Below are 71,452 nucleotides of genomic sequence, written 5' to 3'. Positions count from 1 at the left end.
CTCTTGGCACTTCCAAGTTTTTTCACAGACTTGTCTCAGTGAGGAAAGAATTTAGTCAGGGACTCTCTCCCCATCCCCATTCCTCACTAAAGAGCAAAATTTCCTCGTAGAGAGCTATTTTAATATTGTATCCTCCTTTGAGCATGATCACTGAGAGGGTCCATGCTGGAACCTCACCAAATCTTCATTAACTAAAAGCATTCAACCGCAGAAGGGAACTCTAAGGAATGACACACTCACAAATCTTACTGGACTTAGAGAATTCTGGCTTTCTTGTTATTAAGAAGATCTTGAACAATTATTCCAACCTTTTTTTGTTCAGTTTAATTCTTTATCTCACTGACCTAGGATGCATGTTTTTGTGCTGCTATGCCCACAGGAGAGCTGTGGGTTTGGAGGGTGAGCTATTCTGGGGATGAGGAATTGGCTGGATGGACACCAGAGTCATGGGCAGTGGCTCCATGTCCAGCTGCAGGGATGAGGGGTGTCCCTCAAGGCTCTGCCATGGCCCCAGGGCTCTTGCATGGCTTCCCCAATGGCGCAGACAGGGGATCCAGCTCACCCTCAGCATGTTTGCAGGGGATGGGGAGCTGAGAGGGGCAGGTGACACTATGGAAGGATGGGACCATGCAGAGGGACCTGAGCAAGCTTGGGAAGTGAAACCACAAGAACCTCATGAGGTTCAACAAGGCCAAGTGCAAGGTGCTGCACCTGGGGCAGTCCCTGAGTCACAGAATCATCAAGATTGGAAAAGACAAGCAAGACCATCCAGTTCCATCATCATCCCAGCAGCACCATCACCACCCCTAAAGCACACCCCAAAGTGCCACATCCATCCAGATGGCCAGGCACAGGGGTTGGTGCTGCAGGGATATGTGCATGGGATGGGTGTGCTGGGCACAAGTGTGAGAGTGCAGAGGGTGTGTGCAGAGCAGGAGTGTGAGCACAAGTGGGGTGTGCAAGCAGGGCACCATGGTGGGCACAAACAGGCAAGGCCCTGTTGCAGACAGCTGAAGGAAGCAGCACTGCAGCATGGGAGCGTGCAGGGCACCACTGGGAGCGTGCAGGGCACTGCCCTGAGCTTTGGAGGTACTGGAATGTCCAGAGCTGCAGTTGGCAAGGCCACCTGAAAGCCTCTGGGGAGAGGGTGTCACTGTGGGAGGCTGCTCTTGGTCACCCAACCAGGAGGGTGGCACCAACAAATGATTCTTGAAGGAACCAAGGGACACCTCCAAACCAGCCGCCCTTGTCCCTGTGGGGGAACTCAGCTTGCCAGGTGCTCACTGGGAACACCACACAGCTGGGCCAAGCAGCCCCAGGAGGTTCCCCAGACACCTGGATGACAACTCCTCGGTGCAGGGACTCGGGAGCAGCTGGCAGAGGTGCCCTTTGGGATTGGGTGCTCGTTCCCAGAGGGGCTCTCGTGGCTGCTGTGGGATTGTCTGGGCCACAGCGACCGCGCAGCCGCCGAGTTTCAGATCTCTGCTGCTCTGCCTGCGCCCGTCTGGCTCCGAGATGGGCCAGGCACAGCTGAGCCTGGCTGGAAAAGCAGCATCTTTTATCCATGTGGCCATGGCAAAGCTGCTGTCCCAAAAGGGATCCTTTCACCCCGTGTGCAAGAAACCAATCCCCACACAGAGTTCAGGTATTTCCTTTATTTACAGTTCTGCACAGAAGGAGGTGCTGGGTGGCAAATCCACAAAGGCAGCACAGTGACTATCAAAACTTTTCACTATTTATACATTTTAGTGAACAAAGGCATTCATGTTCATTGGCTACCAGTTATATGGTTCTCTCACTAATTTCACATATTATTTCCTTTTAAAATTATTTTAATATTGTTATAGTATAATTACTAAATACTTATATATTACATTCATATGTATGCAATATATAATGTTCTATGTCATATATACATGATATATATTATGATATTCAAAATATATTCATTATGAAAAAATCTATGTAGAGATACTGTAAATATTAAATAATATGGAATACTTAATTTGTGTGTTATAATACTATTATGTTTTTGCTATTTACTAAATATTAATATAATAGTTTCTGTTATTCTGTTAGCTAATATTATTAACTGTAATTTATAATTATCTAATATTCTTCTATTGGATACAAGATTCCTTTGCTTCTTAATTCTAACCAATCTTTCTCTATGCTCAGTCTTTCTTTTCTTTTGAAGAGGTTCCTTTTTGTTGTATTCACATTCTCTGAACAGAGAGAGACATAATTCTCTCTCCCAGGATTTTTCCTGGGGAAGGCAGTGAGAACCTCAGAGAAGAAAACAATTCTTATCTCTATTCACTCTCCTGTTGTTTTGCACATGGGGAATGTGTTATGGAGATTGTTTACCCAAAGTGATTTGTTAATTGGATACCAGTAAAGGTTGTTTTGATTCCTTGGCCTATTGGGTCAAAGCTGTGTCATCTGTCTGAGACAGCCACAGGTTTTTCTTTAGTATCTCTTTAGTGTAATATTCTGTAGTATAGTATAGTATCTTTTTAGTATGTAATTTAGTATAGTATTAGTGTAATATAGTATAGCTTAATAAAGGAATTGTTCAGCCTTCTGACTCATGGAGTCAGAGCACATAATTCCCTGGCTGGGGGATCGCCTGTTTGTACAATACTTTTTTCTTGCTGGGTTTCTCGGGTCACAGGGCCAGGAGTTGGTGGTCGCTGTCTCCCTGTGCCAGAAGTACCTTTTCCCCAGCTGGAGCTGATTTCAGCACAGTTGCTGAGTTGGCTTTATGAGTTTTGTCCTTATCTGTGAGGTTGTGCCAAATGTCCTTGTGGCTGTCACTCTGCATCCTTGGTGTCCCCTCTGAGCAGGAGCTCCTTCTCCCCGGGCTTTGTGCACCTGCCCTTGGCTCTGACATGGCTGGTGCCTCTCAAGCCCTAAGCCTCAGCCAGGCCATTCTCCCGACAAGGAGCTGATGTCCCTGAGCCCTGGACATCACAGGCAGCCCGTGTGACACCGGACAGGCTCTGGGCCTGTGGGGCCAGGCCTGGCGCTGGCAGCGGGCACTGATTGTCCGGCTGTGCCCTCAGGCAGGACCAGCGGAGCAGCGCCCGCAGCGCCCGCCTGAAGCGGGACGGGCGTTTCTTGGGGGGAGCCGGCTGCTCCCTGAGGGCCTGGGCTCCCTCGTGGGGAGCTGAGGGGTCTGGGGGGCTGCTGGGGCTGTGCAGGGCAGGGCCCTGGCTCTGTGCCCCTGCTGCCTTCACCTGCTCAGCCAAGGCAGGAGAAGCTGCTGCCTTGGCCGAGTCCTGGGGAGCAGCGTCGAGGTCCTGTAGGAGCTCTGGGTATTTGGGGTTGATCCAAATAGTGTGGATGGTGATGCATTCCAAGTCGTTCTGTGACTCCTTTTTGTCACTGTTGCCTCTCTCTCGGGACAACTTTGGGTATTGTCTGACTTCTCCTTCGGACAGCTCTTGGTCAATGGAGTGTTCCCATTGGGGAAACATTTTGTTGCTGTTTTCTTCTTGGAACAACTCTTGGATTCCCATGTCCAGCCATTTGGATAGCTCTTGGTGTCTCTCAAATTCCTGGTGGCACAGCTCTGGGTGTATCTCACCCTCTGACAGCTCCTGGTCTCTTTTGTCATCCTGCTTGTACAGCTCTTGGACATTCACATCTTGCTTTTGGGAAGGCTCCTGGCATGTCACAACTTCCCCATGGGACAACTCTTGGTCTCTCTCAAATTCCAGTTGAGACGGATCTTGGTATTTATCTTCCCTTTGGGACAGCTCTTGGACACTCTCCTTTCCCCACTGGGCCAGTTCCCAACCCACACAGAGTTCCCTCTCTCTCTCCTGCCTGGCCAAATCCCACTCCACAGTCTGTGGCCCTGGCAGATCTGTCCCCCCTACTGCCCCCTGCCCCTGCTCCCTGAGGGCTTCCAGCCACCCAGGGTGGGGGCTGAGGGGGCACCCGGGGCTGGGGGAGAACCTGGGGCTGTGCGGGGCAGGGCCCTGGCTCTGTGCTCTGGCTGTGGGAGAAGGAGGTACAGGAGAGGCTGCAGGGCCCTGTCCTCCAGGCAGCTGCTCTCCAGCCCCATGCCAGCTCCCTCCATCCCCTCTCCCTCCATGGCTGGCCGTCATCTGGGGTTTCATGCACGGGCCTGGCTGCTCCGTGGCAGGGGAGGAGTTGGGGTTCACCTCCTTTGTGAGCGGCTCCATCGTGCTCTGCCAAAGAGGCTCTCAGGGGAGCTGCTTCCTCCTGGCAGAGCGGCTCTGCTGGGACTGGGCACCCCAGGGCTCTGCACCCCTCACACACCCCTCTGGCAGGGCAGGGTCTGCCGTGTCACAAAGGCCTCTGGGTGCCACCGTGTCCTGCATCGCCACAGGCCCTGGCACCACACACCTGTGTCACAAAGGGCCACACCCCACATCCCTTCCACAGCTGATCCCTCTGGAACTGGCATGGAGCAGCCCCGGCCATGGGCACTTGTAGCCCCTGACGTGCCCAGGCCCCTGTGAGGCTTTGGACACAGTCCCACACGACAGCCCCAGCCCCACCCTGCAGAGCCCTGGCTCTGGAGGCTCCTCAGGGCACAGCCACTGGCCAGATGGACACAGCCAGGGAGCTGTGGGCAGTGGCTCCATGTCCAGCTGCAGGGCTGGGATGAGGGGGGTGTCCCTCAGGGCTCTTGCACGGCTTCCCCAATGGCACAGACTTGGCCACAGACTGCAGCTGTTTCAGTTTTAGAATTTCAGATCTCTGCTGCTTTCCCTGGCCCCTCTGGCTCCCACGATGGACCAGGCACAGGCAAGCACCTTTGGAAAAGCAGCATCTTTTGATCATGTGTCCATATTGAAGCCACCCTGTGTCACTCCCTTGGGATGGTGCACAGGCTCTGGGCCAGCCTCTTTTACACAACTTTTCTCTGAAGGAACTCTGTTCCTGTTTTACCTGAGGACTCATGGTTTAACTTTACTAGTGACACTGGCAGGGATAGATCAATTTTCTTTGCCTGAATAATTACTTTAGCATTCCTGAAAATTATGAGCCTGCAAAACACTGTGATTAATTTTAATTGATCCCAAGCAGGTGCAGGGCCTGCCACTACCTGAGGTGGGGTTGGCAGCACCCTGTGCAGGATTTGACTGTACACGAATTCTTTCAGACGTGCTGCTGGTAACAAGCAGGCCAAGAGCTTTCCAAGTGTCTATCTCCCACCTATCCTGGCACTCTGCAGTGCACATACTGCCACATTATCACTTCAGTTTTCAATTTTCATCAAGCAGTGACAGGGTGTGATCTACTAATTTCTCTGGAGCAGTCTTTTAGGTGCTGCTATCTCTTATCCAAAGTTCATACACCTTGAACCTCATACCTTTGGAACCCAAAGTTCAAGGTGTGTGAACAGCTATGTCCTGTCTCCAGCCTACTCCAAAAGTATCTGAGTCTTCTTCAGTTTGGGCTCTTTATACTATCAAATAAAAGGAAAAGACAGAAAGCAGGTGCACACCAGCAAGAACAACTTTGTGCTTTTAAGTGGCCCCCCAGATGTTACCCTCTCCAACCTCCCAAATTCACAGATTTACCCAAAATACAACATCCACAAAAAATATGGTTTATTGGACTAGATTAAATGATGTAATGCTTAGACATTGTATTTGTATTAACAATGCTCTTGCAGAGGAACATAAAATGATACTTTTTTCCTGTCTCTAATGAAATCTCAGAGCAGGTAATTCATGACAAAGGGCACTTTCCAAGTCACACAGCTTTGACAGACTGACTATAAGAGATCTTGCATCCAATAACTGAAATGGAATTTCAAATTTTTGCCTTGTTGAATTACTTCTGTGCTTTTGAGTTCTCTTGAAGCTATGAAGAATTATAAACTATTAGAGCTTGACAAAGTTGATCAAATTTGTAACAAAAATACAGAGACAATCATTAAAAACCACTGTCCTTTGAAAGTTAGGCCACATTATTTTTGACTCAGAGCATGGCTGGCAGCTAGGGAGCTGGAAGAACACTGAAGTGACATCAAACAGGTCAGATGAGTTTTCCTTTCTCTTTTCTTACCACTTCATCTCTCCTCAGAGTACCATTGTGTCTATGCAGTGGATATTGCGAGTTACATTTCTTTTTTCTTTTTCTTTTTTGTCTTCAATGCTTATTGGCATTGTCACTATCCAAATAATTTGGGTAATGTATTCAAATTTAACCCAACAATGCTGAACAAACTGCATTGACAGTGGTTGGGTTTTGTTTGTAAAGTTGTCCTGAATGAAATTCCAGACACCACTGAAGACAATACCCACCTCACAGGTATATTTACAAAACACTGCACCAGTTCCATGGCACAGATGGATTATGGATGTATTGCAACAAGCAACCACATCACTAAAATTTTAGATAAAAACCTGACTGCCATTTCTGCCCTGTCTGTTTAACACTGTGGGCAACAAAATAGTTGGACAAACAACAGTTTCAGTGGATCTACAATCAACAGAGAAACACCCAGACAATCAACACATTTTCATAATAAATTATATGTATTCAAACCAAACCAAACCCTAATGTGTCTGGATCCTGGATTTTTCTGTGCACACCAGATCCACCAAGTGATTGTTTGCATCTCTATCCGTGGAGGAATGTGGCATCTCCAACCTGAGGCATTCACAACCATGCACATACAAATGGTTTTATGCATATTTATGCATTTTTGCATAAACTGAGACTGGAATTCATTTCCCTGAAGGGCCTAACTCTTGGCACTTCCAAGTTTTTTCACAGACTTGTCTCAGTGAGGAAAGAATTTAGTCAGGGACTCTCTCCCCATCCCCATTCCTCACTAAAGAGCAAAATTTCCTCGTAGAGAGCTATTTTAATATTGTATCCTCCTTTGAGCATGATCACTGAGAGGGTCCATGCTGGAACCTCACCAAATCTTCATTAACTAAAAGCATTCAACCGCAGAAGGGAACTCTAAGGAATGACACACTCACAAATCTTACTGGACTTAGAGAATTCTGGCTTTCTTGTTATTAAGAAGATCTTGAACAATTATTCCAACCTTTTTTTGTTCAGTTTAATTCTTTATCTCACTGACCTAGGATGCATGTTTTTATGCTGCTATGCCCACAGGAGAGCTGTGGGTTTGGAGGGTGAGCTATTCTGGGGATGAGGAATTGGCTGGATGGACACCAGAGTCATGGGCAGTGGCTCCATGTCCAGCTGCAGGGATGAGTGGTGTCCCTCAAGGCTCTGCCATGGCCCCAGGGCTCTTGCATGGCTTCCCCAATGGCGCAGACAGGGGATCCAGCTCACCCTCAGCATGTTTGCAGGGGATGGGGAGCTGAGAGGGGCAGGTGACACTATGGAAGGATGGGACCATGCAGAGGGACCTGAGCAAGCTTGGGAAGTGAAAGCACAAGAACCTCATGAGGTTCAACAAGGCCAAGTGCAAGGTGCTGCACCTGGGGCAGTCCCTGAGTCACAGAATCATCGAGATTGGAAAAGACAAGCAAGACCATCCAGTTCCATCATCATCCCAGCAGCACCATCACCACCCCTAAAGCACACCCCAAAGTGCCACATCCATCCAGATGGCCAGGCACAGGGGTTGGTGCTGCAGGGATGTGTGCATGGGATGGGTGTGCTGGGCACAAGTGTGAGAGTGCAGAGGGTGTGTGCAGAGCAGGAGTGTGAGCACAAGTGGGGTGTGCAAGCAGGGCACCATGGTGGGCACAAACAGGCAAGGCCCTGTTGCAGACAGCTGAAGGAAGCAGCACTGCAGCATGGGAGCGTGCAGGGCACCACTGGGAGCGTGCAGGGCACTGCCCTGAGCTTTGGAGGTACTGGAATGTCCAGAGCTGCAGTTGGCAAGGCCACCTGAAAGCCTCTGGGGAGAGGGTGTCACTGTGGGAGGCTGCTCTTGGTCACCCAACCAGGAGGGTGGCACCAACAAATGATTCTTGAAGGAACCAAGGGACACCTCCAAACCAGCCGCCCTTGTCCCTGTGGGGGAACTCAGCTTGCCAGGTGCTCACTGGGAACACCACACAGCTGGGCCAAGCAGCCCCAGGAGGTTCCCCAGACACCTGGATGACAACTCCTCGGTGCAGGGACTCGGGAGCAGCTGGCAGAGGTGCCCTCTGGGATTGGGTGCTCGTTCCCAGAGGGGCTCTCGTGGCTGCTGTGGGATTGTCTGGGCCACAGCGACCGCGCAGCCGCCGAGTTTCAGATCTCTGCTGCTCTGCCTGCGCCCGTCTGGCTCCGAGATGGGCCAGGCACAGCTGAGCCTGGCTGGAAAAGCAGCATCTTTTATCCATGTGGCCATGGCAAAGCTGCTGTCCCAAAAGGGATCCTTTCACCCCGTGTGCAAGAAACCAATCCCCACACAGAATTCAGGTATTTCCTTTATTTACAGTTCTGCACAGGAGGTGCTGGGTGGCAAATCCACAAAGGCAGCACAGCAACTATCAAAACTTTTCACTATTTATACATTTTAGTGAACAAAGGCGTTCATGTTCATTGGCTACCAGTTATATGGTTCTCTCACTAATTTCACATATTATTTCCTTTTAAAATTATTTTAATATTGTTATAGTATAATTACTAAATACTTATATATTACATTCATATGTATGCAATATATAATGTTCTATGTCATATATACATGATATATATTATGATATTCAAAATATATTCATTATGAAAAAATCTATGTAGAGATACTGTAAATATTAAATAATATGGAATACTTAATTTGTGTGTTATAATACTATTATGTTTTTGCTATTTACTAAATATTAATATAATAGTTTCTGTTATTCTGTTAGCTAATATTATTAACTGTAATTTATAATTATCTAATATTCTTCTATTGGATACAAGATTCCTTTGCTTCTTAATTCTAACCAATCTTTCTCTATGCTCAGTCTTTCTTTTCTTTTGAAGAGGTTCCTTTTTGTTGTATTCACATTCTCTGAACAGAGAGAGACATAATTCTCTCTCCCAGGATTTTTCCTGGGGAAGGCAGTGAGAACCTCAGAGAAGAAAACAATTCTTATCTCTATTCACTCTCCTGTTGTTTTGCACATGGGGAATGTGTTATGGAGATTGTTTACCCAAAGTGATTTGTTAATTGGATACCAGTAAAGGTTGTTTTGATTCCTTGGCCTATTGGGTCAAAGCTGTGTCATCTGTCTGAGACAGCCACAGGTTTTTCTTTAGTATCTCTTTAGTGTAATATTCTGTAGTATAGTATAGTATCTTTTTAGTATGTAATTTAGTATAGTATTAGTGTAATATAGTATAGCTTAATAAAGGAATTGTTCAGCCTTCTGACTCATGGAGTCAGAGCACATAATTCCCTGGCTGGGGGATCGCCTGTTTGTACAATACTTTTTTCTTGCTGGGTTTCTCGGGTCACAGGGCCAGGAGTTGGTGGTCGCTGTCTCCCTGTGCCAGAAGTACCTTTTCCCCAGCTGGAGCTGATTTCAGCACAGTTGCTGAGTTGGCTTTATGAGTTTTGTCCTTATCTGGGAGGTTGTGCCAAATGTCCTTGTGGCTGTCACTCTGCATCCTTGGTGTCCCCTCTGAGCAGGAGCTCCTTCTCCCCGGGCTTTGTGCACCTGCCCTTGGCTCTGACATGGCTGGTGCCTCTCAAGCCCTAAGCCTCAGCCAGGCCATTCTCCCGACAAGGAGCTGATGTCCCTGAGCCCTGGACATCACAGGCAGCCCGTGTGACACCGGGCAGGCTCTGGGCCTGTGGGGCCAGGCCTGGCGCTGGCAGCGGGCACTGATTGTCCGGCTGTGCCCTCAGGCAGGACCAGCGGAGCAGCGCCCGCAGCGCCCGCCTGAAGCGGGACGGGCGTTTCTTGGGGGGAGCCGGCTGCTCCCTGAGGGCCTGGGCTCCCTCGTGGGGAGCTGAGGGGTCTGGGGGGCTGCTGGGGCTGTGCAGGGCAGGGCCCTGGCTCTGTGCCCCTGCTGCCTTCACCTGCTCAGCCAAGGCAGGAGAAGCTGCTGCCTTGGCCGAGTCCTGGGGAGCAGCGTCGAGGTCCTGTAGGAGCTCTGGGTATTTGGGGTTGATCCAAATAGTGTGGATGGTGATGCATTCCAAGTCGTTCTGTGACTCCTTTTTGTCACTGTTGCCTCTCTCTCGGGACAACTTTGGGTATTGTCTGACTTCTCCTTCGGACAGCTCTTGGTCAATGGAGTGTTCCCATTGGGGAAACATTTTGTTGCTGTTTTCTTCTTGGAACAACTCTTGGATTCCCATGTCCAGCCATTTGGATAGCTCTTGGTGTCTCTCAAATTCCTGGTGGCACAGCTCTGGGTGTATCTCACCCTCTGACAGCTCCTGGTCTCTTTTGTCATCCTGCTTGTACAGCTCTTGGACATTCACATCTTGCTTTTGGGAAGGCTCCTGGCATGTCACAACTTCCCCATGGGACAACTCTTGGTCTCTCTCAAATTCCAGTTGAGACGGATCTTGGTATTTATCTTCCCTTTGGGACAGCTCTTGGACACTCTCCTTTCCCCACTGGGCCAGTTCCCAACCCACACAGAGTTCCCTCTCTCTCTCCTGCCTGGCCAAATCCCACTCCACAGTCTGTGGCCCTGGCAGATCTGTCCCCCCTACTGCCCCCTGCCCCTGCTCCCTGAGGGCTTCCAGCCACCCAGGGTGGGGGCTGAGGGGGCACCCGGGGCTGGGGGAGAACCTGGGGCTGTGTGGGGCAGGGCCCTGGCTCTGTGCTCTGGCTGTGGGAGAAGGAGGTACAGGAGAGGCTGCAGGGCCCTGTCCTCCAGGCAGCTGCTCTCCAGCCCCATGCCAGCTCCCTCCATTCCCTCTCCCTCCATGGCTGGCCGTCATCTGGGGTTTCATGCACGGGCCTGGCTGCTCCGTGGCAGGGGAGGAGTTGGGGTTCACCTCCTTTGTGAGCGGCTCCATCGTGCTCTGCCAAAGAGGCTCTCAGGGGAGCTGCTTCCTCCTGGCAGAGCGGCTCTGCTGGGACTGGGCACCCCAGGGCTCTGCACCCCTCACACACCCTCAGACACCCTCACACACCCCTCTGGCAGGGCGGGGTCTGCCGTGTCACAAAGGCCTCTGGGTGCCACCGTGTCCTGCATCGCCACAGGCCCTGGCACCACACACCTGTGTCACAAAGGGCCACACCCCACATCCCTTCCACAGCTGATCCCTCTGGAACTGGCATGGAGCAGCCCCGGCCATGGGCACTTGTAGCCCCTGACATGCCCAGGCCCCTGTGAGGCTTTGGACACAGTCCCACACGACAGCCCCAGCCCCACCCTGCAGAGCCCTGGCTCTGGAGGCTCCTCAGGGCACAGCCACTGGCCAGATGGACACAGCCAGGGAGCTGTGGGCAGTGGCTCCATGTCCAGCTGCAGGGCTGGGATGAGGGGCGGCCCTCAGGGCTCTGCCTTGGCCCCAGGGCTCTTGCACGGCTTCCCCAATGGCACAGACTTGGCCACAGACTGCAGCTGTTTCAGTTTTAGAATTTCAGATCTCTGCTGCTTTCCCTGGCCCCTCTGGCTCCCACGATGGACCAGGCACAGGCAAGCACCTTTGGAAAAGCAGCATCTTTTGATCATGTGTCCATATTGAAGCCACCCTGTGTCACTCCCTTGGGATGGTGCACAGGCTCTGGGCCAGCCTCTTTTACACAACTTTTCTCTGAAGGAACTCTGTTCCTGTTTTACCTGAGGACTCATGGTTTAACTTTACTAGTGACACTGGCAGGGATAGATCAATTTTCTTTGCCTGAATAATTACTTTAGCATTCCTGAAAATTATGAGCCTGCAAAACACTGTGATTAATTTTAATTGATCCCAAGCAGGTGCAGGGCCTGCCACTACCTGAGGTGGGGTTGGCAGCACCCTGTGCAGGATTTGACTGTACACGAATTCTTTCAGACGTGCTGCTGGTAACAAGCAGGCCAAGAGCTTTCCAAGTGTCTATCTCCCACCGATCCTGGCACTCTGCAGTGCACATACTGCCACATTATCACTTCAGTTTTCAATTTTCATCAAGCAGTGACAGGGTGTGATCTACTAATTTCTCTGGAGCAGTCTTTTAGGTGCTGCTATCTCTTATCCAAAGTTCATACACCTTGAACCTCATACCTTTGGAACCCAAAGTTCAAGGTGTGTGAACAGCTATGTCCTGTCTCCAGCCTACTCCAAAAGTATCTGAGTCTTCTTAGGTTTGGGCTCTTTATACTATCAAATAAAAGGAAAAGACAGAAAGCAGGTGCACACCAGCAAGAACAACTTTGTGCTTTTAAGTGGCCCCCCAGATGTTACCCTCTCCAACCTCCCAAATTCACAGATTTACCCAAAATACAACATCCACAAAAAATATGGTTTATTGGACTAGATTAAATGATGTAATGCTTAGACATTGTATTTGTATTAACAATGCTCTTGCAGAGGAACATAAAATGATACTTTTTTCCTGTCTCTAATGAAATCTCAGAGCAGGTAATTCATGACAAAGGGCACTTTCCAAGTCACACAGCTTTGACAGACTGACTATAAGAGATCTTGCATCCAATAACTGAAATGGAATTTCAATTTTTTGCCTTGTTGAATTAATTCTGTGCTTTTGAGTTCTCTTGAAGCTATGAAGAATTATAAACTATTAGAGCTTGACAAAGTTGATCAAATTTGTAACAAAAATACAGAGACAATCATTAAAAACCACTGTCCTTTGAAAGTTAGGCCACATTATTTTTGACTCAGAGCATGGCTGGCAGCTAGGGAGCTGGAAGAACACTGAAAAAAACCCCATGAAGTGACATCAAACAGGTCAGATGAGTTTTCCTTTCTCTTTTCTTACCACTTCATCTCTCCTCAGAGTACCATTGTGTCTATGCAGTGGATATTGCGAGTTACATTTCTTTTTTCTTTTTTGTCTTCAATGCTTATTGGCATTGTCACTATCCAAATAATTTGGGTAATGTATTCAAATTTAACCCAACAATGCTGAACAAACTGCATTGACAGTGGTTGGGTTTTGTTTTGTAAAGCTGTCCTGAATGAAATTCCAGACACCACTGAAGACAATACCCACCTCACAGGTATATTTACAAAACACTGCACCAGTTCCATGGCACAGATGGATTATGGATGTATTGCAACAAGCAACCACATCACTAAAATTTTAGATAAAAACCTGACTGCCATTTCTGCCCTGTCTGTTTAACACTGTGGGCAACAAAATAGTTGGACAAACAACAGTTTCAGTGGATCTACAATCAACAGAGAAACACCCAGACAATCAACACATTTCCATAATAAATTATATGTATTCAAACCAAACCCTAATGTGTCTGGATCCTGGATTTTTCTGTGCACACCAGATCCACCAAGTGATCGTTTGCATCTCTATCCGTGGAGGAATGTGGCATCTCCAACCTGAGGCATTCACAACCATGCACATACAAATGGTTTTATGCATATTCCACAAGAGACTTTTCACCCACAGGACAAAGTAACAGTACAACATATTGAACAGGCTGTTACACCCTACTTACCATCATCTTGTCAATAAAATCCATTATGCTAATTTACAATGAGTTTTTTAAAACATAAATGAACAATACTTGCATAAATGAATATCATTAATTTATCAATGTATTCTCCAGAGTTCTTTATTGATCACAGAAAGAGCTACAGCCTAGACCAATACCAAAACCAAATGAAATTCAGTCCTTCACTGTAAATGGGAAAAGACAAGAGCAAAATTAATTTCTGGCAGTACCACAAACCATGGACTATCACAAACATAGTGAGAGAGCTGGGACAGATTAGAATTGAGCAGCTGAGACTAACCAGCCATCTGGGAGTACCCCAGCATTGTGAAGCAATTGTAGATGAGGTACAAAAGAAGAGTTTCAATACCGTTGCTTATGAGGAGTAATCTGGCAGAGGACTGGTAAAATCCAGCATCGAAGTATGCAGATATGTCACAAAATCTACTTCTGCTGGCTGAAGTAGCTAAATAAGCATTTATCAGTTTATTTAACTGATAATCCAGTTATCCTAAGACAAGGTAATGAAACAAGTTTACCCTCTCTCTTACAGGATCACAGCAATAACTGGTGTGAAGCTTCATAAACAACTTTGCTCTGGCACCAGGCTGTGCTTCCAAGCTGAGCTCTAATGTAGAGATCTGCTGCAAAGCTTTTGCCTCATTCACCTAAGGAAAATTTCCAAAGAAAGATTTCAAATTTCTCAATTGTATCAAAAAACTTTTATTTTAATCTACTCTTCCCCTCCTCACTGTTCCCATTCAGATGACATAAATGATCTCTTGCAGCAATGCACCTCAATCTTTACCAAAGAAGCAATTAAAAACAAAACATGCAGAGTAGTAATAAAATATCCAAATAAAAACTGAACTCCAAGAAATGCCAAGTGGACATCTCATTCTACATCAAAACCAAAACAAGCTGCACAGGCTGTAAAGTTTCACCCTGTAGTGAGAGGCACAAAGCTTTCAGAGAGATGTGTCCTACCCAAAGATGCACTACAGCCATCTAGCTCACTTCAGTGAGGTTCATGCACTGAAGGAGGGCTGAGTTGTGGCTCAGTGTCATAGCACCAGCTGCTAAAGCAGAAACCCAGGAGTCCTGGCAGACCTTCAGGAAAGGCAGCAGAGGGGGCTGGGGGAAGACCTGAAAATATCAAAGATTTCTCCTGCATGAATTTCAGTTCAGTGAAGAGAAGGAGCCAGCTCACAGTGTGACAGGCTCAAGCCAGCTTTGGCACTTGCATGACTGAAAATAATGGGGTGACTTGTCCCCAACTCAGCAGGCAACCAGCTGTGAAGGTTTATTTGCACCAGTGACCACTTGAGCAACAGCTAAGGGTTTCTTATCCCAGGGAAAGCTCTCTTGCTAGCTGCAAAGCTACCCAAGTCCAGCTGTTATTAAACAGACACACAAGGTCATCATTATTTCCAGAAGAATTAACAGGATGCCAGGGGTGACACATGATAAATGACAGAGTAGAATTTTAAAATACATGATCAAGTAGGCTTAAAATTTTCATTGCCTTTTTGCAGTTTAAGCTCTGTCTAATGAAAGACAGTTTAACAGCATGAAGTGCAAGTTGTCTTATACTGGCTCAAAAAAAAAAAATCTCTGGAACAATCAAACCCTGAACATTCCTTCATTAAATGGACAAGTCTCTTGGGAATGATATGGGCAGAGACCATACTTTTTGTAGACCAAACCTGAGCAGAGATTGGGTTTTGTTTCTTTTCTGTAAAAAGACAAAACAAGTATTTGAAGGTAGAGCTGAAGTGGTTTCAAAATAGCAATGACCCAGGTCATAATCAGAATTTTGTATATACAATTTGTATTAACTTAAAAAAATAAAGAAGTTCAAAATACCTCCAGAGAACATTCTAGGTTAGCAAAATGTCCTGTACAAAAGTAGGCCACATTTGTTGGTTTAAAAGAAGTCCAGAGCAGTTGATCTCTTCTTAGCTGACATAGTAAATGGTCTCTTCATTTGGGGTTCTTTTGCTGGGGTCACTGTGGGTGACTTCAGCACCCCATGACGAGGTTTCTGTTCAGGATTGAAAGCCACGCGGGAGGGTCCTTCTGGGCTCACCAATATACTTTTGTCAGTCTTTTTAAATTCTGTTGAAAAACAAGTCAACAAATTAAAATGAAGTTCAACCCCTGGAATAACTGGGCCTGTCAGTCAACTGTGTAACTTCCCAGCCCTAGAAGCCTGAGTTGGATCCTCAAGCCCAGCAAGGCTCAGAAGCCTTGGCAGAGAAAAGAGATGGTGGTGAAGCACATCTCTCAGCAGAGCCCCTCTGTGGTATTTTTGGGGTTGCCAGGATGAAGGAGGAATTGATGAATCTGACTCTTAGAAGGCTAATTTATTATTTTATGGTATTATATTATATTCAAGAAAGGTATACTAAAAGTATACTAAAGAATAGAGAAGGGATACAGACAGAAGGCTACAAAGAATGACAATGAAAACTCGTGACTGCTTCCAGAGTCCCGACACAGCTGGAGGTGATTGGTTATTAAGTCAAAACAATTCACATGAAACCAATCAAAGAATGACCAGTTGGGGTAAACAATGTCCAGACCACATTCCAAAGCAGCAAACACAGGAGAAGCAATCAGATAATTATTATTTTCATTTTTCTCTGATGCTTCTCAGCTTCCAAGGAGAAAAATCCTGAGCAAAAGGATTTTTCAGAAAATATGACAGTAACAGCCCTTGGGGAACAGGGTCTGCTGCAATCCACTGTGAACCCTCCCCGTGGTTCCACAGAGCACCAGAGACCCTGGGCCTTTTCCTCAGACGCAAGTGTTCCAGCTATCCTGGAAAACACCCCACTCATCTTTAAAAGATGACAGTGGGTAAGCAGTGTCTCTACTCTGACTGCTGAACAGTTCTAGAGACTCCTGGCCATCCCCTCAGCCAGCAGGGAGACACTTATTTTTCATTTTGTTCAGCTGTGTTATATTAACATGAAGACATTTACCTAAATACACTGTTCTCAGTTTGAACTTGACCTTTTGCACACTTCAGAGAGTTAAAAAGTAGCTAAATGAATACATGGAATATAATTGTATGCTATGGAGCAAGACATTTATTTAACAGGGAAAATATCACCTGCTTACAGAAGGGAAGTGACCTTTATCTACTCATGATCATTCATAAGCCACAAGCAGCCAAAATAAAAAGCAAACTTTGCTACTACAAAGTCTGATTTTATCAGCATGTCAGCATCTTCGCCTTGGGAAACAGAAGTGAGCAATGAAGACTGGGAAGTGCAGGTGTTTCCAGAGGAGCTCTGCACACAGGCAGCTCAGGAAGGTAAGTTCAGCACCCCGCTGCAGTTTTCCACCCATGAGGCTCCTTCTGCAGGTCACTAATGCAGCACCCTGGATTGCTTAGGTCTAGCTGCAGGGCTGAATATCCTAAACTTTACCATCTCCTCTGGGAAGGAATTTGAGCAGGGTTTGTAAACTAAACACAAATTCTGAGACAGGAACAGAACCATCCTGTTTTAGAGGTGTCCCACAGGTGTGTGTGTATCACTTCCCCATTCCTCAGTTACCAGAGAGACTGTGGACACACACACACACATAGCAGACTCACCTGCAGTCATGTTTTTATTCAAGCCAAACGTGACTCTTTTGGAGCTGGGTGTCTGCAGTTTGTTCAGCTATAAAGCAAAATAAAGACATAAAATAAAATAAGATTTTTGAGGCAATGCTTTGAGTTCTTTCATGTGCACCCATTGATGTAAAACAGCCTACTTCTTCCTTCATTTTGCTTAGAATTGCCCCAGTCCTCTGGCACTGACTGCAGCTAAGACAGCACTGTTTTCCTAGCCAAAAGCAAACATATTCCATTTGTGCAGAAATCACATAGTCTCCTTAATGTCATTATGTAAGTCATCAACAAACAAGAGGATATTTGTGTGTTAAACAGACTGGCCCCACTGCACTCAGGCCTCAAACTAAGAGGACTTGGAAAGCTTTAAATGTTAAAAAGGTCTAGAGAAGAGGTCAGACTTTTGAAGCCCTGCACTCATGCCACTATCCACAAACAAGAAATGGAGGCTTAAAGTCCCTTTGTGAGACTGAAGTCAGTTTGTTTTTGCTTTCTTGTGAAATAAGCAGGTTCAGAATGGTGCATGTTCAACAAGAAGGCTGAAAGCAGAGGGGAGGGAAGAGGAGATTTCAGAGACATCTCTAACTCATTTTCTGAAACTCTGGAGCCGTGTGTGACTCTGTCTACAGCAGCAGCATTTCCAGTTATATCAGCTCATGTTAGGAGACTAACAGAGAGTGGAAAAGACATCATGAGTGATGAGGAGCTTGCTTGGGAAGACATTTGTTCCCAGACTCAGCTGCCCTTTGTGAGATCACCTCACCTGCATGGGTGTCCTGGGGGAAGAGATGGTGCTTCTGGCTTTCCTGAAGAACACTGCCTTTGGTACAGTTGATTTTTCAAATTTTACAAAATCACTTCCTGGTTTTGCTTTCTTTTTCTTTAATGGTGGCAGAGCAGCACTGCTTTCCTGTCAAGAAGGGAAAGGGAAAATGCTTCAGTACAAAGTTCTGTATTAAATAATACCTGTGCTGTGACCAGTGCTGACCACACACTCACATCAGTTAAATCACCATGTTTAGCTCCCAGAAGGTAATTTTGCAATTAGCATGACTGAAAGCAGAAGTTGAAGGCAAGCTCTGTGCAGAAATAGGAAAGTCATTGCACAGCACAAAAGGAAGAATTTGTAATATATCTGCCAAGCCCAGCAGAGTGCAAACAAACATGTTTTCTCCATGTGCATGAGGATACTTTGCAATTGATCCATCTCTCCTGCACACAAGTGATCATTTTTTTTCCTTCACCATAAGCCAAAACTCTTCTGTGGTACCCCTGGATGAATTAGATAAATAACTAATGAACAAACACAGCTTTGGGCTAAGATGAAGACTTTGAAGGAAAAAATGGAGTATGAAATCTGACTACACTTTCAGAAATTCAGTATTGTGTAGTGCTAGTGATTTGCTGCCTAAAATTCATACTTTTATGGTATTTAAAGCAATTCTTGTCTCCAGTACCAGGCAATTCTTAGGACTTGCACTGGCAGAGCTTTCTAACCTGCTGTCTGTGGACTGTGGTGAGGGAAAGTTCAGTTATGCTTCTCATCAACCTACAGACATGGAATTCCAAAGGTATTCACTGACAAACTGTGGAAAATGCACAGCAGATATGGCCTCTTTTGATCTGAAAATCACTTCTGCTTCAAATAAAAGGAAAAACCACAAGACTTCTCCTTTTCTGAATTGTGGAGACAACTCTGAAATAATGCTGATCTCATCTGTTTTTTTTTTTTTTCCCCTTTGTCTCCTCCTATTTCCTCTGAATATTTGAAGCTAACTCTCTGGAGGTGTGTGTTGTCCTTAAAATCAAGAATCAAAACATGCCCCTCATTTCTGGGCACAAGGCCAGGATTGCATAACTAAAACAAGGAAAGAAAACAGCATGTTATTTCTCAAGCAATGAAAACAAAATTAGCAAAGCTTAATTTCCTCCTCATTTGTACAATTTAAACTTTCCCCTGACCTCTTCTTTCTTCCATCAGTATTCTCCCTCTCCTCCTGACTCAACTTCAAAGTACCTTTCCTTGTCTCCATCCCTTCTAACACACACACTCACACAACTGTGTGGACTGAGCAAGAAAAAGCAAATGCCATAATTTCTTTGGAATTCCACATGAAGAGTGACCCAGTAGCCCATGCCCTGCCAGCCAACAGGCCAGTGCTGGGTTGTGCTGCTGCCTTTCCCTCAGTGCCTACACTAAGTTATGCCAACAACTCACTCCCACGAAGTCTGCAGGAACTTCTTGTCTTGAGTCTCTCACAGGTTTTGGAACCTATTGGTCATCTGCAGCAAACTCTCACAGAAAGACATGGGGGTGTCATAATCATATTTTCTGAGAAATTAAACTTTTATAGGCAAAGAAAAACCAGGTGTGAAACATGGAATATTGAGGTAGGAGACAAAGGCAATGGTTCCTTACTTTGGAAGCCCCACAGTGAGAGAAATGCAGTTTGAATAGTGGGGAGAGAGAAACCTTTTGGCTCCTCCCTCTCAGCACTTCATCGTCAAAAACCAGAAAATGTCAGTTATTTTATTCCTATTTAAGCAAAGTTTCAATATGAATTTTTTCTCCTGAAGGACTGAGTAGTTCTATCTCCATATACAAGGCTGCACTACTTAACTAATCCTACAGGTTTAAACATAAATCAAACAGAAGTGAGCTCATAGGCTCAAAACATGAAGCTTTAACTCTTTTTTGTACTCATAATCTCATCTGTGCTTCATGATTTTTTTTCCACCAAAGTAAGACTGTCAGCAAGACTTCCAAGAATGTAACTAAACTCCTGAATGTGTTAGGGTGAATATGCACATGGGAAATGAGCAGTTAAAAAGAATTTCAGTAGCAGGAGAGGGAAGAACACCTGCACTCTCTTTTTTAACCACTATCAAAACTATACAGTGCAAAATGCTTTCTGACTTTCAAATCATTGAGAAAAATCAACACTATTCTACCTATTACAAAGGAGAAAGTGGGGGTGAAGGTAGAGAGGTCAAAAAAATTGGTTATTCCCAAACTGCAAGGCATACATTTTTGAAAAAGAAGACCTCAGACCTCCCTAGTGAACAAGCACAGTGTTGTGTTTATAAAAACTGGACCATTCATACATGTGACCACACAGCCATTAAAGGTCACAGTGTCACATTCTCTATTCCAATATTCCAGTGTATATTCCAATATTCTCTTTCCCAAATCCTTTCCCCAGACAGTGCTATCAGTTTTTTTAAGATGGAGCAGTGAGCAAGCAGAAGAAGCCACTCCTGGAATTGCTGTGGGCAGTTTCACAAGGAGCTGATCCTAACCTAGTGTGCTGCTGCTGCTGCTGCAGAAGGGATCCCATCTTCCCACTTCTCACTGTTTTGCCAAAATACGATGCCCTTTGTGAGCATGCTGTAAAGCTCAAACAGAGACCCAGTGCAAAAGAATCATTAATCCAGGGACCAAAGAAAAAAAAAAAAAAGGACAAAAAAAAGACAACCCCATCTTGCCCCTAACATCCCATTTTTCAGCTAGATGGGTTGTTCCAGCTGAGTGGCTGGCACAGGATTTAGTGTCATTGTACAGGAGGGTGTGACACTGTAGCAGTGTGTGGATTTCTGGGGAATCAAGTTCTTTTCTGGTGACAATGCATGATGACATCAGCAAGCAGCCCATGCAGCCCCATGCTCAGAAAGCTCAAGCCACATCAGAAAATGAGCCTGGCAGTTCCTGAAGCAGGCAGAGAAAAGAATGAGATGTACATACCACCTTCCTGTTTTTCTTGCATACAGCCTCCAGAACTCCATTGGCTTCGACAGAGTTTAGCACCTCTTTCACTTTTCTCTTCTTTTTCAGAGTTGCTCCATTCTGACTGGAGACTTTCATCCCTTCCAAACCAACTAAGTTTGTCTTTGTCTTCAGTGTGACCTTTGTGGAGGGTGCAGATTCAGCCCCTGCCTTTCTTGGCAGGGTCCCTAGCAAGCCTTCCCTGCTGGGTTTCAGGTCAGTTTGCTGCACAGGGGGATCCCCATTCACCAGGACAGCCCCTGCTTTCTGCTTCTTTTTCACAGCCTTGGGAGGTAACAGAGTGACAGAAGGGCTGACATCCTCTGCTGCACTGGCAGTGGCTGGGCTATTCTGACACGCTGGTTTTGCAGGAACATTCTGCACTTTAGGATTCATTTTCTTCAGCTGACTCTTTTTACTCTGTTCTGCATCAATCAGGCTGTTCTGCACACAGATACTGTGATTTTCTCTGGTGTCAGTTGCTACATCTGTGGTCTCACTGGCCTCATTTACTACCATTTTTTTTCTCTTCCTCTCCTTTTTATTTTCTGGCACCTTTTCCTGGCTAGAAGCATTGGATCCAGATGTTTCAGCTTTTCCCTCCTCACAATTTCCATCAGCTGTTCCAGAATCAGCACTTGGGTTGTCCCTCTTCTTCCTTTTTTTCCTCTTCCTCTGGGGAACTGATGGCACCTTCCCACTTGACAGATCTTTATCCTCTAAATCCATCCCAAAAAGAATGCCATAACATACATGTGAAACACAAAGGTACTCACAACAACTGAATTCTATTTTATTTTTGTTCTTTTATTTTAAAATAGGTGCACCATTTTCCTGTTATCAGCCTGCACAGTTTTACTGTTACAGCTGCTCAGGACACTGCAGCCTGATGACATCTGGCCTAATTAATATTTTGCTAATTTTGCCTTGTCACAGGTAAGACCTAAACCATTCCCTGTGGCAACCGTATTTTTCATAGGAACATCCCTAAAAAAGAGTTATTACCCACCTGTTAAGCCCATCAGAAGGGCAACTCAGGGGTTAAGTATTTCAACATCCCAAATTCTTATATTCTAACACTCATCCTGTTTTAAGACATGTTTCTGCTTTCCTACAGGAGCAATGCAAACAGCTGCTTTCAGTTCTGCTTTTGACTGAAATCTTTGAGGTGATGCTTGCCCCAGAATTAGGAAGAGAAATCCACCCACCCAAGAGAACTGAATTTCACATTTAACCTTCATCACAACAGGATACAAATCAGCACATCCTGAACAATAGTGTTGCCTTCCTCAGAACAGCTTTTATCTGACACTTTGCCAAACTGCTCAAGTCATTGCAGATTGTCTCTCTCCCAAATATTGATCTTCCCTTACCTTCTACTTTTTCCAGCTCATTTTGCTGCCAAGGCTTGACAGCTTTTTTCTTTCGCTTTCGCCTACCGGATTCATCATCATCATCTTCATCTGTAGAAACTTCTTCAGGAATATCTTGGGGGAAGATTCCTGTTGAGGAAGGATAAGGTATGAGGAAACTGAGAGTCCTACTTCTATGAAGAGTTATGCTGTTCATAAACAGCATAACTCTCACAGAAAGAAAAAAAACAACTCCTTTTCCCCCACCCAACCTTAAAGAAAAACATATGACCCACTCCTATTTGCTTAAGCAAAAATAATCATCTTTCATTTAAGGAAAAAGTACAGGGTTGCTCAAATTGTGAAAGGAATTTGGCCATCTCCAAAATATGTGTAATGTGTCTTAATGAGATTTTTAAAACCCACAAACCCCCCAATATAATATTTCTGAAATGCACATTAAAAAACGAGGAAAAAATTCCAATACACATTGTATGGGAACATGATATGTAATTTAATGGAAAATAAAGACAGAGACTACTGTTTCTATCTGCTGCTCAGTCCTTACCTTCTGCCAAGTCCTGGAACCTGCAGGTGAGAGGAAGGGAGAAAAGAAAAACCAAAACTTTATTGCACAATCAGTACCAATAATAACACTAGCAGAACAGCATCACTGCACTTACTATGGTTTTGTCAAAACAGGAACAACATATTTTTGCATAGGAAGTTACAAACTCCAGAAGAGATCTGCCTCAGTAACCCCCCTACTCAAACCAAATCACTGAAAGTATTGAGAAAACAACAATTTAACACTTTTGCTGCATCTGTTCCTTGCATCACACCCAAGCTGATGTCACATCCAGCAGTTCAAACCCACACTGTGCAGATAAACCCCAGCTGGCTGGTACCAATGAGGAACAGCATGACAATGGTGTCAAGACAAGACAGGTTGGGCAGAAAGAAAACCAAAGTAGCTTAGGACAAGGTGTATTTCAGCAGAACTCACTTTTTGACCAGCTTGTACAGCCGCTTTCTGTTCAGGGAAGGTGTGTTTTTCTTGCTGGCAAATTCGAAGATTTTGTCAGCAACAGCCTTGTAATCAAACTGTTGGAGGAAAGTACAACACAGCTGTTCTTAGTTTATCCATGCAAAATAACCCAGTGCAACTCGTGTTACAAATATATCAAGTATTAAGTTCAATAGGTAACTTGTAAAGATATACATCTTGAAACAGACACCTCCTTTAAACCCAAAATGTTTTCCTGTTGAAATTTACGCCCTCTTCACACACTGACTTGTACAGATGGCTGCTTCATTAACAGAACAGCTGAACTTGGTATCACGTTCTCAAATGTTCCTAACCTGATTTCTTACTCAAGAGAAAAGCCAACCCACTTCAAAACTCCCATAAATATTTAGCTGAATATCAGATTTAAAGTGTGCCATGTCCTAATTCTTGTTTAAAAGCCACAGATACATGAAGTGTATCCACCTGCAAGTGTGTTTGATGGGAGGATCTGTCAGAATCACTACACTTCACTTGCCCTGGGTTTAAAAACCCAAATTGTAACATATTACTCTCTCTCCTCAATGTATCCCATCATCCTTGTTCAATGAAAATTAGGCTGATTGCTTCCCCACCCTCACTGACTTGACTTTTAGCATACACATTTTTTAACTCTTGGAACAGGAAGGGAGGAGCAGACAACAGAAGATATGGGAGAGAGGAAAGAGGAATTTAGACATGGATTTATTTTACTACCACTGACAGAATACACATTACATAAATACCACCTTATAATAAATCAGGAGATTAAAATTTTCTAACGTGTTTATCCATTAACACCCTTTACTTCTTCACCTCTTGAAAGGAATGGGGGAAAAAAGAGAGCAGAAATATCAGTAACAGAGCAAAAGAGCCACTAACCTGAAGAACAGTCCCGATCCCATCATCAGCATTTTCATTAATACCCTCTGTGTTTTCAGCATTCTGTGCTGATTTTCTTGACAGAGATCTGTCTGCTATTATAGAAAAAAGACTGAATATTAATATTTTGTCTGAGATAAGTGACTCCAAAGAACAAGCTTTACTAAGCACATCTGAAGGGAAGACAGGAAAACACAATTACCCTTACAACACCCTGAACATGTGTTTGATTGGTTTAGAACAGAAATGTATTTTCAGGAAACGGGTTTCCTGAAACCTGTTTCCTAGCAACTCTTACCAGGGCAATTTAGAGTTTCCTCCTTACCTTTGGTTTTAAGCATCTCTTCATTTTCCTGTCTGCCTTCTTCAGAAACATTCTCCTCATCACTGTTGGTACCCAGCTCTTTCATCAGGTCCTCGATGGCGAAGGGGGACTGGTCCACGATCATCTCAAAGACACCGGTGGCCACAGCGTGGAGCACACGCCGACTGTCACAGAGAGCAGGGTGAGCCCAAAGGCAGACCATAAACACCCTCCCTCCCAGGTTAAAAAAGTGGGAATTTGAGGGAAAATGGATGAGAAAGAATGTGGAAGAACACCAAACTCTTCGGATTATGAAAGTCAACCTGTTACTCCCTAAACAGAAATCCTTTAATCCAAGCAGTGTCCTGCTAATGTGCCCCTCTTAAATTTCACTCTTTATATGCTGACCTATATTACACTGCAAAGAAGCAGCTCAGCTGCTCTGTGCATTAAAAAAATTAAAATAACTGGACAAATTAACCAACAAAGGTTGATAGAGTTCTTATAAATCCATGGAGACTATCTATAGTTTTGATAAACACAAGTTATTTTCATATGACTGTGCACATTGCTGGTAAAATACCCTTCTTTCTCTACATTATGAAATTATGATTCTTTGATCCATTTATTACCATATTCAGAGTTTCTTAATTCTTAAAAATATTTATTCTTTCATCAAACTTACTCCTTTGATTTGGCAGCAATTTTGCAGAAAGGTTCAATGAACTTGAGATTCTGGTCTGCTGTGAGCTGTTTGATTGGAAAGAAAAAAAATGTGAGTAGAGAAAATACTGCATGTGTATAACACTGAAATTCCTTGAATATTGGTGCTTGTACAGGAATTGCTGTTGGGGGATCTTCTTTAACAGTCTTTCAGCATATTATCTAATTCCAGCTGGTAGAGGTATCCAGGGCCTTTTTGCTACCACTAACTTCCAGATATTCCCTGGAAGTAATGTCAAAACACTGACTGCCTTGCAGACTTTATTCTGCTGAGTACAGAAATACAACAAATCTTCTTACTTCAGATAAGGAACCATGAGGCAGAGAAAGCTTAAATAATTTTGTGTACTTTCCCAAAGGTCTGTAGCAGACAAGAACAGGATTTGGGTTTCTCTTAACTGGGCTGCTTGGACCCTCTCAGTTACAGCAGAGCTAAAGATAAAGACTCTTCCCTTCAAAATCCAATTTATGAGCATCATCTGTGATCTCATACAGACTCACTCCCCTCTCCAGGCTCCCAGTCAGTGGCTTAGCTACAGTGTATGACTATGCAGCAGCAGAAATGATTTGGGCTCCAATTCTCTGCTGGAGACTTTATCTCTCTCTTGATCCACAATCCAGAACCTCAAAACCTGCAGGCAGGACTGGTTTGAATACTGACTGCAAGGAATGGGAATGGAAAAGTGCTGACAGCTTTGTCCATTGCAAGGAGAAGTATCAGAGGCCAGAGACAAGGGGAGGCAACTGAGGAGGAGCCTGGGATGAACGTGGGGCAGCAGGAAGGGTGGAGGGACAGGAGAGATGCTCCTTGACTTTGTGGCTGCAAAACTCTGCCCCACTGGAACAGCAGCCAAAATTAAGGGCCATCAATGAACTGTCACAGTAACACACAGCAGAGCAAGACAGATGTCACCAGCAAAACAAACATCTGGATGTGGGGAGTGAACTGCACAATGCACAGACAGCAATAAGCAAATATGAGACAACTGTGAAAGCTCACTTTCCTCCTCTATTTAGGTGCTACACAACGATCCAAGAGCAGGGTTTATATCAGCCTTTGCAAAAGCAAAGACTGGAAAACATGCTCACACAAGGGAAATTACACTGAGTCCCCTCTGAAACAAAGAAATGAGAATAGTCTAACTATTTCATCACTATTTTTCCAACCTCAATTTGGAGCAGCATAGCAGTACTCAGGAACTTGAGAGAAACTACCATATTCCCACTGTCAAAGACATGAACAAAAGCAAAAGCATAATGTGTAATAAGTCACTTTCTTCATGCTTACTCAGTGTTGTTATATTTAAAACCATTAAAAATTACATAACCTAAAAATTAAATTTCCTCTAAGATGCTTCATGCCACAGTTAACATCAATCAGAAATAAAATTACAAAGTATTTTCTAACCTCCTTTGCACCAACTTTAGCCAATTCATCCAGATAGATATCAATGAAATGGAACTTTATCCCAGTGGGAGAATTGCTGTCTGGGTCCATAACTTCTTTCATTAATAGCTGCAGCAATGGTTCAACTAGACTGAAAAAAAAAAAAAGAGGAAAAAAAATAATAAGGGATTAATATTCAATTGCTCATGTCTTATTTGCCTTGAAAACAAACTCCACTTCTTCACAGTTATGGACAGCCACCCAATTTGAATTTTTTCCCTTGTTTTTTAACTCTGAGGCCTATCATTCCTATCTTTCAGGAAAATAAAGTTTTGTATATTCCAAGCTTTGTCCCCTGGCATGCTTTGGCACCTGCTGTAATTTTGCCCAGAACAAACATTTCCAGTCCCAAAGAACACTGAAAACCCATAAACATTCTTTCAGTTTTACTTTAATACATGTTTCTTCAAAAGCATTTTAAAAGACTTTAAGAGGGAAGAAAGTCATGCTAGGCAGCTTCTTGGCTCCACTCAGGAGGGAAAGGCAGTTCTTGAGCTCCCTCTCTCTGCAAAGAAAGGAATCATGATCCTCTCTTCCCACACTGCCTCCTTCCAGTGAGAGATGGAGGCCAAAGCCATAAGAAACCTTGTCAGAAATCAGTTTGGGTGACCATGTGTGTGGGAAGAAGGGCTTCAGCTTTATCAAACCTCCTCCCACACCTTCTGCTCCTGTCAAGGAACATTTTCATCTCTTCAACCTGAGGGCATTTACCCAGTGCAAAATTAAGGTGGAACAGCAGGGATGGGGTGTCCTTTAGCTCTGCATTCCTTTCTGTTCCCACAAAAACATGCCTGTGTGCATCCCACATTTCAGATGGTGAGAGAGAGAAAGGATAACCTTAACATTGGGTTATCAAGCACTTTCAATTAAAAGATTTAAATCTCTTCATCAATTTAAAGACAACAAACTTAGAAGTGGCACAAGAGCTCTAGACAGAGCAAATGACTGCAATTATTTGCCTTTTAATAGAATATAGAAGAAATACGACCAAAACCACTGAGGTTTACAACAAACAGGAGGCTAGTTTTCAATTAAGGGGTTTGTCCTATCAGAAGAGAAGTCACCATGATTAACCACAATAAAATAAATACTTTAAAAAAATCAGAGCCAATCAGAAAGCCATAAACACACAAAAAATCCTTTTCTGTGTTTTCTGGGATTCAGATTCCCTGTCTAGTCTCTCTCTAGCTGATATTTCATTGATAGCTCTTCTGGCTACATCAGAAAATAAAATACATTAAATACTGTATTTAATTTAATGACATGTAACTCATTACTATGTTACTGAACAAAGTGATATGAAGAACAAATAAGCCTTAATGTTAAGACTTATGACAGTGGCATCTATGGAAAAGAAGAATCTATTAAATAAAAATATATTTGAATGCAGGTATATTGGGTGACTTCTTTATGATGCAACAACATTCAGAAATCTGCTTACCCCTCATCCCATTCATTTCTTTTCAGCACTTCAAAGGATTGCCTCAAAATCAGACGCATCAGCTGCAAAGCACAGAATCTGTTAAGCATGTTGTTTATGACAACAGGTAAAGGAGCCACTGTGGCTGCAATATGAACAGACTTCTTGGTCAACCTCTACAGCACAAAGTGGAAGCTGCCTCACATGAATGTTTTGACAGAATGTCAAAACATGTCTATCATGTAATGCAACAGAAGGGGGCTGTGAAGCAAAAAGGACAACAAACTATTTTCATATGCTAAGCACAAAAATTCATTATCATTTCTATACAGCTTCCTCTTGATTCACACCCCTGATTTCTTCATTAAGTACTGCCTTAATCTAAGAAAAGCCACAGCTTAAACTGGACACAACAATATGGGTGAGATGATAACAATAATAGTTTGATTTACTTGAAAATTGCACTAAGAGACAGTCATATGTAAAACAGCCACATTCAACTGGCTCAAAACATTTGACTTACTGAAATAACTTCTATCTGCTAATATTGGGAAAGAAAAAACACCAGTGGATGTGCTGAATTAACTTCTTTCAAAGAAGAAGATAATGGGATTTTGTTCTTTACAAAGGTATGCTTTTTAAGATTCTAGTTTCTGTTTAAATATTCTGTTTCCTATAGAAAGAATTCTGACTACTGAATGTACTACAGTGGATACTTTACTGGTGGAAAGTTTGGGTTCTACTGCAGAGTCATAAAAGAGTCTTTAAACAGTCTGATCTAAACAACTGATGCTGATACTGTGTCACTTGAGACAGTATTTATATTCCAGTATAGAAATCAATGAGAAAAATCACTATGTTAGAAGGAAAAGCACTTGAGCACAACATAAACTGTGCTGGCTTTGAGGTTCATGCAGTGGTGAGAGCAAGCCTTTAAAACAAACATCTCTTGCAATGTGTCAAGAAGATGATACCTTCCCTTCTCTTACAATACACACCAATGCATGTGCAGACAGAGCTGCCTTCCAGCACACCAGCACCACACATTTTCTAGGAAAAAACAGCACCCAGAGAGGCATAATTACCTCTTATTAATTACCTATCATTAATGACACCACCAGAGAGGTACAATTACCATGTAGTACTTGTCCAGCCGCAGATTGTCAATCCCGTTCCACTCCCGGTTCATCGTCTGCCAAAATGTCTGGATGAACAGGTGTCCTGCAAGGGAGCAAGCAGAAACACCTGCATGTCTGGCACAGTGGGCTCTTCTGCTGATCTGAAAGGGTCTCAAGAAAGGGATGCACTTCCCTAGGATCCTCCTAGTGACAGGGACAGAGCTGTGGGAAGACAGGCCTGACACTGCTACAATAATCAATTAAACTCGAGAACAATACAAGAAAAGGCACACAGCTACTTTTAAAAGCAAGTTTAGTTACAGGGACAGATTTGTATCTATTTTGTGTTATATATACACAATGTGTTATATGCACATATTTGAGAAAAATATCTCTTCTGCACCCACTTCTACCCAGGCATTTTTGGCATTGACTGAGCACTCCATTTCATAAGCATTCTGAATACCAGGGCTTAACAGTTCATGAAATAAGGCTGGTTTTGAGCAGGAAATACACAGAACAGTCTATGCAGAATGGAGAAGTAAGGGGACAAGTTTGTCTTGCTACTTGTCCTCAAAAATCTCACCTGTAACCCACTCAAGACACAACTCTTCTGCAACAGCCAGAAAAAACCTGCAGCTCCTGCATCCCTTAATGGAATCACACTGACCAGCTGGACAAAAAGGAAAGAAAAAGCCACCAAAACAGCCCCTCTGTCTGTCTGTCTTTATTCTGGCACTGTGATAGTGGAATCACCAAAGAGGGGAGCACCCTACAAAGCATTTGGTAATTAAATAGTACTTACGAGTCTCTGTATTCTGAAACACGTGGATAAGCTGGGAGATATTGGCTGCAAGTTCCTCCTAAAAGTAAATAAATATAGTTAATGTAGCATGTTTTAGAGTTTGGTCTCCTCATTAAACATATGACCAGCAACCAGCAAGAAGTATGAATTTCATTAAACAGTTCTCAGAATGAAAAACATTCTCTCAACATCTGCTATAGTACTGCAATTATCCTTGCACTGGGACTAGGTCAGCTGGAAGAGAAGTTTCAAGGGTATCAAAACCTGTTCATTTCACCAGATCAAACCATCTTTCTGACAGCAGACAAAATAAAATTAGGAGAAGAACCACAAGTATTTGAATAAATAAATGATGCAAAACTTATGGGGCACTGCTCTCTCATACAGGTCTCTGTGGAGGGCTGTGAGCTATGTGTGACATAAACCTTGTTCATGCAGACAAGTGATCTGAAAATTGAGGTTACTGAGAGCTGGTACTCCAAAACCAGTATCTTTGGAAAGCAGGGAGACAAACTAGTAGAAGTTGACAAAAATATGCAGTAGGGACAAATTTGGTAGTAGAGGAAGTGCTACTGAACTAACAAAGGAAAAGGAAGTGTGGAACCCTCACACTAAAATCTACACAAATGTTGTAGCTGCAGCTAAGGGCAACCTGCTGTTACTGCTTTAGTTACACAAAATCAACATTCCATGAGGCATCTATTTTAGCTCTCCTTTTGAAAGGTAAACAGCTACACCTGCCCTTCAGAAGGTGACTCCAAATATGATCTGTTCATCTTCAGATCACTGAGTTACAGTCACATCTTCTCCTGCACATGCCACAGATGGGCTGCAGGGGAAGGGAAAAAAAAGATAATTTTCTCCATTCTAAATTATTAAATGTCACTAGAGTGTATTTTGGAGGGGCCCCCTCAAGCAAATACAGACCCAGCTACTATACCTGAAGCAGAGGTTTATCCTGCATCCACATACAGTAGAAAAGGCCTTTCCATATTTTCAGCAGTTCTTCCTGACTGAAGCCACCTACAGTACAGAACAAGTCTGAATGAAAGGAAAAAACCACACTTTCCACCAAAATATTTTCATGCAGTTCACTCTGCTCCCTGCTTTCTTCTTTGTTTTTGTTATTTTCTCTGGGTTGCTACTGTAAGCACATTAACTGGAAGGCAATCTGGCATAGAACAGTGATAGAAACTGTGAGCTTCTACCTTGTACTAAAACAAAGATTACAAAGATTTCAAAGCAATCACAGGTAAGATGAATATCAAGGTAATTCTGACAAATGCCTCTGGCATATTTTTAACACTAAGTCTGAAAGAAATTTTTAATGAGAGTATCAGAAATAGTTTTACAAGAAACAGGATTTTTTGTTGTTGTTTTTAACTAAAGTATTACACTCCACCAATAGTTTTACTCCTTACTAGGGGTTTGTTTTGATAAAATAAACTTATAGCAATTAACACATTTATTTCTACATTAAACTTTACAGTCATAGAACTTAAGTAACTATAATGAAAGTTTTTTGATACAGTAGTCTTGAGATGTGCTAACACCTGAATTTTAACAGTAAAAAAATATTTTCACATTCCAGAAGTAAAGTACTGCATGGAAAGCCATTAATACCTGCTCAAAAACTGGATTTTTCATTACATCAGGTAAATTTATGTGAAGTAAAATTATAACAGTACATTGTTACAAGGCAGCTACAATGACCTACTAGAGCTATTTTCAAACTATGGCCTATAAAATACTCCCACGCAATCTCATGAAAAATCACTTTGAAAAGGTCATCATCTTCAGCAAGCTCAAATTTGCTCTAAAAAGATCACTGTGTCAGGGGTCTGCCAGTCAAAAAGCCTGAGACACAATGCAAGATCTAAATTGTGCACCTTCCCCTTGAACCAAGTAATTTGAAAGCAAAATTCACTCAGACAAAAACACCTGCAGACACATTAGCCCTGCTTGCTTGAAAAGAAAGTCAGGAAATATGCAAAATGCTATGTAGGAAGCAATATGTCCAGTAATATTAAGTATTAATTGTAAATTTCACTCAGATTTGACAGTACTGTTATGATAAAACATGAAACAACTTGATTAACTGATTTAATATTCATTGAAATATTAAAATTAATAACATGTCTTAAGGGAATTATATGTGACATACTGAGTGGTATGAAGTAGTTTTAACCTCACAGCATTAACCATACAGAGCCTGCTACCTATAAATGTGGCTCAGGAGTTCGCAGAATTATTCAGGTTGGAAAAGACCTCTCAGATAATCACTGCAAGGCCAGCACTAAACCACGTCCCAAGTGCCACATCTACACATCTTTTAAATCCCTACAGGGACATAAACCCCACCACTGCCCTGGATAGCCTGTTCTTGTGCTCTGAGGAAGGAAAACACAGACTTTCATGGGGTTTTTTTGCTTTTCATACACACAGGGCTTTTTGAAGTGTCCTAGGCAGTCCTTATGTCCATTTGACATAAGATTCAGACCAAAAATTAGAGCAATTTTCTTATCCTAATGCCTCAAAAGCGTAGTTTCAAGATTGTGTTTTCTGTTCTTCACCTTTATGTGCTGCCCCCAGCCACAGCTGGCACATAAAAACCCACTAAATTAAAGTTATTTTAAAACCTGAATGCATTTTATTAGCAATCCCAGTGCCCAGAACTGAAGGCCTTCTATACCTTGAACCTATCCTGAGAAAGATTTTGGCTTTAGGGCTTGAATTTTAACTGTCCCTGTGCACAGTAACTCTGTTCTGTGTATCGTGGCAGCTGGGATTAAGGTGTTACAACCACTCAGAGCTACTTTAATGCAAGCCTTGGGGAGTTGGGCTGTTTTGCTACAGCTATCATTGAATTTGCTACAATTTTTCCTATTCTAGATAATTGCAACGGACCAGATCCACACAGGCACATTTCAGTGGAGATTACAGAAATCCTTTACAGATCCAGGCCCAAGTAAGTGCAGCTCTGTCAGACAGGAAACCCCCCCAGCAATCTGCCCTCTTTTGCTAGAAGTTATTTCTGTTTACTATTCCTTCATCCATTAATTTGCTAGTTCAATGCCTTCTACAGAGTTTAACTTCTTGCTGAAAATTAAGAAGCTCCCTCAGCCTTAGCACAGACCACACAGAGCAGTCCTGTCTATATAATAAACACCTGACAGCCCTGAACATCAGGTGAACTCTAGCACTTCTGCCAAAATTCAGCACATTCCCAACTCCTCAGGTCAGGGCACCTTACCTGGTTTGCCTGATGTGTGAATACCTTCAGAACATTGGATGGGTATAATCATATCTATTATAATATAATTGCTAATTTAAAAATAAAACTACTAAAAATAAATAACTTTATATATATATGTGTATATATATATATATATATGTAAACAACTATATATATATAAATATATATTAAGTATATATAATATACTTAATTATAATATATATATTAAGTATATATATACTTAAGTACTTAAGTATATATATACTTAAGTATATATATATAATATATATACTTAATTATAATATATATAATAAATATATATATTTAAGTGCTAATTTATGAATAACTTTAAAAAACCCCCTCTCTTCTGAACATGCTTTTTCTCCAAGCCCAAAGAAGTTAATCTTTGTTTCAATACTACCAGTTTGGATAGTACCTAACAGCAAGTAAATCTGAGAGCTCTGGAAATTAGTCACCCTTGTTTCCTACTCATTTGCATTCCATGGTGTGCTGATTTTAACATGCAACAGGTTCACAGCCCAGCTGAGCCATTCCCCTGTGATGGTTTCATGATATTTTAAAGCAGTGTCTGAACCTGCAGCCTTTTCCCTCAGTTACGGGCACCCCTGTCCTTCCTGTGGCTGTTTCCACAAACTGCAAGGAATCTGCACTTTGCAGTGAGATGCACAGAGCACCACTGAACACACAGCCCCCCCTTGGAAAGTCTCCAGAGCTAAAAAATAGAAAGTACCTGGGAGGTACATGATGTACACCATCCCTAAAAGTCCCCAGGCAATCCCTAAATCTATGTCAACTGCCAGGAATGGGATAATGCCTGTTTGGCTCCCTGGCCTGACCCTGTAAGGCTGTTCTAGGTGTCCTTCCCTCTGTCAGACGTGGCTAATGGGTCAAATACTACTTGGAAAGGCAAGAAACAATTCACTCTACAGTCTTTTCAAGGAATTCAGGGAGGTCCAACCAGCACTCCAGCTGCAGTTCAGCTCTTGGGGTCAGCTTTAGGCTGGTTCCCCAAAGCCATATATATATATATATATATATATACACCAATATATAAAATATAGATGTAATACACAATAATAAATAATTTAAATATATTATACTAAAATAATGTAGAAAGCAGCTTATAAAAAGATATGTTGTATATAAAAGAAACACAAAATATAGATTATACATTACATTAGATGTATTATATGTAATATGAGGTACAGGAATAACACACATCCATGTGGAAACTGTGCACATGTGCACAGTTTCAGGTGCAGGGAGCTTCAGACTGGCCTTGCCAGCCTCAAACTGGCTCCAGGGACACCAGTGAACTCTTAGTTCTAAGGTGCCAATATACAGCCCCAAGTCGAATTTTTGGAAAAACGTAGAAGAAATTCTTTTGATACTATGAATTGAAAGTAACAGGTAACCCAAATGGGTTACACAGAACCAGCTGCAATTATAACTTAGCTTTCCTCGATTCCTTCCGATTCTCCTGAACATCAGTCATGGAAACAGACAGACATCGCATCACAGGAACAACAGAAGATGAAACTTCATGCAGCATATACCGGGATGTTTCCAGCCTGGATCATTTCAGTGCATTTACACCCTGTTCCTTGGGAATGAGGGCACAGGAGCCACCCTGCTCCCATCTCGGATTCGTTAATAACTAATTATAGGCCATAATTTGTTAATGGTCTCTCGTTCGAGGCCAGCGAGACCCTCCCTCGATCCAAGCTGATCCTTCCCGAGCACCCCCGGTGCCCGGAGACCCGTCCCGAGCGAGGATCCACGAGTGCCTCGGCTCCGGGCGCTGGGGCTGCGCCTGCGGCAGCACCGGGGCAACACGTGCGTGTACATGGGGAAATACAAGGGTAAAACAAAAAAAAAAAAAACCCAAAAAAACAACAACAAAAAACCAAAACCAACCAAACAAAAAACAAACAAAAAAAACCCCCAAAAACAAACAAACGAAAAAGTAAAGTTAAAGAAAAAAATTTTTAAAAAATTTTAAAATCTCGAGAGGAAGCCCCGAGGAGGCGTGCCGGGCTCAGGGCGCACACGTGGTGCTTCCTTCCATCCCCATGCCGTCCGACCGCCGGGGCCGCCGCTAACCCCGCCAAGCACCGGGACCGGTCCCTGTCCCTGTCCCCAGCCCGGTCCCCGTCCGCCCCGCCGGCCCCCGGCCCGCCCCGGTCCGTACCGCCGGGCCGCTGGGTCCGCACGCCGATGTAGCCCCGCAGCTTCTTGAGGGCGCGGTCTCGGATGCGCTTCTCGTTGGCGGCCAAGCGCTGCGCGAACTGCACCTCGGGCGGCTGCACGGCCGCGGGAGCCATGGTCCGGCCTGGCCCGTCCCTGCCCCGCTCCTGGCCCGGCCTGTCCGCGCCGGGCTCCGCCTGATGCCGTCAGCGACGCTGGGCTCTGCCGTCACCGCGGGGAGGCGGAGCGCGGGGGCATCGCGGAGCTCGGGCCTCATCGGCACCACCGGGGCCGGCTCACCCAATGGAGGCGTCCCCCCGGGGTCTCCACCGGCCCGGGGACCCCACAGATCACAGAGTCATGAAGGCTGGAAAAGAACCCCTGAGATCATCGGGGCCAGAGGTTCTTTGACCTCTTTCCAGAGGTCCTGTGAGCGATCCCCACGCTGCGGACCGGCCCATGGCACTGAGTGCCGCGTCCGCCTGGATGGAGGGGGACACAGAGCGGGACACAGCACCTGAGGTGCGGTCTCACCTGTGCCCCGTACGGAGGCATAGTCACTGTCCTGGGTCCTACTGGTATTGCTGACACCAGCCAGGTGCCATCGGCCTTCTTGGCCACCTGGGCACACCTGGCTCACGTTCAGCCTCTGCTGAGCAGCACTGCAGGTCCTTTCCTCCGGGCTCTCTTTTACAGGCCGGAGCTGCAGGGGTTTTGTTGTGCCCCAAGTGCAGGACCCAGCAGCTGGCCTGGTTGAACCTGCCACCACTCAGTCCTCCCATCCAGCCTGTCCGGATCCCCCTGCAGAGCCTCCCCGCCCTCCAGCAGATCAATCCACCGTCCCCGCTTGGGGTCAGCCCTGGAGCCTCCAGCCCCAGCAGCGGCACCGCGGCAGGGCCGGGCTGGAGCTCCCCACACAACCCCGTATTGTCCCGGTGTTGTCGCAGAGTTGTCCCAGTGTTATCCCAGTGTTTTCCCGATATTGTGCCGGTATTCTCCCGGTGTTTTCCCGGTATTGTCCCACTGCTACCCCAGTGTTATCCCGGTGTTGTTGCGGTGTTCTCCCGGTATTGTCCCACTGCTATCCCGATGTTGTCCCGGTGTTACCCCAGTGTTGTCCCGGGGCCGCTCCGGGCGGGGCTGGGGGCAGAGCTTAACCATCGTACCACGCCCAGACCACGCCCCTACATGCACCTACCCAATCGAATCGGGTGTGGTCACAGCGGGGGCGTGGCCATCGCGTGTTCCTTCCCGCCCTCACGCCACCCCATTCCCCCCCTCCCTGCCCCGCACGACGCCGCTGTCGCCGCTGTCGCGATGTGGCGCAGCGCCGGCCTCGCTGGCGACGCGCAGGTATCGCAAGCGGCCCGGGGGCGCTCGGGGCTGGCCCTGAGGCCGGGCCCGGCCCGGGGGGGTCCATGCGGCCGTGGGCGCTCCGAGGAGCCGAAGGAGCGGGGGTTGTGCTGTGGTCCTGGGCCTTGCGGGGCCCTGAGGGGGCGATGGCGGGGCCGCAGGGAGAGCGGAGCGTGGTGGGGGCTGTAGGGGCACCCTGGGCTGGGGGGGTGAGTGGGGAAAGGGCTGGCAGTGGTTCCTCGCTGGGGGCTCTGCCCTGTTCGCCCCCCCCCGACTGGCAGGGAAGGGGGATTCCCGTCCCTGGGCTCCCACCAGGCAGGACGCGATGAGCTCAGGTGCGTTACTGGGTGACTTCAGCCCTGTGGAAGAACTCGGTGAAGTCAAATTTCCTACTTCAGGCACCTGCTATTACTGTAAGGACTGGACAGAAAATTCCTGTTCGCTCCTGTCTGTCTTTAACATACTCCTGTAGTGCAGACAGATGTGGAGAAGCTGCTTGAACAGAGAGAATAAAACTTGTCTGCTGTAGCAGCAGTACTGCCAAGACCTGTGCTTACAGTGGGAACTACAAAGGAGAATCTTCTCCTTGCTGTGTATTTGATATCTCAGCACCAATGATTCCCAGCTGTGGTTCAGCTTCTGGTTCAGTTCCTGCTAGTGAACAGAGCTATTTTTATGTACCAAATTTTGCTCTGTGATTCTGAGGCATGCTGAATTCTCTCTGATATTCATGGTTGCTGACACACAGGTGGCATTCCTCTAAAGACTCTTCTTCCCATGTGTTGGTTCCATGCTTTCTGGAGACCTAGATGAGTGGAATTTTTCTAGAGTCATGTCATGTGGTGCTACTTGCCCTTATGAACCTTGCCGTAAGCATATCCTAGATGCAACTTAGAGCTTACAGTTCAAAATAAAGCAAAATCTTCCATACCTTCATTACATCTCTGAACCTGCAGAGGTAGGAGTCACCTGTCCCAAAACTCTGGATTTGAAAGACAGCTGGGAAAGAAATAGAGTAGGAAGCAAAACTGAAAGGAAATGTTCAATCTGAGGAAGTAGGGAAGCAGAAAGAATTGTAGGGAATGAGTGGAGAGGATGACTTCCATTTGTCTTGTGTGTCTGCTCTTGAGAGGACTGTGGGGATGGCACATTTCCAACCTGTTGGATATGAGATTTTGGTTTGTTAACCTTTTCTCTCTGGAATAAAATGTGGTCCATAAAACATCTCATTTTGTCAGCACTGTAATCAGTGCAGTGCAAAGCAGTACTAAGATATAACTTTGCTTTCTGAGAGCATTTTAAGTGATTGATTATTGTAGCCAAAACATGTTAGAACTTTCTTTTTGTTGGTGTGTGTGCATCAGCCTTTTTAACATCCATCAGAGTGCACATATATGTACATCAGAAATTGGACTTTATGGGTTTTTTTTTGCACAGAAATTGCTCTGTAATTTTAAAATTAAACCACATTCTGTTGGAATGTTGAATGAAAATTATTCTGTAGCTATGGTTTGGCAGGAGAGGAAGCTAGTAGTAAACATTTCTGTCTTACCTTGGGATTAAATTTGGTTTAAACCCTGAGATTGGGTTGCAGATGGCTGCAAATAATTTTTGCTCTTCGCAAAAGATAAATTGGTTTGAAAACTGTACAGTTTCCTCCAAAAGAGTTGTTGTAATTAAGGACCAGTATCTTGCAAATGTTTGAATTAATTAAAAAGCTGAGTAATCGTATCCTTTACGACAGTCATGAAACAACAGCTTGGTGTGTGCTGCTCACACTTTAAATTGGGAGTGTTAATTTTTGCAGCATTCCCAGATGCATTGCACACATTTTGGGTGAAGAAACACATGAAGAGAGGTAATGCTATTTACTTAAGGCCACAGTGGCAAAAATTAACATTACAGTCAAAGGGCCAACCTCAGAGACTTTTGGGTTTGATTGCTGGATAGATCTTATTGAAAAGTTACAAATTGCTGAAATTATGTCATAGAATATTTTTGTCCAAGAAAAGAAATTGAAGCAGAAAAGCACTACAGGACTGTAACAATGTCTTTGGTTGGTTGTTGGTTTGTTTTTGTTTTGCTTTGTTGTTTTGTTTCAGAAGGCTGAGACCAAAGAGGAATTTGTAAAAGTTAGGAGGAGGGATTTGGAAAGGCTGACAACTGAAGTTATGCAACTGAGGGATTTCTTACCCAAAATAGTAAATGGAGATATCCTGGGGACATTCCAGAAGCTGGATGCTATTGAATCAAGTGAGTAGCACCATCTTACAAGCTCTTGCATTTTCTGCCAGAACTGCTTAGAACTAACTGTTGTGCTCCAGAAATAGCTGTAGAGTTTGTGGAGCTATTCCAGATTCAACTGTGTTGTTCAGTGACTGCTTCAGTAAATTAATGTGTTTGTAGTGAAGAAAATTACAAGCTGCCTTAGGAATAATCAGACATATCAAATTAATCTTTAAAAATACTGTGCATATAAAAACATATGTAGTTCAGGCAGTAAGGGAAACTGCACGAGGAACAAAAAGTGTTTTCCTTTTGAGAAAAGGCAAAAACATTTTGTTTTTCAAAAGGTGACTTTCACAGAAAAAAAACCCCAACAAAATGATGGTAAATTACAGTGGGTAAAAATGTGAAGGAAGAGTGAGTTAATCTTGTATTTGGCCTGTCTTGTTTTTTAGCTTGTTTGCTTTACTAATAAAAAGAAGATTCTGTAATAAAAGTCTTTTTATTGCTGTCCCCAAAGTCCATTCTTTCAATGTTGGGTTTCTCTGTGCATTATTTTGTTCAAAAATAACCCCACTCCCAACATGCCATCAGGGCCAAATAAGAGTCAGCTCCATCCCTGGTCTGTAGCTTACCTGCAGCTGTGCAATTCACCTGGATTTGGTTTTCCTGAAAAGACATGGAACAAACACTGAGACAGATTACAGAGTGTGTCTCTTCTAGAATACCAAGTGATAAATAGAAAATTAATTTGCAATAGGCAGCTAAGGAAGAGCAAGGCAGGGCCTCAAGGCCTGTGTCTGACAATGTCATAAATTGGGGCAGAGCTTCCAGCTGCCTCAGTGATCCACTTTTTGGGGAGATCCTTCCATGTCTCAAGCAGTGGGTAGGATCTGGAGGTGTTCCCTCTTGCAAGGTATCAGGGACTGTTTCCAGTTGCATTAGGTGTTCAAGATCCTCAATTAGTTTTTACCTTTTTGTCTTGAGATTCTTCTCACTGATCCTTACATTCCTTGTGGCAGGCATCAGGGAGACACTGTCCATCCAGAGCAGGCTCATGGCATCAACATGGGGATTTTAAGACTCCTTGAAATGTTCTGCTGGCTGCCCAGAATTCTCTGGGTCCTCTAGGGCAGGACCTAGCTGAGACAGCTTTTGAATTCTCTGGAGCCTCACTGTGGAGATTTCTCTTGAGGTGATGAGGTCATTTGTACATTTATTCAGGCTCTGGCCATTGTCTGCCCCTACAACTGGACAAGTCAAGTGGAGACTTTTGCTGCTCCAGTCTTCTCCTACCTCTGCAGCAGGAAATAAGGCAGACTGAAAGGAGGCTTTGGAGCATACAAATCACTAAAGGTTGGACATCGTGGGGACACAAGCAGCCCTCACTCTCAGAATGGTGCTGTTTGCTGCATACAGCCTCTTGGTGTGGCATGTGAAGCTCACAGGAGTCCTGGCTGCTCCTAAAGATATTTTTTTTATGTTGTTCTTACAGAAGCCTAATGTGTGATTTGTACATCTCCAGACTTCATCAGCTGTTGCAGCAGAGTCTCCTTTCCCTCAAAAAGTGCAGATTACAGTCAGAGACTTTCAACGTCTCTGACCCATTCAGTTGTGAGACTGGTGAAGTCTTGAACAGCTTTGAGAAACCTTGAGATCTTTGCACATTTCCCTGGTGTGTGCAGGTCAATGGGACACCCATTTTCTGTGGCTTCCCAGGGGTGATCTCTGAGATCTGAGCTGGCAATGCTCAGTGCAGCCAACACCTGCTTTTCTGGCTGCTGTCAGGGTCTTCATTAAGATTTTTGCCAGGGTAGTTGTTAATTTCTAAAAGAGGGTTCTGTTTTGGTCTTATTACCTTTCTCAGGAAGAGTGCTTGGCTCCAGGAGTCTTAGGAATACAGCTGCAGCAATTTTTTGGTATTATTATGGATATGTTAGTGGAACTCACTCGACTTGGGAAGTGTTAAAAATAACATTTAACATTGATCTGGGATTTGAATCAGTAGAGTTGAAGTTCCATCACTTGTTGGCATTCATCCCTATTGTACTCAGTTCTCCACCTCCCAGAGCCTGGAGATTAGATCTCTGGTCCAGAAAGTCTCCTTGTATGACCTGTAACTTCCTGTGGATGAGACCCAGTCTGCCTCACATCTGAAACGGGGGCCTTCTTCTCTTCTTTCCTGTGCCCAGTGTCTGCTTTGTACTCTCTGCCTTGGGAGCAAATGCCACTTCTTCCTAGAGTCTGATTTACTACAGCAGTGGTGAAGTTACATATTTTTTTCTTTGTGTGAAGGTGCCATTTCAATTTTCTTGTTGCTCACCCAAGTTGGTAGTAGTGAAAGCTGCTTCTTTCTCTTGAGAGCAAAGGCACAGCTGGGAGAGCTGACTGGGCATAGCAGGAGAGTTTCCACAAATGAGGAACAACTAGAAGTAAGTCTCTATTCAGCAGCTTCCAGTATTGTCCTTTTTTGCCCCTTCTACATGAAACATTGTGACACCTTAGAGGATATTCACACATCCTTCTTTCATCTGAAGCCCTTTAAAAACTCCAGGTTGCATTGTGTTAACACTCAGTAGTCATTATTATTCCCCTTCTGGCTCAGGTTTGGTTCTGGGACCTTTGAAGTTTGCTGGTGAAGGATGTGGCATCTTTGTGTGTCTGCTGGCTGGATTCAGGTTGGATCCATCCTCTCAAAGGCTGGAAGTGATTCTTTTCCTTCTGGAGAGCTTGTTTCCTTGCAGGAACAGGGATTTTCACTGGATGAACTTGCCTGGCAAGGCTCTTGGCCTGCTGTAGGTAAGCAGAGCATGTTCTACTCCTGCTCAAGACATCTTGCTGTCAGCTTCTTAGGACTCACACCCACGTAGTCAGAAGTGAATGAATCTGAATTTTCTTCACTTGACAGAAGGGAAGTTTCTTGCCATTGACCAGAGGTATCCTCAAAAACTCAATCCATTCCTCCCTTCATTCTTTTCCTTTGGACTGCAGATTGTAAAGAAGTGAGTTGCTCAGAGAGTGTGTCCTGGCCCAGAGATGTTTGTCAGCAGTGAACCCTTGCCTTGCCTCTTTGCTTTCTGCTAAAAAGCGTTGTTGGCTTGGAATCACACAAGGGCTGAGTGGAAATATGTTCTGCCTCTTCAGATAAATCAGCCACAAACAGCTTTTCTCCTTTTGTACAGGCTACTCAAAGCAATGTGTGTATACTTCAGATGATAAACTTGTCAATTAGGACCAAAACAGGAAGGTATTTATTTTCAAATCATGTAGAATTACTAAATAGAATGCCAGAAGCCAAGTCCTTTGTTTAATAAGAACATATTGGGATAATTTTTAATGATGTCTTTTTATGATAGAATTTGATACGATTTTTAGTAATTGCATTTAAAAATGCTGTCACATGTTGGGGAAAGTATTCTAAGTATGTTAAGCTGTAGACCAAACTGTCATGTTCAAGGGTATGGTGTTTGAAGTGGGGTGTAATTTATTTTTTTTTAACTAACCAAGGTTACAGTAGATGCTGTTTGGATTTTACTTTTTGGAACTACTTAAACATGTTTCCTTTTTTCAGTACAAATACTAAGCATCCAAGAGTGTGGTTTTTTAAAGTAAAATATAATACACACCTATTATTAAAACTGTCCTTCAAAGAGAATTTTTTAAATAGGCATCATGCTGGTGAAATGGAATGCTTTAAACTTGATTTCTGTTCACTAAAATAAAGTGCCTAAATTAGAATGAATTTCTGATAACATCAGAAATTAATTTTATAAGGAAATAATAAAATTTGCTTGTAACTAACATAATGTTTAAATAGTTTATAATCATGGAATCACAGAATGTGTTGGGTTGGAAGGGATCTTAAAGATCATCCAGTTCTAACTTCATTGCCCTGGGCAGAGACAACTTTCACTAGCCCAGGTTGCTTATAGTACTTTATAAATACTTTTTTTAATATTTGGAATAGTTGCTTTTCATTCTTGCTATCCATGTAAGTTGTAAATTGTAGATTGAAACACTCACTTTTGACTACTGTTCGTATTTTTCTTATGTTTATAATATAGTCACTGACTTAGGTGAAATTTCACTCAGGGAGTTTTCATGGAAACCAACAGGAAAACAAAGTAGAAAACTGAGTAAATTTTTAAAAATCTTCTCAACCCTCAGTATTTAACAGCTAGATGTGATTCTTTTAAATCAGAAGTGTTGGTTTGCTTTCTCAGAGCTGTTACCACACAGCAGATTGTGAGATTCCCTTTTGGCCACAGGGAGGTGATCTCTCACAAGCAAACGGCTGAGGCACCTCAGTAAAGTCTCACTTGGTGGATTTCTTTGCTTTAAAGCAGGCCCGGTGACCATAATGTGTTCCTTCTTTCTTTTATCTGATTTATCCTGTCACAGGCCTGGAGAAGAAGGAGGAGGAGATAGAGCAGCTGAGAATGGATTGTGAACACTTCAGAGCCCGTTTGGAAACGGCCCAGGCAGATTGCATGAGAGAGAAGAAGGTAGATGTGCTGCCAGGATATTGATATCTGTGTGTTTGAGTTCTAATTACAAAAGCAGAAATTATACAATTTTCATGTCATAAAATGAATCCTCAGCCTCAAAAACAATTTGGGATTTCTATCCAAATAGTCATCCACATCCATATTAACATGTTGAAGGAAAACACTGGGTATTGGAGAAGATTGTGGCATAGCTGGAATCAAAAGGTCCTTCACAGAATCAGTTATTGTGAATTTAACATTGCTATTACATATTTGCAAAGAGGATAATAGGAGATAGTTCCAGCAGTGCAATGTACAGAATGAAAGCAGCCTCTCTTGGTTTGCTGTGAGCTGTGTACCTTTGTTTAGTGTTAATAGTCTTTCTCAAAGCACCTATTGATCCAATTGCCATGTACAGCTGAGAGTCAAGGAGCAATTTCAGGGCTTCTCTTGCTCTGTCAATATTGTATTTAGTGATTATGAGAGGAGAGATTCTTAACAATTAAGGAATAGCAAAGACACTGGCTTTTCAGACTGTCAAGCCATTTGGGTTCAAATGATTCCCTGTGAGAATCAGTGGTGATTATTTGCTGCAAAAGTTAATTTCCTTGGAACCACTTTCAATAATCAGCAGTTGGGGTTGTACTGCTGGCATTTGCCAGCCTTGGGATTGCACAAGGACTGATGAACCACAAAACTTACTTCATTTTTGAAAAGGAATAACGAAGAGTTCAGAAATGCACTTTCAGTGCATATCTGTGTAGACAAAACACTCTGGAATGAAGTTTGGTATGATGGAATTGTCAATCTGGATATTCCTTATTTCAAAATAAATATCTTCTGGGATAGATGTTGCAGTTCAGCAGGAGGTACAGAGTTCATTTTGCTGTGCACTGAGGTCTTCAGTTGCAGGATAAAAATCCCTGTAAAATTGATTGCTGTTGCTTTAGATATTCATGAAGCAAGTCCCACCCATGATTCTTGTTAATAGTACAAAATAAAGGGCAGGTGGTTTGAGTTTATGATTTCTTTTGGATGAGTTTTACTTAAAGCATGGATAGTTTCCTAGGAGCAGTTATTTTGGTGTTTCTGCTCCAAGCTCTTCTCTTCATGTCTTTGTTGTTGTGCAGCGTGTGGCAGTTGTGTGACTGGGTTCTGTTAAATGCCAGGAAGGTGTATTTCAGTGGATTGTGCTCATGATGTTGTGAAGGCCTTCAGCTTTCAGGATACAACAAGATGGTGTGTGTATATGAGTGACTTTTGTTCCTGTTAATCGCTTTTCTGGTGTTTTTCATTTGGTTGCTGTTCTGCTCTAGGCATCCTTGTGTAGAGTTTCTGAATTATTTTCTACATATTTATCTTCTGAAGGAGAAGAAAATTATTCACTGAAACAAACATGGAATAAATGCATTTCTGGTTGAGCAGTGTCCTTTTCTGAGGCCGTCATAAATCAACATTTTGCATTCCAAATTCTCTATGCAGAGCTGTATCACTGGTTAGGGAATTGCTGTGCTTTCTGAACCTGAGCAGAGCTTGAAGTGCAGATGTTATTCTTGGCTGATGTCTCCTTTGTCTGTCTTTTTGCAGTTCCATACTTGGGCACTGCTGTGTTCTTGTGCCTTGACCTTTTCCTGAAGGTGGTGGTGTTGCATAGCACAGGGATTACTGGGTGGTGTGAGCTCTTAGGAGTGTTGCTTCCAGCCAGGTTATTTGCTTTTGCAGGCTCTGTTTATTTTCCTGGCTCTTGCATGTACTATTTTGTTTTCCTTGCCTCATTTCTTTGTTCTGAAGTTGCTTTTGATCTATTAAAAATTCTGGCATTTTTTCTGCTGGCTTTGCATGCTTGTTGGGGGATCTAGATGTGGTATTACTAGATTTTATGTCTTACTCAGTATTAGCATCCAAATGCAAATAAAATGTATTAAAGATACATTTCCCTAAGACTAGGACAGTGTGAAAAAGACAGGGAGAATATAGGGATTAGGCAGGAAGATGCCTGAGGACATTTTGTGGATGCACATGGTGGCAGAATAAGCTGATAGACCTGGCAGTGAGTCATGTAAAAGATGGAATTTGGCTAATTTGCTTAAAAACGATCAAAGTATTAAGAAATAAGAGACTTTTCCTGGGAGTTTCTGCCTATGGAATCAGCAGCAAGTGTCAGTCTTTTGCCTATATGGGTGAGAGAGACTCCAAAGAGTAAATACACACAAAAGTCTGCTTGAGAAATTAAACTTGAGCTTCACCAATCCTCACCTGCGTGTTCCATCAGCAGCAGTGCCAATCAGGCTGGTAGGTGTGATCAGGAGGTAGTTGGTGACAGAGCACACACAGCTCTGTACTGTTTGACAGCATATTAGGTAAATTTTCAGATGAGTTTACATTTCTATTCTTTACAAACCCTCAACATGAAGCATTGAGGTGAACCCCAAAACCAACAAGACACTTACAGTCTTGATGACAGTACATGGTTGAAAGTCTTGTTCTGTTTAGCTACTTTCAAAATTGACATAGAAAAGATTCCTTCTCATTTCCCCATACTTCATCCTGACAGCCAAACACACTGGGAAGGCTGAGCTGAGGAAGGTGTTTTCTGCAGTGAATTTGAAAATATCATGTCTGTAAAATGGGCAGAGTAAAATCCTTCTGTTTTTTGACATTGTGCAATCTGTGATGCTCTCTTAATACTTGAATTAGCATCGTTTTCCTGGACTGGCTTTGGTCTTTCCTTTTTCCTTAATACCATCCTACCTGGAGTTAGCTGGGAGCCCCCACCCATGCTGAGACACAGACTGCAGAATCCCTGCCTTGATCTCCCTGTCTGTGCTGGCTCTAAACCAAGAAGTGCAGCAGCTTTGCTACTCCTGTGGCAGCTATTAGGAAGCCAGTGAGACCTACAATCCTGCCCAATTCCATGATATCCTTCCAGCCAGCTTCTCATGTGATTGGAGAAAATTCTGCCAAATGGAGTTTGTGCTCTGGTTCTGTAGGGTTGATCTGCTCTCTGTTTATGCTTTGTGGCAAGAACCACTTAGCAGCTCACTTAAGTGATCATAGAATCATTGTGCTGTGGAATGGTTTGGGTTGGAAGGGATTTGGAGTTGTGTTACCTCATTCCAGCCCCACAGCTTTCAGTTGATCAGGTTGTTCAGAATCTCATGGATGCACAGTGGTGCCTTGGCTTTCTTGCAATGGAAGGTCCTCCAAATTTAGGTGTGTTTTTTGGGACTCTGTCTTGCTTTATCACTGCTGTTCAGGACTATGCCAACAGAAAAGAGCTGGAAGAGACAACAATATTTATCCTAGATATCCAGCAACTCTTCCATGTTGGCTAAAACAGAAGCCTGTTTTGAAAAACAAAACAACCCTCCCCTCCTGTAAGATGTTTCCTGTATCTTTTGGAAGGTGTCAGGGAAGGCTGGCTCCCAATGCTGAAATCCCTTCTCTCCTGAAGAGACATGGAGCTGTTTGCTCAGGGGGAGATGTCTCCTGCCAGGCTTCTCTAGGTGCCACTCAGTCTCAGGGGGTCACTTGGTTTGACCTTGTGGACAGTTTCTGGTTCCTGTCAGCCTGCACTACTTAGAGACAGCTCAGGAGAGAAGGAATGTGTCTGCAACTGCTCTGGGTTACCCTCTCTTTTCAGAGACGGCCATGATTGTGTTTCTTGTTCTGTCCCTTAGCCAGAAACTTGGTGTGGGAGACGTGAAGTGCAACCAAAATTTCCTTCCGCTGTTCCAGGAGAAGCTGGAGCTGCGGCAGCAGCTGAACGAGGCCAAGCAGCAGCTCCTGCAGCAGGCAGAGTATTGCACAGAGATGGGAGCAGCAGTGTGCACCTTGCTCTGGGGGGTATCCAGCAATGAGGAGGCTGTGAAGTCTATTCTAGGAGGAGTAAGTATGGCAGGTGAATACTGACTCCTGGGAATGCCCTCAGGCCTTTAAAACAAGCACCTTCAAAATAAAGGCCTTGCTGTGGAGTACACTTTGAGGATGTATTTCAGAAACTGTCTGGACAGCAAAAATGTTTTCTGGTTTGCATGTTCTTTGGGAACCATCCATTCTTGTTTAAGAAAGGTTGGAGCTGTGAAGTGTTATGAATAAATGCAGTAATTATTTTTTTGTTAACAAATGAGGGTTATCTGTTTTCCACCACACAAAGCTAAACTGAAGCAAGGCTACAGTTAGCACAATATCCTCATAAGCTAACAGAAGGAGAGAATAGTTCCTGGGCACATGGAATAGTTTCCATGCCTGTGGAGAGCTTGGAGGAGCTATTTCCATGGAGAAAAGACAGATCCATTGATTCTCAACTTCTTTAAACCTTTCTGCTGCCTTAATATGTGAATGACTCTTGGAAATTGAGACCCTCAGTGCTCATGGATCTTATTAAATCATCAATATTAAACATGGGCAAGTAGACTATTAAAAAAAAAAAAACAATAACAAACCACAAAACCAGAACAACAACAGTTAAGTGACAATGGTAATATTGCAGCTATCATGATTTCACTGCCAAGTGTAGCTAAGCTGATGGAATTAGGAGGGACTAAGGAAACAAGCCTGATAAAAATATGATTTTCATTCTTGACACAGCCAACATGAGAAGGAATTGCTGTATTTAATCTGAGTGAACTGATGCCACAGTTTCTTTTGGCTTGATTTTTCAGCAGCATGATGAACAGCTGAGTGAATAGGATTAGTTCATTATAGTAAGTGGTAAACCAATGTGTTTGTAAGAGTTGTTCTAGTTGGGTGTTCCAAAACACAATTACAACTTTATATATTGGATATTAGAAAGATGTACAGTGATGCCTTATTAATGATAACTTCTGATAATTCCAAATCCAAGCAGCAGCAGTTACTAGGAAAAACATCTGTAAAACACTCTATAAAGGAGCTAAAATTTAAAGAACCAGGCTGGTTGTTGAAAGCAGTCTTAAGTATTAATATTCAGTTGAATTAGTTAAAAACAAAACTGTTGCCTGAAGATTTGTTTGAAGGTAAAAACCCAAGTGTGAAGATGCAATACTTTTGGGGTTAGGTTGGTTTGAAATGCAAACTAGTAATTTCCAGCAGTCATTAAATCCTATTGAACTGCTGTACTTCTGGTGAAGATCAGAGCAACATTTGGGGGCATAATTTTCTTGGGATGGTGCATTTAACACTGTGAGAAACATACCTGGGCTTGAACCAAGACTCCCAGGAAAAGCATAAATGGATTGTGTGGCATTGTGTCAACCACAGATTGCAACTGGCAGTGAGACAGGTCATTAAAAGATGATGGAGATTTTCATACAACATATTTGGTTTGGGTTATTTTGGGACAAGTTGTACAGCTTGTAGCTTCTTCCCTCCTCCCCTGAGAAGGTGCTGTGAACTATGCAAATGCATGAGAACATCAAGGGTGCTTTGAAACTCTTGCTGATATTTAAGCACATGGGGAAGGTGGCATCAATTCAGAATCATGTCATGCCTTACAGAACAATGCCCCAGCTTTTTTCAGCCTTTGAAGTAATACAGAAGTAGATTTTTCTTCCAGTCCTGTAATGCAACTGGACTGAAATGATGTTAGTGACCAGTATATGTTTTATGTCCATAAGGGTTGGGAAAATCAGAACTTCAGCAGCAGATTTGAAATGTGACACAGGTAGTTCTCAAAGCAGTGGGGGAGAGATGCCTGCTGTCTTTGCCCATGTTCCTAGAGAGAATTTGAAGAGACATTCAGAGAAGCACCATGAGAGAGTTTTCAAGGTTTCCTACCTGCATGTACCAAAAAAAGAAGTAAATTAATTTCCACGAGATTGTTTTGGATGTCTTTCAAAAAGCTTCAGCCAGATATGACAGGCTTCTCACATGGAAATATAACCTGGAGGTTTGATTTCAGAACAGCATCAAGGCTTGCTTCAACTTGAGAAATTTTGGATCCTACAAGGTGTTTTGCTACTTCAGTTGTCTCATATGGTGACAAATGACTTTATATTTAGTGGCAGCAATTTTTCATGTTACCTGGAGCTTTCACACAGGAGTTTCACAGACAGCAGAGGGTTCATTGCACCATGTGAGCTCAAGCACCTTAATGGCTGCTTTCAGAACTGTCCTTATCTCAACATGTGTGGGTGAGACATTCTTCAGTCCCATGAAAATGCCGTCAGGTTAATAAGGGACTGTGCAGAGTGTGCAGTGTTTGCTATTTATAAACCTGCTGGGTCTCTGCTGGAACTCAGCACTAGTTAAGTAGTGGTTGTGTGGAAAGGAGGATCAGCAGAGAAGGCACCAGTGAAACCTCAAGAGGCTGGCAGATAGAAGATCTCTCTTGTTTTCTGTGCAACATACCAACTACTCAGAGTGCTTAGTACCCTCATGTTCCCATGTGAATGTATATTTTCATAATGACTTATTGGGCTCTTCATTTTCTCTCACACCTCTTGCTTCTTCAGCTATAGTCAGTGCTTCTGTTAAAATTGCTGTCTTTGAGGAGTGGTGTCCATATAAAAACTACATCCAGCACATGCAGAATTGCACTTATCTTCTTCCTCTTCCTCCATGATGCCTTCACTCCTGTTGTTCTGGGGCCACAGCATCATTTGTGAAGAGTACATCTTTAATGTGGTGAATGTACAGCAGTGGAGGAATAAATAGATGTTACCACTAGCTTTGCATATACTGTGAAAGAAGTAATTTTGCAAAAGTATGAAGATTTTCAGTCACTTTACAAAATGAATAAAAGTTCAGGCATTTCTTGAACTCTCCCATTGGGTCACTGCTGGGAATGACTAAACGTTTAATCTGCTTCATGAAACAATTGGAAAAATTATTAAAGACACTGGGAAACCCAGCATTATGGGCTCTCTGCCACACAATTTTGGTTATTAAAGCCTTATCCTCTGTGTGAAATAGACTTCCAGCAGTGTTTTACTAGTCAGAATTACCAATAAACAGAAACAGGTCTCTCCATCCTTCTTTGTGGACTCTGCACCTCAGGCCAGGCTCTTTGACCTGCCCTGAGCTTTGTACCAGGTAGTGCTCCCTCAGCTGAGATGACCCCAAATAGAGCAGGATTGCAGCTGAGGGGAAAAGACTGTCCCAAATTACAGCTGTGCTCCTGCTCATGTGCTCTGCTGTGGTGATTATTTTTTCTCATGTGACATGGTTGACTTAAGTTCAGCCTGTGACCCAGGAGAGACCTCCATTTCCTTTTCCAAGGAACTTCTGCATAGCCTGTTAGTGTTATTGAGCAAAAATTAACGAGTCCTATTAGGATCCATTTGAATTCTGCTTTTTATTCTGGGGACTTCATTGTTTTCTTAGGAATTTCATGTTAAGTCTCCAGTCTTCAGCTGATTTTGACAAAAGCTACTGCAGTAGGCCAGGGGAATGTGAAGCACCTGGTGCAATTACTGCAAAACAAAGAGATAACATTCTTACTTCTGATAATAAGCTTTAATTCTGCTGGTTGATTATGTTATTGTGTGCTTAGGAGGTAGATATGCAGTAGTTCAGTTTTATGAATAAATGTGGTCTTGAGTAGTTTCCTGTTTTCTTCTAAGGTAATGGTTTCAAATATTAGGGGATCAAACATGTCACTCAGTGAATACTTGGTATTTTCTGTTGTTTATTGAAGTAACTGGATGTTTTAATAATTTGGAAGATCGACCAGTTTTACTGTAGCATCTAATAATTATAGTTGCTGTAGTGTGTGTAATCTTTCTTCTCCTCCATACTTGCAGAGTAAAGCAGTAAAGTTTTTCACAATCACTGCCCAGACCATGGAGAGCTTTGTGAAGTCATTAAGTGAAGACATGAAACAGCAGGATTTGGATTCTGAGGAAAATCAGTTTGTATTAGCTTTGGCAGGGATTGTAACAAGTAAGTTAATGTTGTGTCTCAGAATAGCATTCCACACCTGCTGGGAATGTGTATTGCCTCATGGAGCTGCAGTAAATGCAACTTTTCAAAGTTAAGTTGTCGCCGTTGATACCTTGGGTGACTTTCTGGTTTTCTAAAATTCCAGCAAATTTTGTTACTGACACTTCTGTTAGAGGCACTTCTGTGCTGCCTGTGACATTGTTAAGGACTAGATGGGTAAGAGCTTTTCAGTTCTGAAATTCCCTGTTGCATCCCTCAGTCTGGAATGAAACAAGGACCATTGTACCAGTCCTGTATGCTCACATTAGTTTGTACACATTGAGCAATTTGCTTTGTGAATCACCAGTGCTGCCAACATCTACAAGATTACAGATTGCAGATGGTGCAAGTAGATCAGCCCCAGTTTAAGGCAGGGGCTAAGGATTTTGAAAGTGCTTAAAAATGTTGCTAGTCAGATACACCACACTTTGACTGTATAAGAGAAGGTTATAAATCTGACTTCCATGCTGAATATATTTTTTTAGGTCCAGAAAATAAGTAAAAAGCCTCATATCTGTTGTAGAATGACTGTGCTTGCTTTGGGAGGCTGTGAGGCTGATATATCATCTGAATTTCTCTGAAACTAACTATCAAAATGACACTAAAGACATGATGCAAGATAGACAAAACAGTGGGTATTGGTATAAATAAGTGATTCTTGAATGAGCAGCTTTTCTGATTGTGGGATTTTTAGATGTCAATAAAGATAAAATAATTAAATTATGATTTGATGCATTATGCCACTGTACTGAGTAGGGGGCAGATATAAGAGAAAATAATAAAGGAAAGTCTGCTTTGGAACAGTAGCCTTTGCAAATAATTTTGTCTTTTGGTTTGTGCTTGAATAATGCCACACTTGCAGAGAGGTAGAAAAAAAACCAACTTTTGAGTAGATGTTCATAAGAGTTTTGGTTGTGTATGTGCCAGGTGTATTGAATTGAGTGGCTGTAAAACTCTGCAATCCTGTTCCTTCAAAGTGGAACCTGTAATGTTCAGCTTTGTTTCAGTCAGACACTACCTGTGGAAGAATAGAGCCTTTTGTTTCACAATTTACTGTGTTGCTGTTGGGACACTGGGCATTCTGAATAAATGCTTTGTTTACCAGTGCAGAATTTTGAAGGAGCCTTGAGCAGTGTTTGTTGTTCTGTATTTACTATGTGGGTGAATGTAGTCTGAAATTTATATCAATGCTCATAGGTAAATGTTCATTCTTCACAGCTGACCAATCTTTTTAGTGGTCCTGATAATTAGCAGAAACTCCTGTTTGAAACATAACTGTTGGTGATGTTTTGGGCTTTCCCACAGATGTGGCTGCTCTGGCGTGTGGCCGTGAGTTCCTGGTCAGTTCCAGTCGGGAATTGCTGGACACGATGATTCATCTCCTGGGAGACATGAAGCCAGGACTCTGTAACAAATTCAAAGTGTATGTTGACTTTTCTTGCCCCTTTCAAATGAAATGCATTATCTTGCAGTGCAGCTCAAGTAATTACAGTAGTTTTCCCACTCTCCCATTATTCCTTTCCTGCAGAGGAAACATAATTTTTGGAAGCTCTTTTCCCAGTAGTGTTCCTTGCAGATATACTGGGGTTGGCTACAAAGCCTTATCCAGGTTTTGTGTCTCTTGGGAAGTCTCTTCAGCACCATTACATTGTAAAGGTGAGCAGGGGTGCCCTCTTCTAGCCTGGGAGGGGGTCATGAGTTTGGTGTGAAATAAGGAAGGTGTGAGGTCAAGTTTTACAAAGAAGATAATAGGAGATGTGAACTCATTTTTATTCCCTCCTAATATGAAGTGTAAAATGTCACATGTCCTTAGTGAAGAAAGTGAGTTATGGAGCTGCTAAGAGCAGAAATTAAATCATTTTAGGCTCTTTAGCAGCCAGATTCACCACACACTTCAGTTTGTAAGAGGCAATGCCTGTAAAGTGACCTTGCAATACAGCTCTAAAGTCAAGGCCCTGTTGCACAGTTCAGCTACTGCAAAAGTGCTTTTCAGCTGATGGAGAGATTAAATAAACAATTGTCTTTGCCTTTTTCTCCTAGACCTTACAAGCTGAGGGTATATGGCCTTGGCTGAGCAAATTACTGTGGCTTAACAAGTGGCTCATCTGCTGAACTGTGGGCACTGGTCCTCTACACCTGGTTCATTTGTTCATGAAGGTGGTTTGAGCCACTGTGGTGGTTTTTTCATAAATACACAACCAATTCATGCCCCAGGCAGCTGTCACAGCTCAGCTGACAAACAGCAGCCCTGTCAGCTACAGTAACTTGACCACATCCAGGCACACATTTAGGCAGGTTGGATGTGATAGCCATGAAATCAGGCTTGGTCTCACTTTGGAGAGGTTTTATCTTGCCTAACCTCAGTGTCAGAGAGGGGGATGTCAAGCATTTGCTGCCTGCCTGGGCTCCTTCCCACACTCACTGGTGCTGTCAGGTGATGGCTCATGTGAGGGGGAGCAGGTTGCCCTCTGTAGGTGTTTGCCTTTCCCTGTTGGGTGGTGAGGGCAAAGCTGAGCAGCCTGTGCTGTAGATAGTGACTTGATGATTTGAGATCAGTTTTTTACTCTGTTTCCCAAGCACTGGGCTTGAAGGTCAGTGGTAGGGGTTTTTTGAGAACATCCCAACTGAAAGAATTGTATGAGGATCTCAGTTTATGGAAAAAAAGGTAATTTGTGCCTTCATGTGTATAAAAAAAAATCAAACCAACCAACCAACCAAAAAACAACCCTGAAAAGAGGATCCATGCTGTTTCAGCATCTGTAAATGGGGTAAAAATAAAAGAGGACTTTGAGAGGAGGAGGGAAGATGTTCCTATGCACACACTCTAAATTCAGGTGATATGTCTATGGGTCCAGATAAACTATTTTTGATCATTTCATATTGTATTAATGTAATTGGATTTGAGGGCCTCTCTTTTGAGTTTATATTTTGGGTTGCTTGTTATTACACTTCAAAATCTGCCTGCTTTGCAGAAGAATTACCCATGGTGCTGTAAACTTGGCTGCCAGTACAGCACTGCTGGTAAAATATGCATAGAACACTCCCATGAGGTAGCAAGGAATTCAACAGGGGCCAGTTTGGTAGGCTAACAAATGGAGGGAAGCTTGGAAAAGAGGTTGCTCAGGGTGGTTGATGAGTGAGAAATACAAAGCATGTGTTACAATAGCTTGAATGCAGTGCAGTGATGATATTTTCTGATTCCCACAGAACCAATATTTTTTTTCCTTACTCTGAACTTGCCATTGGATTAAAAAAAAAAAAAGAAAAGCTGTATTCTGACATTAGAGGAAATGCCATAAAGGACATTTCTTCATGGTCTTGTCAGAGAATGAGGGAGGCTGATTTGCTCAAATGTTTTAGTGCAAAATGTTTCCCTGTGTTTGTCTTTCATGTCCATAATAAAAAAAAAAGCCTTTTTATTTTTAAGAGCTCTGTATGTGTCTTGTCCCTGTTCAGTTTGAAAACTTGTTACTAACTAAGCCTATATTTTTTTCTTATCCTTCTGGGGAGTTTTACAGTTTCCCAGCCCAGAAAAGAAGGTTTTTGGAGGGTTGGTTGTTTTGTTTTTAAATTGTTCTTTGCATGTAAGGTTTTTTAGCTGCTGGTTAACCTTAATCAGCATTTTCATAAGCAGATGTGTCAGATGAACTCCCTTTTCTCCTCCCATAGGGAGCATAAGCCAGGACAAAATGAAAGACAGCTGTGAGACAATGATATGAAGGTTGCCATAAATTCTAGTGCAATTTCAAAGTTAGGTGAAGATGGACTCTGCAGTCATCATAAATAATGTTTACACATACATTTATATACATATTCATACAGACAGATACATTTTTAAAACTACACCTCACAGATGAAAATGTCTGTTCATTCTGGAAATGCAATGTATTTTTCTTAAAACATCACCATGGTGTTGCATGAGAAGACATCAACTCATAATCCAGTCAGTTGAAGAAAAAATTTGGCTTTTAATTTTAAATGCTGTGGTTGTCTTTTGCTTAGTTCTGAGGTTTTACAATTATTTTCTAGCTTTTATTTTCAAAAATATTTTTCATTGCTGTGTGACAAATCAGGGGAAACCATGAGTCCAGTTCTACACACAGCAGTATCAAAGTAAGCTGATAAAGAGAGGGGTTCTCTTTTCTTGTTCTACCTATCCTGTGTTTTGTTTGGATGAATATATAAACAAATAAATTACAGGGAGAGCCTGTTGCTTACTCCCAAACTGCTGTGATATCCACTGTAGTCTGTGAGTATGGAATAAATATATCCCAGGCATCAACCTGAGTGCTGAGACTGAAATCTCAAGGGTGTCCTTGCCTTTCTGAAATAGCAGACGTGAAAGACTTCAGGTTTTTCTTCTCATTAGTGTAGGGTATGTTCAATGTTTGTAATTGTTACACAGTCAATAAACATTTACATCATTGTAGCTGTAATTAAATGGTTAAGAACATTTAACTTTGCTTTTGTGGCAGTTGAAAGTAGCCAGTAAAGAGATATAATAGTACATCTTACATACTAATCCCATGTATTAGCAAGACAAGCAGGGGCTTTAGCTGTGCATTTAGTTCTAGATTTTAAAGAAAGCATTGACAGGTACAGTAGTACAAGATGTTAATTAAATTTGGCTTGTCTAAGTAGGAAGAGTATGAAATGCATAATCAAGACTCACTTCACATTTTAGAAAAAAACACCAGAAAGTATTGTTTATCCAGTAATCATTTGTGTCAGGTTTGCTTCAATAAGCACTTTTGCAACTATTATTACAAAAAATATTTACTAAAATGTGCTGATACTGGAGGTGAAAGTGGTTATAAAGGGCCTGGAAATGCTTCTCTGTTGTGCCTAGGTGAGTGTGTTTAAGTAAATATGCTGTTATATATTAATATGCTACTGCATTGGCTTGTGGGGTGTTACAGCACTCCAAAAACCTCAGCACTTCCCTGCATCACCAGCACCAGTCCCTTTTGTCTGCACAAAGCAAACAAGTGAAATAAAAATACAAACAGAGCAGCGCCTTTTTACGTCACTTTATTTCTAACTGCAAATGTCAAACAGATTAAGGGTAAAAGACATTCTCAAGAAATGTTAACATTGCCATTATAAGATGATGGTTTATTGATCATTTCCATTCTGGGTGATTATAGGTAGTGCTGTGCTCTTTTGTCAGGGCTTGTTCTGGAAGGCCAGAGCTGCAGGGGCTGGATGAAAAGCAATGTATGGCCTTTACCAGCTGCAATTTCAGATCCAGAGCACCTCTCCCTGCTTGGCAGTGGCCACTGGTGCAGTAGATTTAATAAATCTGCTCTTCCTTCCTTCTCCTCCTTAATAATCAAACTCAGAGCACAGAAATGACAGCTCTTAAAGTTTAGTCTGCAATGGGTCACTGCCTTTTCTGCTTTCTGGAGGTGTCCACAGAGTGTCCAAAAGTCTGCTGGTGGCATAGGAGCTTAAGCCATCAGATCTTGTTTGAGAATTGGATGTGAGGTGTGAAGTCCATTTGGAATTATCATTTCCTTTTGTTTGGACATAGGTGGCAGTGACACACAGGTTTATCTCAGGCATGAGAGAGAGCAGTAGCCAAGCTGGCTCCTGAACAGAGAACATTCCAGCCCCTCCCTGAGACCTTCTTACTCTTTTCCACATGTTTGGAATATGTGGTTTAACAGTAGAAACAAAGGTTTGCACAAGATTGTTTATATATAATTTGAGATTTATCTCGGTTACCAAAATATAAACTATTAGCTCAGGCTTCTGCATTGGTACATACTTGACATAATGGCAAAAGGTGCTGAAGCATGCAAAGAAATCAAAGGCCCTCAGATCTCCTTTCTTTCAATTCTAGGCTAATGCTAATGTCACTTTACAATGTGAGTATCAACTTGAAAGGCTTGAAGTACATCAGTGAAAGTCCAGGTTTTATTCCCCTGCTTTGGTGGCTGTTGAATGGTAAGTTGCTCTGAGAACCTTGTAAACTGTGACTTTCAGAACTTTGTAGAATTGCAATAGATGTTGCAAATAACAAACCAGAAATTTATATCTGTAACCTGATTAGCTTTTGACAGAATAAAAGTAAACATAAAGGGCAGATTGCTGGAGGGAGAAGATGTGTATTTCCCACAAAAATTTTGACACTGTTTGTAATACTCCATTAATGTGAAGTTTAAGGGTGAGAGATTTAAGAAGAGGGAATGGAGAAATTTGGTGAAGTAGTTTTTAAAAAAGCCACTTGTTTCTTGATACTAACTTTAAAATAAACCTTAAGGGGAAACCACATATCAGTTCACTACCATTAGCAGAGGAAAATGTACACATCTGGGGGGAAGAAGCCAAGTCTGTAACTTCACTGACCCATTGCAAAAGTGTCTCTTTCTGAAGAGAGGCTTTGTGCTCTAATAGGATTTGGGGCTCCAGGGCTGGAGAGCTATTCCCAGCTGTGCCTTTGGCCAGTGCAGGACTCCAAGGACGTCAAGGACTCGTGTTGTCACTGTCAGGTGCATGAGTGACATCAAGGCTCTGCTCTTTGGGAGGTTTCAAATCCCTGAGCAGGAGCCAGCAGGGATTGACGTGGGACTGGGCTGGCAGCTGTGCACAGCTCGTGAGGGACAGCAGGGGGACAGAGCTGTGACACTGCCCTGCCTGTGCTTTCTCGAGATTTATGAGGAGATTTTGGTGTGCAGACAGGACTGGGGAGGTTAATTATCCCTCTGTGCTGCTTAAACCTTGCTGGAGTATGACTGGTAAATACTTAGAGCAGCTGAAATGAGGGAGATTGCATCTGCTTTTTCCAGACATCATTTTGTTGCTGAGTTTTTGAAAAAGCTTTGGTTAGGGTTGGTAAACTGAAAGCTATTTGTGTAGCTTATGGTTCCCTTAACTGTTTTACAGAAAATGTAGCTGCTCAAGCTTTTCATCAAATAATTTCCTGCTGTGAAATGCCACAGGCTCTCTCTTCCAAGGTCTCAGGAAATTAAGTAATCCTTGTAAGGGAAAACACCATTTCTATAGGGATTTTTAATATATTTTGGTAAAAATGGGATCCTCAGAGAACATCAAATACATGGTCCTTTGTTCAGCTGTGCTTTGAAATTTTACATGTCTTAGTCCAGGTTTTCCTTTTAATTTATGTTGGCTAATATATATATATATAAGCTGTTCTAACAAAAAATACCAACCCAATACACCCTCAAAGAATCCTGTCTGGCTATGAGTTCCCAACTATGCCCTTCCAATTGTTGTGATAAAACAAAAAGGTAATAATTTGATGCAGTTTGTTGTCTGAAAAAGGCTCCTAGGTCAAGTAAGAGGATGAAATGGGAAACATTTATAATTAATTTGCAGCTACTAATGGAAATAATAAATAGAAAGTCTACTCTGCAATTTGGAAGTGCTAATTGCTTATGGCTGGGTTGTATAAAGAAGGATGATCATGGCTAATTCTTTAACTTTTTGATAATAAACTTCTCCAGTTACAGCAAGGGAGGAAGATTCTCCGATGAAGCACTTCTGCAGGTTCAGATTCCTGACTTTGGAGGAAGTCTGCTTTCTGTCAAGAGAGAGCTGCCAGGTTTGGGTATCAGATGAGGGGTCAGATCCAAGACCTGATCTTGTTCCCATCATTTTGTGTGGGATCTCCATAGTTTTCCAACATTTAATCTATTTCTAAATGTCTCTACTTGGAAAATTCAGCAGCTTCCTCCCACTCTTGCTCCTCTCCTGTTTCCTTGACCAGCATCTTCAGGTCCTGCTAGCCAAGATTCAGCTCACAAATACCTGGAGCTGCCACAGTATAAGGTCCTGTTTTTCCATGCAGGAGAGTAGAGCACTACCCTGTGCTGGCAGAGTATCCTGGATGTGCTGCCTGCCTGCAGGAAGCTTCTTCAAAGCCTGTTTTGATTAAGGCTTATGACATGACAGCTTTCCAGATTTGTATGCTTTTATCACCATTCCCACTAAGAGAGGCCCCAGAAATCATCCTCTGATTTTATTTTTTTTTATTTTCAGAGAATCATCCTGTTTGCTTTTCATTGTCAATCTCCAAATGTCCATGACCTCAGCCTGTACATCAGGCCCATCCTTCTCCCACTGCCTTGTATGCAGCTGATAATTCCCTCAAACTCCTTCTCTGAGCTCTTAGCTCTTAGCTCTGCCTTTCCTTGTCCCCTGAAGAAGAATGTCTTTCCCATTAAATGAAGAGAGGAAAAGAATTGACTCTATTCTCTTTATTTCCCTTTGTTGTATCTGAGGCAAAGAGGGATTTGATTCAAGTTGTCTCACAGCATTTTTGAAGAGACAGAAATGTGCCTCGATGTTGAATACACCACTTGGAAGAGAAAGAAGGGAAAAAATCTAGTAAAGGTTCCTAGTGGAGTAAGAATGTTAACAGCAAACTGTCCTGCTGTCTTTGGGAAACCTGGATGAGCTGGTGTGACTTCATGTTCACTAACAAGAATTAGTACTGATCATAGGAGAAAACCAAATGTTTGACACATTTTTTGAAAATAATGCAGGTCTCTGTAGCTGTATCACTTCATGAAGTGGGCTGTCTTTTTCTTCCTTTTTTTCCTTTGCCTTTTTAAAACTTTCTAAAAGATGGACACCCTTTAATAACCAACACTGATCACTGAATCCTCTGTGTAGGTATCAGCTGTGCCTGCCTACACCTTCCCAGCCTGGCACCAGCATAAAGCACATGAATGATGACTCAGATTTCTGTCCATGGAGCAGCTTGTGGGATCAGTAGAGTTCTCCTCTTGTGGAGCACCATTTGTTGCAGAGCAGCTGTTCCCATCTTGGACAAAACAGGCAGCTTTAGTTTCCTCCATCAGCTGCTGTCCTTGTGTTGGTGTCCTGGCTGAGGGTTTCACATAACTGTCAGATTTAAAGAAGCCCTGTCCTCAGCCACAGAAAAAGAAGCCTGTATCATATTGGGTAGAAATTCACCTGAGATTTGTCAGTATTTTTTTTCTGGTGTTTTCCATCTAAAGATGCAATAAGACCTCCATTCTCTAACTCCCAAAGAAGTGTATTGGAACATTACTCTGCCAAGGATCTCTTGAAGAATAAGAAATAACAGTCAGCTGAGGTATTAATAATAAAGACTAAATTTAAAATTTTTCAGTTTTGATCATGCAGAACATCTGCCAGCAAATGAGTGCTGGAGAAAAGGAGTCTAGGCTCTTCTCTGCTTTCTGGTTGGTTGGGTTTTGTTCTTTATTTTGTTTTTTTCCCACTTTTCTTTGAATACAAGCAGTTTAAAAAATTTGTCTCTTTGGATACTTGAGAAAGCGTGGAATTCAGAGACACTTTGTCAGTGACATTTCTTGTCTATAGCTGGGAAATTGCTCCAGGTACTTCATTAAACAAAACACAAAAAGAGAAATAGGACTAATTTTAGATCTTGCCCTTCAGTTTCCTCCACCACAGTTCCATGTGGAAATCCAACCTTGTTTATCCAAATTCTTTGCAAATGATGGTCTCTATTAGAAATGCTTGTATGAAGCACATTCTCACTCTGCTGCCTGCACCCTCAATATTTGCTTTTCATTACTAACTCTGAAGGTTTTCTGTCTGAATTTGTTATGGCTGTGAGAGCTTTTGAAATTTCAGGTTATTTGCATGGCAGCCTGTTATTTAAATACATCTGGACAAACAGAACCATCATATTTATAAACTGATGTCTGTATTAAAACAAATTTTGGTTCATAAATCAAACCCAGTCTTTCAAGTGCTCAACAATTTCATCCTCTTGTCATAGAACCATAGAATATGCTGAGTTGGAAAGGACCCATCAGGATCATTGAGTCCAACTCCTGACCCCACAAAACATCTCAAGAATCCCACCATGTGCCTGAGGATGTTGTCCAAATGCTCCTTGAACTCTGGCAGGCTTGGGGCTGTGACATCTTCCCTGTGGAGCTTATTCTAGTGCCCATCTACCCTCTGGCTGATACCCAACCTAAACTCCCCCTGATTCATCTTCATGTTGTTCTTCAGATGATGAAATTAATCTTAAGGAGAGGATTGCCCTTTAAGAGCACATCCATTTGGGTAAATGCAGGGATGTCAGCTCATTCCCTGAGCCTCAGTTATCTGGGATGCTGGAAGAGTGGCCAGGGCAAGTCTCATGGAATGCTTGCCCTTTTCCATACTCAGCTGCTTGCCCACATGGAGCTCTGGACCGTCCTTGCCATCTGAGCAGGAGCTTCTTGACAGGGTCCTTGCCCTGCCTAACAGCTCGTGCAAATTGATGTTCTGTGAGGAGCAGTGTTACTCACCAGCTACAGGGCTCTGTGCAAACTCCTGTTCACTCCCATCCCCTGAGTAGAGGCCAGGCAATTTGGGACTGAATTGCTGCTTCAGTTTGGATCCTAGGAGTCTCTCTTAAGGATTTCCCTGATAAAAGCATGACAAACATGTCTCTGTAGGAGAGTGGGCAATTCTCCTTAGCTGAACTCCATGTGGGAGCAAGCCACACAGCCAGGGAGGAGACTGACAGAAACCCAGCTGGAACACAGGAGCTGGGGCAAACATTTTGCAGAGAGAAAGTGCATTTGTGTCTGTAAGAATTGCAGCAGCAAAGCTTGGCCTTTTTTTTCTACTTCGGTGTTCTCCCTGCTCCTTTCCCTCAGAGCATCACAACATTTCTTGTCTCCTCAGACCCATTAATAGTATAGAAATGTCTGGAAAACTGCTGTTGCAGATGCTGCCTCAGCCCTGCCAGCACTGAAATGCAAAGAGATTTTACTCAAGGGAAGCCATGGCTGTGGCTGTCTCTGTTGGATGTGCTGTGATCACAGAGAGTCTGACAGGCTCATTACAAGGAAAGGCTGAGAGGCAGATTGCTCCTTCCTGCTGAATCAGACAGGAATTGAATTGAAACATATCTACAGCAGTGCTGGGAAGCTTTTGAAATTATGAAGTCATAGAATGATTTAAATTGGAAGGAATCTTAAAGAGCATCTCCTTCCAACCCCTTACTGTGGGCAGGGACATCTTTCCACTAGACCAAGTTGCTCAGAAGTCCATCCAACCTGAATTTGAACACTTCCAGCAGGGATGAGTTATCCATAGCTTCTCTGGCCAACCTGTGCCAGTGTCTTATCACACACATAGTGAGGAATTTCATAATATTTAATCTAACCCTTCCCTCTTGCAGTTTAAAGTCATTGGCCCTTGTCCTGTCACTACATTCCCTTGTACAAAGTCCCTCTCCAGCTCTCTTGTAGCTCCTTTAGGCACTGGAAGAGGCTCTAAGGTGTCTCCAAAGCCTTCTCCAGGCTGAGCAGTCCCAAATTTCTTGGCCTGTCTCCATAGCAGAGGTGCCCCAGCCCTCTGATCATCCTTATGTCCCCCCATATCGCACTCCAACAGATCCAACAGATCCCTCTTATATTGTGAGCTCTGGGGCTGGAGGCAGCTCTGCAGGTGGGGTCTCACCTGAGCAGGGCAGAGGGGCAGAATCCCCCCCTCCCCTGCTGCCCACGGTGCTTTGGATGCAGCCCAGGACACTTTGGGCTTTCTGGGCTGTCAGTGCACATGGCCAGCTCATATCCAGCCTCTCATCCAGCAACACCCTGAGTGCTTCTCCTCAGGGCTGCTCTCAATCCCCCAGCCTGTGCTTGTGCTTGGAATTGCCCTGACCCATGTGCAGGACCTTGCACTCGGCCTTGAGAACTTCTGTGCTCTTGTACACAGGCACAGCTGTAAACAGGGTGCTGGCAGTAAATCTTGCATTCAGGTGGCCAGGGGATGGTGTGGCCACGTGTAAATTGAGTTCACACAACTCTGAGCCAATTGTGGATAAGCTGTTCAGCATTGATGTAATGCAATTACTTAAACACTGCTGTAGGGGACAGTTCATCTGAGAGGCTGGTGCTAATGACAGATGTGACTAAAATCCATCCACGTTATCAGCTGCCTTTTGTCGGTGACTGAAAGCCAGTGACATCAAACTGAGCTGGCAGCTTGCAGGACGTCAGCCAGCTCCAGCAGTTTCAACACCTTGGTAAAATTACATCAGCACCTTATGGTTTGTGATCCTGGCTGAGGCAAGCAGCTTGATTTCTCCCCCTCTTCTCCAGAAATAATGGTGGTAGTTTTGAAATTGTCGTTGGAGATGTGTGTTCTGGTGGTTGGGAGGATGTGATGCACTGATTTGATTACAGCTAAAGGGTTTTTTTTTGATCTTGTACAAACAAAATGTTACGCAGCTAGTGTAGAAATGACTAAATCTGGAAGCTGTTGACATAAATATAATGCTGAATAATGAAGATTCCTTACATTTCTCTGAGTGCTTTGTAGACAGGGCTTTTAGAAAACGTCCTTAATGATATTGGAAACAAGAGAATGATTTCTCTGGTATTTTTTTAAAATCCTCTTAGGAAGCATGATTATCCTCAATAAGTAGTAGTCTCAAAACCACATGTAATCCTCAGGGAGTGTATTTTAAGGCATATGTATTTATTTAACTCAGAACATCTCAGAATACATTCAAAACAATGGCAATCTGAGGTTAAATGTGTATTAAGTCATCTTCTGGTGCAGGATCATTTCCTTCCTTTGCTGGATGCCCGCGTGCCTAATCTGTTCTTCATTTGAGTGACTCAAGCTATTGAGCTCCCCTGGCTGCTGCTGGGGATTCTTCCTAGAACCTCTCTGCTCTTACTGGAAAACATTCTTGTTTGTCAAGCTGGAAATCATTTCCTGATCTACAGATCCTCATTTTCTTGGCTCCCCTGCTAAGGCATCTCCCCTGATCGATTCTTTAATTTCTACAGCCTTTAAACACTTGCAGATAATATTAATATTGATTCCTGTAACAGTATTAATAACAAAGCTCTTTTCATCTTACATATATGAAGCTTCCCAGCAGTACTGCGAGCCATTAAAAGTATTAGTGGCTTTATTTCAAGGAGGAATAATGTCACACAGAGGAAGATTGTAAATGAAATACATAGATTTCACTCCCCAAAGCTTCTTTCTTCTTGCCTATTTGGGCTGTAGTTTGTGGCTGCTATTTCCAATGAATAAATGAAGAATAATACTAAGAACAGAAAGAGGGGGAGGTGATCTGTGCAGAGTTTGAGCATTGTATCAGGCAAAGAAATAGGCATTAAAAAATACACAGGGTGGAAGTCATGGAGGCAAAAATGGAAGGCAAGAGAAGACAAATTCAAGGCTTTTAGTCATATTTTGATTAGGTCAGAATAAGTCTGAAAACCAAAACTTGTAGCTAGGTTTTTTCAAAAGGATTCACTGAAGTGTTGCTGGCCAGGAAATTGGACATGAAGTCTTGCTGCCTGTGAGGCTGAGCTGCAGCATTTCCCCAAGAGTTACGAGTGCTCATCACTCAGAAAGGTGCACCTGCAGGCACTGCTGGAGGTGATGATGGAAAGAGACTCCCTAGAGCCTTCAGCCTGGGTGTCAGCAATAAGAGTGGCTGTGCCATGGGTCTGCAGCACTAATCACAGGGCCTTTATTGATCTGACATGTTTAAAATTGTCCAGCATGCCCAACAGCTAGGGTTCTCATTGCACAGAAAAGGAGAAAATGCACATTATTTTTTGGGGTTGGACAATACCCATGTCCTCAGATTATACCCCACTCTGCTGGTTTTCAGGAGAAAGTAGAACTCCTTTCTTAAGAGGTTAACACTTGGTAATTTCCATTTATGATGGAAAATGGGGGAACAGAGAGAGAGTGCCTGGCTTTTGGGTGTAGATCAGATGTCACAATCTTTAATATTATTCTTCAGCCTTCTGCTGTTGGGAATTACTTAAAAATCCCCATCTGAGCAGTGAGTTTCATGCTGAAATCCAGAGTCTTCTTCAGTCTCCATCACATCCTGTTCTCTGCCCCACTGGGTGCTTTCAATCCTTATGCTTTAATGAATAATTCTCAGTCCTTTTTCAGGTCACCAGTGTTACATGTGAAATAAGCCAGGAAAGAACTTGTCTCAGCCCTACCAAATACAACCTCCAAACTCAGTGCACTCTGGTTCATCACTGCACTGGTTTTATGCTCCTTCAGTGAGATTTTGGTCTCTCTGGTGATTTTGTGCTCAAAGTGATCTGAATTAATTTTGTCAACCTTTCTGCACAATCCTTTATCAAATGCTTGCTGAAGACTAGGTATGCTAATGAAAAACACATTAAAAATGCATGGCACGTGGGACAAATAACTGCTTCAGCTGTAAAAATATATTAGATGTTTTCATTTAGAATGTGCAGAATAAGGAAGTCTTTCTACCACATGCTTTTGATAAAGCTGTAAACCATTAAATGCAAATGGGCCATTGCAAATGATTAAAATGTAATGCTCCTAATGTTTCAGTAATTAAAAATGCATCCTGTGTTCTTAGCAGTGGAGTTATTACATGTCTTCCTGGCTTAAGTCAGTCAAAGGTCTTTGCTGCATTTCCCTGGCACATTCCTGAGCAGCAGTGCTTCAATACCCATTTCAATTTTGTGCAGACTGAATTAAACACTTGGAAGGTTGATGTGTGGTTGCTAGAAAGTTTTATTAAGATTAATATTTTATTGAGCTTTGAGGAAATCCAAAGGCTCATATAAAAAGAAATTAAAGAAAAGCCTGATGATTTACTGCAGATTGTTAGTCTGTTTGTTTTTTTAAGTCTGAATAATCATGGGATGCAGTTTGTTCTGCTCTTAAATTGGATTGCATCCAACAGTACATCCTGGGTACTGACTGGATAAATTCAGGTTGATAAATTCCCTGCTTTACAGCAGTTTCAACATCTGAAAAACAAGGAAAAGCTTCCTGATTATCTCTCCCTCACAAACACTGCTGGGCAGAAGCTGCTGAGGGAGGACAAAAATGTGGTTTGCAGGTACCTCCTAGAGCCAGCCAGCTAGCAGCACAGCACCTGGGAATTACAACACTTCAATTATTCCTTCCAGACCCACTTCTAACTCTTGGGTTTTTGTGGTTGAGATGACTTTTGAGGTATTAGAAAGTCTTTTTTTTCTTAGCCCCACAACTGAAGAAGAAGTTGAGATTTGCCAGTTTTGCTTTTTAGGGTTGTTTAATTTTTTTTTATTTATTACTTTTTTTTTGACCTGCTGAGGTTTGTCCAGCATGTCAGGTTGTGGTACAGCAGCTGTTCTTGGGGTGGTGTTAATTTTTTATACTACAAATTATGTGTACTTTATTTAGAATAATTTCATAATACTTATCACTTATGTTAGATAGTTTGTCTTTACTCTAAACTAATCCCGAAGTGTCACCATCCCAGCAGAAGATGGAGGACAAGAAGAAGGAGAAGAAGGACAGGACATGCCCAGATTCCTCCATCTTGTCTCTTGAATCCCGATTCTAAAACCCCAAATTTCTACTTTTTCACCCTGTGACAAATTCACTATCATTCTACTCAAACTCTTGTGGCTTGTAAATCTTCACACAAAGTTGGTAATTGTTTCCATGGCCTAAAATCAAAAGCACAGGTGTCTTTGACTCCATGCCAAGGTCTCTCAGCCTCCTGCCAGGGCCTTGAGTCCTCCAGGGCAGCCAGAAGAATCTCAGAACCCAGGAAATTCCTCTGGCTGCCCTGGAGGGCTCCAGCCCCTGCCCAGGCACAGAGCCCAAGACCCCTGTGCCTTTGATTTAGCCCTTGGAACAAACAATTACCAACCTTTATATGAAGAATTACAAGCCAAGAGAGTTTAAGTAGAATAATAGTTAGTCACAGGGTGAAAAATAGATTTTTCGAGTTTTTGGAATAGAAGTTCAGCAGGCAAGATGGAAGAATCTAGATGTGTCCAGTCTTTCTCCTTCTTCTTGGCCTCCATCTTCTGCTGTGATGTTGGCACTTTTAGATTAGAATGGAAGCTCACTGTCTAACATAGGTGATAGGTATTGGGAAGTTATGGTAAATAACTTATATAAGTTATGGTAAATGACTTATGGTAAATAATAGTTTATATTAGTTTAAATAATAGTTTATCTTTATAATTTAAATTAAATTATAAATATTATTAAATTATTACATATTATTTTAATTAATTTATATTTATTATTTAAATAATAGCTTGTAATAGTTTAATAATAGGTGATAGGTATTGGGAAGTTATGGTAAATAACTTATATAAGTTACGGCAAATAAGTTATGGCAAATAATAGTTTTTAGAATAGAAGTTCAGGAGGCAAGATGGAAGAATTTAGATGTGTCTAGTCTTTCTCCTTCTTCTTCTTGTTGGCCTCCATCTTCTGCTGTGATGTTGGCACTTTTAGATTAGTTTTGAGTAGAAGCTCACTGTCTAACATAAATGATAGGTATTGGAAAGTTATGGTAAATAATGTACATGTAGTTTTTAGTATAAAAAGATAACACCGCCTGTGAGGCAGGCAGTGTGCCTCAATCCAACCTGCGGCAGGCCAAAAAAGAATATAGATAAAAATATAGATATTATATTTTATATAATAGATAAAAATGTTATAGACAAAAGTGATCTATAGATGTTATAGATAAAAAATGTTACAGATAAAAAATAATAAACAACCTTGAGAATGAGAACGAAAGAATCCCGACCGAAGGCCGGGCTGAAATAAAGAAGCTCGTAGGTATCTCAGAGTCACTCTGAGCAGCAGAGATGCTGAGAGAGGAATGTCCTGGCTCCCAGCACTAACAAGCCCTGGCTGCTTTTCTCCCCTGCTCTCAGACCCGGACAGCGAGGTTTGCCTGCACGCCCTGCGGCTGCTGCAGTCGGTGCTGCTGGAGCCGGAGGTGCTGGCGCGGGCGGGCGCCGAGGTGCGCGAGACGCTGCCCTTCCAGCGCATCGTGGCCCTGGCCCAGAGCCGCCACGCCGAGCTGCAGGCGCTCGCCAAAGAGCTCCTCGAGGACCTGAAAATATTTGAGTACGAAGCGTAGAAGAGCTCCACGACACCAAAGCGTCTTTCCTAGATTTTTATGCTGCAAGAGTTGTTGGAGATGGGCTTGACTGAAAAAAAAAACCAAACCTCTGCCTGAGTTCCTCTGACAAAATCCTTTTTGGGAATTTGAATGAACCCGACTAAAATCCAACTTGGGAAAGCCTGATGGGTTTTAGATACCCAAATAAAACCTTGGGTGGTCTGGTAGAGATGGGACTGGCTTAATTTCTTTGAGCAGAATTTTATTGATAATGGGTTTCCAAAGCGGTCTGTGGTTATGTTGTATATTTACTGTCTAGATGGGATAAAATATTCTCATTCCTTGATAACAGTTCACTGCAGAGGTAAATAATCCTTTTGGTGCATCCTCAAGAATTACTGCACTGTGAGAAAAACTCTGTTGCCTTTCATAACTCTTCTGTGTCAGAATGCACCCCAAGTTCCAGTTTTATTGTTACTTCTCACCGCTCTCTATTGTAATAAAAGAAAACTGAAATTCTGTAGCATGTAATGGATTCTGCTTTCAAAATTTGTATTCAGCTTCACTCTTAACTGCAAGTCAAGCTGATCTGTTGCTGCTAGGCATGCTAGAAACTGGGCTATTGTTTCTAGAAAAGCCCTGAGAAGGGAAATAAATTGCTGTTGTCTGTGGTACCCAGTTGTGTGCTGAAGAGGCTGAAATGAGCTGCTGCTCTGTCGTGAGCAGCATCACATCCCCTCACAACCCTGGGGTTTGTTGGAGCTTCTGAGTACAGCTTGCTTGTCTCAGGGGTAAATACAAACACTTGGTGCTGCATATTGGTAGAATTTATAATGTTTTTAGAAAATAATAGCACTAATTTCTATGATGTCAGAAACAGAGCCAGTTAAGTGAGGCTATTTAAGGGAACAGCAAATGAGATGTGCAGTGCTGTGGTAGCACCTTTTTGCATACCAAAGTCATTGCACCTCATCTGGGAACCCAGTGTGTTAACAAAATACAGTGTGGACTTCAAATTACAGAAAACATGAAGTAAACTACATAGAATTTAAATATTATGATTGGCAGACAGCTTTAGAGGGAGACCACTGTAAAAAGTGTGAGTTAAGGTATAGGGTATCTCCCTTTAGGCTGTTTGCAGAATGATGGATGTTCAGAGTTAGAAATGTAATAAATCAGCTTGAAATTACTTGGCTCAGATGCTGCAGATGGTAACAGTCTGGTTTGGGGCTGTAAAATGAAGATTAAGATCTCACATACACGGGTGGGTTGCACAGAGTTCTGCCATGTCTGATTCAGCACTACATTGAACTTACCAAGTGCAGATTTGTGGAAGGCTTTAAATCTTCTGTAAAGTGTGCTTTCTTTGGATTTGTTTTCTTATCTTGCTATCCTAGTTAATCCTCCTAGAGTTTAATCCTAAAGGGATCAAAATGATAATTGGTAGTTTCCTGGAATATCAGCTCATGAAAGTGTTTGATTTTAAGAAACACTGAAGGGCATCATCCACTTTGCATTGAATTATCTGCTCACAAAGGTCTTTCATCAAACCTTGGAAGCCAGTAAATAACAGAAAAAGAAAAAAGTAGTTCTGCAACCAGAAAAGCTGATGGAGCCTCAGTCCTGTGGATTTGAGATATTTCTTGAAAATTTCCCTGCCCTTCCCAACCTGAAACCAAGACCTTGCAAGGGTCAGTGTGATGTGCACAAGCTGGGGGTGACACAGGTGCTCATGATCAGGTCAGCAAACTGGTGATGGGCCAAATTCAGCCTTATGAGAGGGACTGGCAGTGAGTGCATCTGCACCTCATTTCCATGTGAAATCAGGAAACAAGGCAGTCAGGATTGTTCATCTTAATTGTGTGTCCACTGGCATGGTCAGCCATGCTCAAAGCGGTGATTTGAGATACAGTTTTCCCCAGCAAGCTGCTCAGATCTAATGATGATCTTTCAGTGTCTCCCAGATGACTTTATTTTCAGGTGTAGCTTGCCAGGACTGTTTATTCAGAGCCAAATCATCAATGACCCACCAATCTCAAGAAAGTTTTTTTTCTGTACAAAGTGTTTCATTATGCAAGACTGAAAAATAAGAAAAAGTCGCCTCATCTGTGAAATACAGTGTCTATTTTAAAATACAAGAGGGGAAAAGTATCAGAAACATCAGAGAAGAACCTGTGTTTTTCTCCTAGAAAACAACCTGTGTTTTTCTCCTAGAAAACAAGCAGTTTTCTAGGAGAGTCTTTGTGTTTTTCCTAAGCCTACTTTTTCTAGGTGTTCACAATTAATTGAATTTATGGAAAAGAAAAAGACAGCATTTAAGGGAAACTTATCACAGGGAAGCAAATTCATAATACTTTTTTGGTTGGAAAAAAAAGTGTAAGAGTCAAATGATGCTGAAACAAGGTGAGTGGATAAAAGCCAGGGATAAGCCTGACCCTTAAACATTCCAGAGTATTTGAAATGTTCAAAGTGTCTCATATTTAAATGTTTTAGTGAATGAATGAAATGAAATGAAATGAATGAATGAAATGAATTGGACATTAGTAGTTGCAGATTGCATGATGAGCTGTTAGATCATTCTGCTGTTTTTCAGGTTCCTTCCTTCCCTGATCCCCCATTTTATGGAGCCAGGGACCAGCCCCTCCTGCTCCCCCACAGGTCTAGGGCTGTGTACAATCAGTTGAACCTAATCTCTGTGGAGTGAGGCCTGCAGCTTTCCTCACAGGAGTCTGTTACACCCCATGCATCCTCTTGGACATGTGATGGTGGGATTCTCCCAGACCTTGGCATCTGTCATAAACTATTGATCTGTTCTCCCCCACCAGCAGCATCAATGCCTTCTTTGCTGTTCTTTTTTCCATCCTAGAATAGGAGGGAATCTCATGCCATTAGCCATGGAGGAAGCTGCAGTGACTTGTTGAGGTGAGATGCCAACTTTTTAGATGGCTAAAATTAGGTGAGGTGAATCCTACCCTGTGGTGTCTATTTTGCAATAACAGATAAGAACAAGTTTTCAGATTGCCCTACTGTTTGCAGACAGCATTTTATAATCTTGTGTGTTGATAAGCTCCAGAGATCCCTGTTGGAAGAGAAGAGTGTCTGAAGGCCTAATTTATCTTCATGTGGTTAGTGCTAGAAATTAGGCTACTAAGTGACT

General features: G+C 42.8%; 2 protein-coding genes across 2 annotated transcripts; one reads left to right on the top strand and one right to left on the bottom strand.

The window, feature by feature from the left end:
- Positions 1-12,345: 12,345 nt before the first annotated feature.
- Positions 12,346-35,629, bottom strand: RRP1B (ribosomal RNA processing 1B). The gene is made up of 16 exons (XM_036383752.2): positions 35,462-35,629; positions 30,955-31,037; positions 30,015-30,072; positions 29,227-29,312; positions 28,113-28,174; positions 26,633-26,762; positions 25,187-25,251; positions 24,523-24,686; positions 24,198-24,292; positions 23,277-23,374; positions 22,839-22,858; positions 22,292-22,420; positions 20,898-21,637; positions 17,919-18,065; positions 17,138-17,204; positions 12,346-15,648 (listed from the first exon to the last, which is right to left on the bottom strand). The coding sequence occupies exons 1-16, from the start codon at positions 35,592-35,594 to the stop codon at positions 15,458-15,460; spliced, it is 2,268 nt and encodes a 755-aa protein (XP_036239645.1). The 5' UTR covers positions 35,595-35,629; the 3' UTR covers positions 12,346-15,457.
- Positions 35,630-36,661: 1,032 nt separating this feature from the next.
- Positions 36,662-68,826, top strand: HSF2BP (heat shock transcription factor 2 binding protein). The gene is made up of 8 exons (XM_036391342.1): positions 36,662-36,810; positions 38,913-39,063; positions 43,438-43,541; positions 47,262-47,411; positions 51,248-51,386; positions 52,731-52,848; positions 57,271-57,374; positions 68,105-68,826. Exons 1-8 carry the CDS (start codon positions 36,775-36,777, stop codon positions 68,311-68,313), a joined length of 1,011 nt encoding a protein of 336 aa, XP_036247235.1. The 5' UTR covers positions 36,662-36,774; the 3' UTR covers positions 68,314-68,826.
- The last annotated feature ends 2,626 nt before the right edge of the window (positions 68,827-71,452 follow it).

The sequence above is a fragment of the Molothrus ater genome, chromosome 2 (assembly GCF_012460135.2).
Source record: "Molothrus ater isolate BHLD 08-10-18 breed brown headed cowbird chromosome 2, BPBGC_Mater_1.1, whole genome shotgun sequence".
NCBI lineage: Eukaryota > Metazoa > Chordata > Aves > Passeriformes > Icteridae > Molothrus > Molothrus ater.
This window is presented reverse-complemented; position numbering and strand designations above follow the sequence as displayed.

Bases quoted from the DNA above. Each gene is read 5' to 3' on its own strand.
- RRP1B (XM_036383752.2), bottom strand. From the start codon at position 35,594: ATGGCTCCCGCGGCCGTGCAGCCGCCCGAGGTGCAGTTCGCGCAGCGC. The intron at 25,252-26,632 runs GTTAGAAAATAC...CCAATCAAACAG, and splicing joins CTAAAGTTGGTGCAAAGGAG to CTCACAGCAGACCAGAATCT. The intron at 24,293-24,522 runs GTAAGGAGGAAA...TTTCTATAATAG, and splicing joins AGAGATGCTTAAAACCAAAG to CAGACAGATCTCTGTCAAGA.
- HSF2BP (XM_036391342.1), top strand. From the start codon at position 36,775: ATGTGGCGCAGCGCCGGCCTCGCTGGCGACGCGCAG. The intron at 39,064-43,437 runs GTGAGTAGCACC...ATCCTGTCACAG, and splicing joins GCTGGATGCTATTGAATCAA to GCCTGGAGAAGAAGGAGGAG. The intron at 51,387-52,730 runs GTAAGTTAATGT...GCTTTCCCACAG, and splicing joins TTTGGCAGGGATTGTAACAA to ATGTGGCTGCTCTGGCGTGT.